This window comes from Staurois parvus, unplaced genomic scaffold, assembly GCF_062004578.1.
Source record: "Staurois parvus isolate SC_StPar_1 unplaced genomic scaffold, SC_StPar_1.0 ptg000696l, whole genome shotgun sequence".
Lineage (NCBI taxonomy): Eukaryota > Metazoa > Chordata > Amphibia > Anura > Ranidae > Staurois > Staurois parvus.
In genome coordinates this window covers 3,310,367-3,382,455 of record NW_028318492.1, presented here as the reverse complement: position 1 = coordinate 3,382,455, position 72,089 = coordinate 3,310,367, and the positions used below count along the sequence as shown (strand labels likewise).

The 72,089-nt window shown below is 41.0% G+C and overlaps 1 long non-coding RNA gene across 1 annotated transcript; it reads left to right on the top strand.

Moving 5' to 3' along the window:
• The first annotated feature begins 33,782 nt into the window (after positions 1-33,782).
• LOC149446134 (uncharacterized) lies at positions 33,783-61,167 on the top strand. Its single transcript, XR_016306261.1, has 2 exons — positions 33,783-33,893; positions 60,946-61,167. It is a non-coding gene; the product is annotated as an uncharacterized LOC149446134 (long non-coding RNA).
• The last annotated feature ends 10,922 nt before the right edge of the window (positions 61,168-72,089 follow it).

Genomic DNA, 72,089 nt, shown 5'->3' with positions numbered 1-72,089 from the left:
TACAATTATCATTCTGGTTTCCTCCCCCTAGCCCAGCAATGGGCAAACTACGGCCCGCGGGCCGTATACGGCCTGGCGGACCTTTTAATCCGGCCCGCGGAGCGTGATAAAAAAAAACAGCCAGGGCAGGCAAACATTGGCTGTCAGGATGTGTGTAGGCGGGGCAGCATGACGAACGTGAGGGGAGCTAGGCTCCTCTCACAGTCCACCCGGAACCGGAACGGCGCAGGAACACGGCGAGAGGAACGCGCGGAGCAAAGGTAAGTAAATTGACACAGGGGGGACTTGGCTTACTACTTGGGGGGGAATAGTACTATGGGGGATGAAATACTATATGAGGGATGAATTAATATGGGGGATGAATTAATATGGGGAATGAATTACTATAGGGGGGATGAATTACTATAGGGGGGATGAATTACTATATGGGGGATGAATTACTATGGGGGATGAATTACTATGGGGGATGAATTACTATATGAGGGATTAATTACTATGCTTACTATGGGGGAATATTACTATACTTACTATGGATGGCATGGTAGTGGCTGGGCCGGCCAGCAGCTAGTGGGGGGCATAAAAGTTTTGTAAAATAACTCTTTTTATGCTTTTCTACCTTAAATTAATCTAAACATTTAATGTTACAAATTTTAATTTAATTTATATTAATTCACACATACACATCATTCATCTACTCTTGGTCCGGCCCCCGGGTCCAATATATGAACCCATTGCGGCCCTCAAGTCAAAACGTTTGCCCACCCCTGTCCTAGCCCCTTTGAGCACAGTCTCTTGCTTCCACCTCCAACCCATCTCCCAGTACGGCCCTTTTAGAAAATATAGAACCAAATATTTTGTGGTGCTAAGGACAGTAACTTGTATGGAATGTGCTAACAAAATAGTAGAATAGATCCCTGGCAGCCCAAAACAATAAATCCCCCCAAGCAAAAATTTACCCCCCCTCGCACCAATATACCCCCCCAGCAATAATAGACCTCTGCCAAAAACAATAGATCTCCCAACAACCAGCATCATAAGACAGTAGATCCCTCTCAGAAACATAGACCCCGCCCCCCACAAGCAGCAAAATACCCCCCATCAGCAACAATAGATTCCCCAATGACTACAGATCCCCTAGAAGCTAGCATCAATAGACCTTCCAGCACTCCCCAGCACCCCTTACTATTGCATACATTCAGTGATGAAGGTGCTGGAACTACATTACCCCACATTCCCGTTGAAAAAAATCCTTGCCTACAACTATAGTTCATTTATTTTAGTTGGCATAGGTTTCTTTAAATTGAACCTGCCATTGTCGAAGTTTGCACACTAGGCGTTTAGCCCATGTGCTTCCAATTGCAGCATTTTAGTTCACCCAGGAGGCACAGATGCAGCAGCCAGCCATGAGAGGCTGAAATACACTGCAATTGGATAGAGCTGAATGCTGTACTAAGTGGTAGTTATGTTTAATGCCATATATTCCGAGGTGCATATGCTCGTAATGAAGGTATTCTGCATTCTTGGCATATGTCTCTGAATGCATAGAGGCCTAACCATGAATACCAGTCAGTACAGTTTTCAGCCTGGTCCAGCTGCAGCATATTTCAGGCTGTTATAGACTCTGATAGGTTGCAGGTGGTGATGCTGGGCCCTGCATCTGTACTCCCAGACGCACTAATACACCAGGATTGGGTGCGCATATTCTAAATGCTTAGGCTATTTTAACACTGAGGAGTTTTTGAAGCATTTTTGCATTAAAAAAAGCACCTGAAAAGCTCAAGAAAAATGCTTCCCTATCTATGTGAATGTATGTCTATGTATGTTTTCACACTATGGCGTTGCACTTGCAGTGTGGTGTAAAAACTCCTGCTTGCAGCATCTTTGGGACATGTTTGGTGAGTTAAAAAAATGCCTCTTCACAATGAAATCAATGGAAAACGCCTGAAAAGAGCCTGAAAAATGCCTCAAAAACACCTCTGGCAAAATGTTTTTTGGTGCAGTTTTTAAGTCACCTGTCTTTTAAAAATTCTCAGAGTGCGGCAAATATGCAGTAAAAATGCCTATGCATTTTTGCTGTGTTTTTGTGGCAGATCAGTACGAAAGTAGCCTTAGTGTGCAAGTCTGCTGCCATTAACTTCTTTGGGTGTTGTTAGCTGCCTGGATCTCAATTTAATCCTCTACCTTCATGTACTTGTTTTAGTTTAGCTATTTGTTTATTTGTTAAAGCCAGAAAATGACCATGAAAATCAGAAAACTAATAACTTTCAAAAGTCAGCCATGGCTGCACCCATATTTTATAAAAGAATATTTAAGCAATTTAATGCTACGTCTGTTGTACATAACTACAGCAGATAAAATGCCTAACACCAGGAATATTTGCTAGCAATTTCATTCATGACAGATGTCTCAGTAACTTGTCTGCATGCCTAGACTGTACTGCATTTTAAAGTGTAACTAAAGGCAAAACTTTTTTTAAAAGTTTTGGATAGAGTGGATAAATTAGAACACCTGTAATTTTTTACTGCTGTCTCTGCCGTTGTTAGAGAGATCTCTATTTGTCCTCTTTACCGTTTTCATCTATATAATGAAAGCCTATAATATGTCAATACCTTTTCATAGGATACTTGAATCTGTTATGTATTGGTCTTAGTGGAATTTTATTTCTATGATCTTCATAGCTATGTTTTTGCATTAACAGTCGAGATTAGGAGATGTCACTGTATTTAAAGCTGACTTCTGGAGGTATGGATTTTTTGTTTTCCATAGTTATGTTAGTCCAGCTTGGACCAATGTTGAGCTGGGTATACACTGTGCATTATTTTTGTTCAAATAGCAGGCTGAACTTAAAAAACTCACATATCCTTGCATCCATACAACGAAGTGGATGCAGGGATCTCCCCTATTGTATTCTGACTCTCCCAGTCAGAATACACTGATCAGCCCTGGGCAGCTGATCAAATGCTGGTTTTCCAGTGGGACTATTGGACAAAAGCTGGTCTAATGATTGGCTTCTGTTGAACAGACAGGCTACACACAGATCAAAATTCAGCCAGTTCCCCCTGAACCACCCAAATTTCAATACTTGTATACCCAGCTTAAGTATGCAAATGCCATACCTGTAGGATCACTGTAGAGATCACAACATCACCACCCTGCCTTTCCATGGGCCCTGAAAGACAGTAGCCTTCTCTGTAGTAGTAGCAGTGACTGCTACAGTGGTTCTACACTTCCACAGAGGTCCCAGGGGTATTGTATATGCATAATTACATTGTTCCAAGATGGACCAATGCAAAAATGCAACAAAATCCATACCTGGAATTCAGATTTAAATATTTTCAGCAAAATTGCACAGTGTAATGACAGAGTTATACCCTTTGACCTTTGGAGCTGCAAGTAAAACAAAACAAAAAAAATTAGCCCATAATACTAAAGCACTACAAACCCATTACTCTAATAACAAGTAATTATAGAAAGGAATGCAGAGGGAACACCTCATGAAAGAAGCATAAGAATACAAATATTTTATCTCTACACTTAATCTTATTTAGGAGAAAAGTGGTCAGATGTAACACACTTTAACATTGAATCCAGTTACCAGGCTAAATCCTTTGTAATGTTTGTTATGCAGTAAAACAGTACCGCTCTAATGCTCCAGAAGGTTGAGATCTGTGGCAGGTAATACTGTATGCTGTTGGTCGGGATGTAAGGCTCATCAGGCTCAGCTTAGACTACAAGAAAATGGCGCATGTCTGCCCACAGGATCAGCAAACTACAAAGCTGAGATAATGAAAGATGATGAGAATTGGCTTCAGCTCAGTTCTACACCCATAGAAGTGCTTCTATGAATAAATCCTACATGGGTGAAGTTCATTGGGAGGGTTCTTCTATGCCTGAAGCCAATTCTCATCTTTTACTATTTCAGCTTTGCAGTCTGCTGATCCTGTGTGTGGTCGAGCACCATTTTCTTGTACTCTGAAACCTTTATAAACCTTATTAAGTCTACTAATTGGTGAATCCATAAACAAAAAGCAGGATACGACACAATGTTTCGTTTTCTTTTAAAGTTCTCCTTTAAAGTATATGTAAAGCCAAAGCTTTTTTTTTCCAGAAAATAGGGATTCAGATAGGGAATGGTAAAAACTCTTGTCGAGTTCTTTTGTTTTGCCTTATGTTTCTCAATTAATAGATTTGATTGTAGTCTTTTTCCTGTCCTGCAGACACAACAAGAAATGAAAAGGAAGATTCTCCAAAGTTTAGGGAAATCCCCTCTAAATCTGGATACACATGTTGAGTTATTTTTTGTTCAACCAGTGGGTTGATAGTAAAAAAATATAGCAGATTCCTGCATCCACACAATGATGCGGATGCAGGGATCTCCCCCGCTGAGACATTGTATTCTGACGGGTGGGATTTTCACCGATCACCGCTGCAGCCATTGGTTGCTGATTGAATGCTGGTTTTCCAGCATGAGCATTCTACAGAGGCCAGTCGTTAGACCAGATTCTGTTGAACAGACACATGTTCAGAAGGAACCTGATGACTTTCAATGAGTGTAAGCCCAGCTTTAGACAGTTTTCACTGAAACACGTTTCTACAAACAGAAAGATTTTTGTTCTAGTGACAACTAAAAATGTGGGATTTTCCTTTATTGTCATCTCCCAGTAACAATGGTCACCAAGACAATCAGAGGGCAAATGCCCCCAGTGAGGGCACAGACAAAGAAAGACCTAACAAGGTCCTAACCCCTCATTACTTTTGTCATTATTTCATTAGATACAGTGCCTTGAAAAAGTATTCATACCCCTTGAAATGTTGCACATTTTATCTTATTACAACCAAAAACTTAAATTTATTTTATTGGGATTTTATGTGATAGACCAACACAAAGTGATACATAATTGTGAAGTGGAAGGAAAATGATAAATGTTTTTCAACATTTTTTACAAATAAATATCTGAAAAGTGTGGAGTACATTTGATTTCAGCCCCCTTTATTCTGATACCCATAAATAAAATCTAGTGGACCCAATTGCCTTCAGAAGTCACCATTAGTAAATAGAGTCCACCTGTGTGTAAATTAATCTCAGTATAAATACAGCTGTTCTGTGAAGCCCTCAGAGGTTTGTTAGAGAACATTAGTGAACAAATAGCATCATGAAAGCCAAGGAACACACCAGACAGGTCAGGGATAAAGTTGTGAAGAAGTTTAAAGCAGGCTTAGGTTATAAAAAAAATCCCAAGCTTTGAACATCTCATGGAGCACTGTTCATTCCATCATTTGAAAATGGAAAGAGTATGGCACAACTAAAACCTTCCAAGACATGGTCATCCACCTAAACTGACAGACTGGGCAAGGGGAGCATTAATCAGAGAAGCAGCCAAGAGGTTCATGGTAACTCTAGAGGAGCTGCAGAGATCCACAGCTCAGGTGGGAGAATTTGTCACAGGATGTGCATTCCACAAATCTGGCCTTTATGGAAGAATGGAAAGAAGAAAGTCATTGTTGAAAGAAAGCCATAAGAAGTCCAGTTTGCAGTTTGCCAGAAGCCATGTGGGACACATCAAACATGTGGAAGAATGTGCCATGGTCAAATGAGACCAAAATTGAACTTTTTGGCCTAAAAGCAAAATGCTATGTGTGGCAAAAACCTGGCACTGCACGTCACCCTGGACACCCCATCCCCACCGTGAAACTTGGTGGTGGCAGCATCGTGTGGGGATGCTTTTCTTCAACAGTGACAGGGAAGTTGGTCAGAGTTGATGGGAAGATGGATAGAACCAAATACAATCTTAGAAGAAAACCTGTTAGAGTCTGCAAAAGACCTGAGATTGGGGTGGAGGTTCACCTTCCAGCAGGACAACAAAGCTAAACATACAGCAAGAGCTAAAATGGAATGGTTTAGATTAAAGCATTAGTTAGAATGGCTCAGTCAAAGTCCAGACCTAAATCCAATTGAGAATCTGGGGCAAGTTTTGAAAATTGCTGTTCACACATGCTCTCCATCCAATCTGACAAAGCTTGTGCAAAGAAGAATGGGCAAAAATGTCACTCTCTAGATGTGCAAAGCTGATAGAGACATACCCAAAAAGACTTGTAGCTGTAATTGCAGCAAAAGGTGGTCCTACAAAGTACTGACTCGGGACCTGAATAAAAATGCACGCCACACTTTTCACATATTTATTTGTCAAAACATTTGAAAAATGTTTATCATTTTCCTTCCACTTCACAATTATGTGCCACTTTGTGTTGGTCTATCACATAAAATCCCAATAAAATACATTTACGTTTTTGGTTGTAACTTGACAAAATGTGGAAAATTTGAATACTTTTTCAAGGCACTGTACCCTTCAAAGCCCAATTCGAAGCAAAACTTTTTTTTGTTCCAGACTGGGGCAGGTTTTGAGCCTCTGTAAGGTTTTTTTTGCTCTCTTTCCCTACTGGGGAGATTCACATTTACCTAATGGGCACTCATAAATTATTCCCTAAATGTCTAAGCTATGCATGAGATACATTTTTTTTCTGTCTACATATTGTTTGAATTCATACAACATTTTATCTTGATTGCAGATGATGTTTGTTTATAGGAATGGGTTTAACAACTATTAACAAGAATTGTTTGTTTTAATCTGTATTTTAGGATTCTAAAGGTCTAGATAAAACTCAGTTAAAATCCATTGCCAAAAAGCTAGTCAACTCAACAGTGAACACACCTATTAGCTGAGTTATTAACAAGGCTTTGTACTTTGTAATCTCTTGTTGTCATTGTCAAGAGGACATAAAGAGACAACCTAATGGTAACTAGCAGGAAAAGTGATTCTATCGTAAAACAAAGCCATCCCATGTTAAATAACAGAACAGTGTTGTAGAGTGGACTGATACAAGGTACAGATTGCTTTTATTTTATTTTTTTAATTCAAACTGGGGGAGATTTACTAAAACTGGAGCACTTAGAATGTGGTGCAGCTGTGCATGGTAGCCCCTCAACTTCTAACTACAGTTTGTTCAATTAAGCTTTGACAATAAAACCTGGAAGCTGATTTTGTGCTCTCCAGTTTTAGTAAATAACCCCAACAGCTCTTTCCAAGTCATAAATTGGGATGACGTAATCTGCCTTGGTTTGCCAAACCTTGCTTCATGTTTAAAGTTTGTGAAGCTCCAGTCTATGGGGAAGGGGAAGGGGAAAGAGGCATGTCTTATTATTCAATTTTGCCCAGAAGGCTTAATAAGAAATCTATTGTCGAACAAGCAGCCTGTCATGGAGGACATGTAGCTCAGCCAAAATCAAAGTTGAAGTTTTGTAAAATATTTTTTAAAGTACCAACACCAGGGTCCGTACGTTCATTTTATCAAATCTCCAAATCTCTGGCCCGGTACCCCAGCAGCTGTGATCTTTCAGTACTGTGGGGGTTAATATGAGGCTGGACCTCTCACAGGCACCCATCTAAAGTGCCATCTATGCCTTCCTTTCTGCCTCTACCCCTGTTCTATTCATAAAGGTTGTGCTATTGTATCCATAATGAAAAGCACTCTATTAAAGTATGATTAAAGGCAAAACTCTTTTTTTTAGTTTTGGATAGGGTGGAGATGGTTTAGAAAAGCTGACCATTTTTTTTGCAGTCTGTGCCCCCGTTTTGGAGATTCACCCTCTCTATTTGTCCTGTTTACATTATTATTGAAAGTGAAAGTAAAAGAAACCCCACATTTTGGGTTGTCCCTAGAAAACTAAGTGGAAAGTTTCCATTGCAGACACTAGCTCTGGAGACCTGGGGGGACCCCAAGGAATTCCTTTAATTTGCAGGGATTATCTCTCCCTTCCTGTTTGGGCAATGGGACAGGAAGTAAAAGGAAATCTGCCAATAAACTGACATGGGTTATAACCCTTTCTTACTCTATCAAAAATGAAAAAAAAAGTTTTGCATATAGTTCTATTTAATGGAGGATGACTGAAAGAAAGGTCCGTCTCTACTATGCTGGTGCTGGTGACTATTATCATTGGGACAGAAAGTAATAGCAAACCAACATTTTTGAGCTGTCATTAGAACAGTAGTAAAGGTTAAATCTTCCAATGTAGACATCCATAGCAATGGCAACTGTCTAAGTGCCGATACACATATAGTAGTATCTCACAGAAGTGAGTACACCCCTCATATTTTTGTAAATATTTTATTATATCTTTTCATGTGACAATACTGAACAAATGACACTTTGCTACAATGTAAAGTAGTGAGTGTACAGCTTGTATAACAGTGTAAATTTGCTGTCCCCTCAAAATAACTCAACACACAGCCATTAATGTCTAAACCGCTGGCAACAAAAGTGAGTACACCCCTAAGTGAAAATGTCCAAATTGGGCCCAATTAGCCATTTTCCCTCCTCGGTGTCATGTGACTCGTTAGTGTTACAAGGTCTCAGGTGTGAATGGGGAGCAGGTGTGTTAAATTTGGTGTTATTGCTCTCACTCTCTCATACTGGTCACTGGAAGCTCAACATGGCACGTCATGGCAAAGAACTCTCTGAAGATCTGAAAAAAAGAATTGTTGCTCTACATAAAGATGGCCTAGGCTATAAGAAGATTGCCAAGACCCTGAAACTGAGCTGCAGCACGGTGGCCAAGACCATTCAGCAGTTTAACAGGACAGGTTCCACTCAGAACAGGCTTCGCCATTGTCGAGCAAAGAAGTTGAGTGCACGTGCTCAGCATCATATCCAGAGGTTGTCTTTGGGAAATAAAAGTATGAGTGCTGCCAGCATTGCTGCAGAAGTTGAAGGGGTGGGGGATCAACCTGTCAGTGCTCAGACCATACGCAGCCTACTGCATCAAATTGGTCTGCATGGCTGTCTTTCCGGAAGGAAGCCTATTCTAGAGATGATGCACAAGAAAGCCCGCAAACAGTTTGCTGAAGACAAGCAGGCTAAGGACATGGATTACTGGAACCATGTCTTGTGGTCTGATGATACCAAGATAAACTGATTTGGTTCAGATGGTGTCAAGCGTGTGTGGCAACAACCAGGTGAGGAGTACAAAGACAAGTGTGTCTTGCCAACAGTGAAGCATGGTGGTGGGAGTGTCATGGTCTGGGGCTGCATGAGTGCTGCCGATACTGGGGAGCTACAGTTCATTAAGGGAACCATGAATGCCAACATGTACTGTGACATACTGAAGCGGAGCATGATCCCCTCCCTTTGGAGACTGGGCCGCAGGACAGTATTCCAACATGATAACGACCCCAAACACACCTCCAAGATGACCACTGCCTTGCTAAAGAAGCTGAGGGTAAAGGTGATTGACTGACCAAGCATGTCTCCAGACCAAAATCCAATTGAGCATCTGTGAGGCATCCTCAAATGGAAGGTGGAGGAGCACAAGGTCTCTAACATCCACCAGCTCTGTGATGTCATCATAGAGGAGTGGAAGAAGACTCCAGTGGCAACCTGTGAAGCTCTGGTGAACTCCATGCCCACGAGGGTTAAGGCAGTGCTGGAAAACTTTGGTGGCCACACAAAATATTGACACTTTGGGCCCAACTTGGACATTTTCACTTAAGGGTGTACTCACTTTTGTTGCCAGCGGTTTAGACATTAAAGGCTGTGTGTTGAGTTATTTTGAGGGGACAGCAAATTTACACTGTTATACAAGCTGTACACTCACTACTTTACATTGTAGCATTGTGTCATTTGTTCAGTGTTGTCACATGAAAAGTTAGAATAAAATATTTACAAAAATGTGAGGGGTGTACTCACTTCTGTGAGATACTGTATATGCGGGTTGGATGCACTTTTAACCACATCCAATCTGCATGACATCTGAAATAACATTGTTCCTATCTGTGCCTCTTCACATATATGAGGAGCACTGGCAGTGCAGATTTAGTGCTGTTTGAAAAAGAGTCTTGTCTGATTTCTGAGCAGTGTGGTCCGGTTCAGGTGCGTATTACAGGCTCATTGACTTCTGTGGGAACCCCTTCTGAATGGGAACCCCTTCGGGTGGACTCTCTCTTCAAATCCTGACCTGAACTGGACCTGAACCGCTGAATGACTGCTTTTCAATTTGCACTGAAACTGGAGCTGTCAAGCTGCACCACACATATATGAATCGGCACTAAGGGCCCATTCACACCTATCTATTGTGGTTCATTGCAGTAAAGTGTGCATTAACCGCTTCCCCTCTGCCTCATAGCAGAAATACTGCTACAGGGCAGCATGGGTGTGCTAAATCATGTATATATACACGATTTTGCATTTCCAGATAGGGGGCGTGCACGAGCCGCGTGCACCCTACCCGCTCCGGCATTTGCGGACTCGGATGTCAATCACTGCGTGCTGGCTGGTGATTACTCACCAGCACCCAGTGATCGCTGAGTATCACTGTGCATAGCCATGCAAAGCAGTGTGCACGAGCTGGCAAGAAGGAGAACTGTTTTGTTTAAAAACAGTTCTCCTCCCCGTCGGAGATCCTCAGCAATCACTGGGCAGGACCGATGATTGACAGCTGCGGCCGTGAATGGCGGCCAGGTAGGGAATGCGTGCATGCCCCCTACCCAGAAATGCGAAATCACGTATATACGTGATTTTGCACACCCGTACTGCCCTGTAGCAGTATTTCTGCTATAGAGTGGATGGAAAGTGGTCAATATGCATTGTTTAATTTACCACAACAGAACACCTAGGTGTAAATGGGTCATAAGAGGGAATCCCTTCACTTTCCTGTCACTTCTTGTTGCATATTTGCAGTAGCATCAAGAATGTATCTAATGGGACAAACATTTTGAAATATTTGGTATTTTGATAATACAAGAAAATGGCCTCTCGCAATTTCTTCAGGGAACTCCTTTTTTTCTTGCCCATAAACATGGAATGATTGTTGCACAATCTGGCTATTTTATGACAAGTTGCACAACAATCTCATGTTTATAGGCAGCTCAACACAAACCCCTTTGACTGTTCTTGGGGAATAAAGTAATTGAATAAGTTAGAAAACCAAAATGAGAGCAATGCCTTTCTACTGCAAATGTCAAAACATGAAAAAAAAACTTAATATCCCAGCATTTTTATTTATTGCTGAAGTTGAGCAAAAAAAATCTGCATATGGTACACTCTAATCTGTGTTTTTATGTGCCAGCTTTACAATTTATATTGCTGACCTGAAAAAAGTAGCTTTTTTTGTCCCTCAACAAAATTGGAATCTCAGTCAGACTATATAAAAGAATACAAAATCTGTTCTTGTATTTGTTCACATTGGTCTTATAATTAATTGTATTTTCAATATAAAAGTGTTTCGTTTGAAAAGGCTTTTTTCTATGTAACAGCCGGTCTGTTAAAAGTGCTAGAGTGGAATTCCCCGCATTCCAACCAGCCAGAAGGAGCAACAAGCTGTATTATGGCTAGGATGTTAATAAACAACTATTCCAGGAAGTAAACCTGAGATACATTATCCCTTTTTATAGAGCTTCTTCTACAGTTTCTGTGGCATATAAAGATTTACAGGTTTACAGCACATTTTAATTAATTCTTTGGGGACATTTATAACATCAGAAGAAAGGCCAACAGAAGATTTGGGCAAGAGGATATCTGAAAGTAGATTACAATGAATTATCACATCTGACCATATCTGATTCAAATATTGCCCTCCTCTCATTCCCAATGCAAGCAATAGAAGACCTATATATTTTTTTATAACCAAACTAATTTTATTGAGGATAAGTACCATGTACAAACATAGTGGCACAGCCATCAAATAAGGTGTAGTCAAAAAAGTATACAACAAAACGGATAATATAAAATTCAGGTAGTCTTCATACATAATGTCTTGATACCCAGTTGACATAGTGCGGATTTAGCAGATTGGATACAAGCTATCAACATTAGGAAAACATTGACCATAACATTTGGAATAGATCCCTTATCTAGGGATAATATGTTTCTATCATTATTATTATTATACAGTGTTTATATAGCAACAACAGTTCAATGGGAGACAATACATGAGACAGTACAATAACAACACAATGCGATACACGAGGGGTTCGAGGGCCCTGCTCCTTGAAGCTTACAATCTAGGAGGGAGGGGATAGTGGTACAGGAGGAATAGCTGTGGGGGATGGAGTGGTAGGAAGAGTGGAGGAGATCGGCAATTAGCAGAGGGCGGGGTAGGCTTCCCTGAAGAGGTGGGTTTTCAGGGTGTGCCTAAAGGAGAGGAGAGTAGGTGATAGTCTGATGGATTGGGGTAGGGAGTTCCATAGGATGGTTGATGCCCTGGAGAAGTCCTGGAGGTGGGCATGGGAGGAGGAGACCAGGGAACTAGAGAGAAGGAGGTCTTGTGAGGAGCGGAGAGGGCATTTTGGGTGGTATTTGGATATTAGGTCGGTGATGTAGTTTGTGGCAGAGTTATGGACACCTTTTACGTCAGTGTAAGCATTTTGAATTTGATCCGTTGGGTAATCGGAAGCCAGTAGAGGGATTGGCAGAGGGGGGTGGCGGAAACAGAGCAGTTGGTAAGGTGGATGAGTCTGGCCGCCGTATTCAGGATCGACTGAAGCACATAAGGGTTTGGTTGTGGCACATGGAAGTGTGGGACAACCTATAGAAAGGAGAAAGGGGTACAGGAAGTAAACCTATCTTTACCTTTGTTATATGAACTAGCTTGGAATTTAAAGGTGACAACACGCATTGTATATTTGATATCTAATACCTATAATTTCAGCATGGATATGACAATTTGTAGCACAAAAAAATGGAGGTAACCAGTGGGCTTCATTTACTAAAGGCAAATAGGCTGTTCATTTTGTAATGGAATAGTCCCTTAGCTTAGTGAATGTGGTGAAGCTCTGATAACTTCTACCATCCAATCATGTGCAAGTTAAAATACTGTTATTTTCCTTGTACGTGATTGGGTATTTTTTGCAAATTCAATTTTCACGACATTCAATCAGCTAAGGGGCAATTCCCTTGCCAAGTGAACAGCCCAATTGTCTTTAGTAAATCAAGCCCAGTGGTCAGTTTGCCTGCATTATAGGCTGGCTAAAGCCATATGTTCAGGCAACTCATGAGAATGTAGATTACAGTGCAGATTTAGAAGGGTGTAGAAGGATGTAGAGGAAAGCAGTAGTAAAAATTACACTTCCCTTGTGAGCCCACTACGGTTGGCAGCACAGACCCACAGCAAAGTCAGCATGTTTAAACGTGTTATTTTTCTTACAAAGTACAAAACCAGTTTTTAATTACTTCCTTATGGTATGAGGAACTTGGGAAATAGCAGAGAATGTTCCTCATGTTGTATGTTAAGAGCACTTATTGCAGAAAATCTGAATATTTAGAATAAGGTGGTAAATTTGGAAAGAAAGAAAATGCTAAATAAATAAAGAGATGCAGCACTAGACGAGCAAGAGAATTGGGGATGTGCTAGAGAGCGGAGGTTACGTAGATTGGAGTAGTGCCAGTCTGATGATTCCAAGGCCGCAGACGCAGGTGTTACAATAGTCCCGTCAGGATGTGACATGCAGTAACATTGTACATATGTCATGTGCAAAGAATGAACAGATACAATGAATGTGTTGACATCAGGAGTGTTTTCATGTGTGAATATTTAGTATAGCAGAAAACAGAATCAATTATTACCTCAAAGCAATAAGTCTGAAGAGCAGAGTTATTGGAACATTGTCAAAAGTAAATAATATTCCAGAGAGGTAAAGAGACAGAAACTGTAAATGTGAAATATTTAGTTTTATTCATATTAGGTTTAAGTAAACAGTTACCATAGGCAGAATACATTGTAGTCAATAGTGAAGGTGAAATAAGGTGGCTTTTGGCATTTTTTTTACAAGAATGCAATGGGCTATAAATGGCTAATGAGGCTTACAGAACCTCATTTTACAGTAGCTACCCTGGACTTGTTCTTGTGCCACAAAATGCTCTTTCAATAACCTCATTGATTTACAGTCAGGTCCATAAATATTGGGACATCGACACAATTCTAACATTTTTGGCTCTATACTCCACCACAATGGATTTGAAATGAAAAGATGTGCTTTAACTGCAGACTGTCATCTTTAATTTGAGGGTATTTACATCCAAATTAGGTGAACGGTGTAGGAATTACAACAGTTTGCATATGTGCCTCCCATTTGTTAAGGGACCAAAAGTAATGGGACAGAATAATAATCATAAATCAAACTTTCACTTTTTAATACTTGGTTGCAAATCCTTTGCAGTCAATTACAGCCTGAAGTCTGGAACGCATAGACATCACCAGACACTGGGTTTCATCCCTGGTGATGCTCTGCCAGGCCTCTACTGCAACTGTCTTCAGTTCCTGCTTGTTCTTGGGGCATTTTCCCTTCAGTTTTGTCTTCAGCAAGTGAAATGCATGCTCAATCGGATTCAGGTCAGGTGATTGACTTGGCCATTGCATAACATTCCACTTCTTTCCCTTAAAAAACTCTTTGGTTGCATTTGCAGTATGCTTTGGGTCATTGTCCATCTGCACTGTGAAGCGGCGTCCAATGAGTTGTGAAGCATTTGGCTGAATATGAGCAGATAATATTGCCCGAAACACTTCAGAATTCATCCTGCTGCTTTTGTCAGCAGTCACATCATCAATAAATACAAGAGAACCAGTTCCATTGGCAACCATACATGCCCACACTATGACACTACCACCACCATGCTTCACTGATGAGGTGGTATGGTTAGTGTCAGGGAACGAAAAGATCACCGCGGCGCACGAATCTGCACATGCGTAGGATCCCGACAAGACATACAGGCAGGCGGGCACTAGGACCAGGGGCAGACTGACCATTTGGAAACTCGGGCACTGCCCGAGGGCCCAGGGTCAGTAGGGGGCCCCATGAGATGCCCCTGGTACCTTTTTCATATGCTTTTTTGAGTCTGGGCAAGGACACAGGGGCCCCATGATCCCCTATTGCCCGGGGGCCCCATGAGTTGTCAGTCCGCCCCTGACTAGGACCCAGGCATGCCTGTAACCATTGACGGCGCCGGGCAGGCACTAGGACCCAGGCACACCTGTCGGCGCCGGGCGGGCTATTTAAACCAGCTCTTGAAATGCTCACATTGCCATATGGTCTTGTTCCTGTTGTTCTATTCCTGAGATTGCCTTGATGCCGACCTAGCCTGACCCTGATTGCCATTGACCATCTCCTGCCCTGACCCCTGGCTCGTCTTGACTTCTCTTCTGCCTGTTCCTGATGACCTGACCTCCTGCTGCTGAACCTGGCCTGTGACCCGATTACTCTTTGCTTACTGCTCTGTACCGTTTGCCTCCACTGTTACCGACCCGGCCTGCCTGACTTCGCTATCTCTCCACGGTATCATCCATCCTGCACAGATCCACCCACTGCTGCCAGATCTGCTCCGCCTCTTCACAGCAGGCTCTGAACCGCTTCATACCACTGGCATTTACCTCTACCACAGCTGGGTGTACTCAGGGGCCGCGACCTGGTCTCAGCCTGCTCCAAGTCCATCCCCACCATCATGGGCTCTGGTGAATAAGCAGACTGGGGCTTAGACTCCGCGCCCTGGGGAACCCCGGCCTGTGGATCTCTAGAGTCACTGCCAGTCGGTACCTGACACTTAAGATCATGAGCAGTTCCTTTCCTTCTCCATACTCTTCTCTTCCCATCACTCTGGTACAAATTGATCTTGGTCTCATCTGTCCATAGGATGTTGTTCCAGAACTGTGAAGGCTTTTTTAGATGTCGTTTGGCAAACTCTAATCTGGCCTTCCTGTTTTTGAGGCTCACCAATGGTTTACGTCTTGTGGTGAACCCTCTGTATTCACTCTGGTGAAGTCTTCTCTTGATTGTTGACTTTGACACACATACACCTACCTCCTGGAGAGTGTTCTTGATCTGGCCAACTGTTGTGAAGGGTGTTTTCTTCACCAGGGAAAGAATTCTTCGGTCATCCACCACAGTTGTTTTCCATGGTCTTCCGGGTCTTTTGGTGTTGCTGAGCTCACCGGTGCGTTCCTTTTTTTTAAGAATGTTCCAAACAGTTGTTTTGGCCACGCCTAATGTTTTTGCTATCTCTCTGATGGGTTTGTTTTGTTTTTTCAGCCTAATGATGGCTTGCTTCACTGATAGTGACAGCTCTTTGGATCTCATCTTGAGAGTTGACAGCAACAGATTCCAAATGCAAATAGCACACTTGAAATGAACTCTGGACCTTTTATCTGCTCATTGTAATTGGGATAATGAGGGAATAACACACACCTGGCCATGGAACAGCTGAGAAGCCAATTTTCCCATTACTTTTGGTCCCTTAACAAGTGGGAGGCACATATGCAAACTGTTGTAATTCCTACACCGTTCACCTGATTTGGATGTAAATACCCTCAAATTAAAGCTGACAGTCTGAAGTTAAAGCACATCTTGTTCATTTCATTTCAAATCCATTGTGGTAGTGTATAGAGCCAAAAATATTAGAATTGTGTCAATGTCCCAAAATTTATGGACCTGACTGTACATGTTTTCCAGAAAAAGAAATCAAGAAAAAAGTCAAATAAAAAATGTAAAGCAACAGTAGGCTAATAATTAAATACATGAAAAAGAAATACAAAGAACAACAATATAAACTATACTACCCTAGATACACCCCTCAAAAATACACTCTCTGCATCAACCTTTCTCATTTAACATGGGGGAACCTTTAAAATAATTTTCGATCTAAAGTAACCCCTGCTAAAAATTATTATATCTACAGCTCATGGTTCATTAGCACTGTCAGATAGCTGTAGTTATAATAAGTAATACAAGAACAAAGAATGTGGTGAATTGAGAAAGCCCACTTACGATGATGCTCAGGTCTTCTTATAATGGTGGTCAGTAGAGTAGTGCCTCCTGACATTGGTTGTTAGTGGGAGAAGGGTCTTCTCCCAAGTGCAAGTCATTGGAGGAATTACCACTTTACACCGGTATTTACTGGAGGCTAGTGCTAAAACTTTGCAGGTATAATCAGGTGGAAGATAAATTCAACGCTGTTTATTGCTCAGGATACCCATAGAAACCTCTGGAGGAATCCTGGGGTTCTAGAGAACCCTGGATGAAAAAAGCTGCTCTGAATGAAAAATGTTTAGTGCATTTTTGTAGATGAAAAAGTGTAACCGTGGGCCATGCAGTTCCGGGGCGGAGCCTGACGATGGCGGCGGCGGAGAGCTCGAGCTAGGAGCTCTCGCACGAGCCCTCTCTGACTGACCCCTCCTATTTTCGGTCTTAATTCCCCCCAGCGGTATGGAGCCCTAGATGGCAGAGATATACCTCGGCCTGGTGGGCTTTCTTTGATGGGCAGCGGTGCGCGGTTGGAGCCGGAGAGCAGTGGAGAGAGACTGGGACGCTGAGCCTGGTTGCCGGGAGACGAGGAGGCGCAGCCGGGGCACGTGACCAGCCGCGGTGCATCCCTGGGAAGCAGGGACGCCGGCCGGCCGAAGGCGGACAGGGGGAAGGAGAGTCGTGTGAAATTGGAAGCTGGCTGCCTCCCCGATGTGACAGGGAGACTGACTGCTGCCTATACCCCCCTACCTAACTGGCTGTCCGCACCTGGGCCTGGTGGAGCCAGGAAAACCAGGAAACCCATCCTGCCTCCTTGGGATGAACCCTAAGGAGGAAAAGAAGAAGAGAGGAAAAAGGAAAGGAAAAGAAGAGGGAAAGAAAAACAACACAACATCGGAAACCCTGAGAAATCCCCCCCCCCCCAGGACTGAGCAGCAGTGATGGCCCTCCGTACAAGCATGGAGCTACCGTCTTGAGAAGGGAAGGGTGAGTGAGAACTACTGGGGACTTACTGTGTTGCTGTGTTGTGGACCCCAGAGTGACATAGAAGACCAGGTGGTGAAAGGGGAGGGGAGGATTTCCAGGGGTTAGAAGAGAAGAAGAGAGGAGGCCCAGGTGTCCTAGGTGTCCTAGGAAAATAAAACATAAAAAAAAAAATTGCAAGTTTGTCTGGTCCAGAAATTATAAAGGAGAGGTACAATCCCATCTTGAGGATATAGAAAGAAAAAAAAAAAAAAATTTAATAACAGAAATTTCACAGAGGATATGAAGAATAAGGGTCCCAAGGCAGCAGGGCCCAAAGGGTCTCAAACAGGAACAATAAAGAAATTTACATCATATGGAAATATTACGCCAGAAAGGGCCCAGGGCACAAGCACAAAAGGGGAAATGGACATTAGTTCAGGTAATAGTCCGAGATTATCATTGGGCATGAATAGCAGCTGCAGCCAACAAATAGAGGATGGTTCGGGAAAAAGAGAACCAGATGGGGAACTACAAGCACCAAACAAGAAGGAGATGATAGAAATGTTTCAGAACCTGGAAAAAATGATAAAACATGAAATGACAGCTATTCGTAATGACCTAGGGCACCTGCTATCAAGAATAGAAGAAACAGAGGAGAAAGTTAAAATTCAGGCCCAAAACTTTGATAACTTAAGGAAAAAAATAAACCAATTGGAAAACACTCAGAAAAAATTGACCTATAGGATGGAAGCCCAAGAAAATAAAGAAAGAAGGTGTAACCTTAGGGTACGAGGAATTCCAGAGACTGCAAAAGGCGAAACACTATATGAACTAGTGAAAAAAATTTTGAACTCCATAAGAGATAGACCTGAAACAGACGGGATCAAGTTAGACGGAGTGTTTAGAATAGGAAAGCTCAAACAGGCTACTGAGAAGGAAAGATCGAGACATAATTGTACAGTTCCAAAAATTTGGGGTCAAAGATGAGATTTGGAAGAAGACCAGGGGAAGATCATTGGTTAGGTATGGAGATTTGACTATCCAAATTTATGCAGACTTAACAGCAGAGACCCTATGGAGAAGGAGATCCCTGAGACCCCTGTTGGAGCAAATGAGGAAACAGAATGTGCAGTATAGATGGGGTATCTCAGCATCTCTGATTGGCTGGAAAAACGGGGTCACAGCCTACTTGAGATTTCCGGAGGAACTAAGGGACTTTTGCGAGAGACTGGATTTGCAAAGAATGGAGATGGCGGGGTGGGAAGAAGAAGAAGAAGATAAAGGAGATACAGATGTTACTAGGAAAGAGGACTGGCAACGGGTCGGGGGGAGGGGGAGGGAGATTTTGGGGTCGGGGAGGGAAGGGAGGGAGAATTAAGTAGAAATTATGTTTTTTCTTTTGTTTTTTTTTTTGTTTTTGTTTTTTTTGTTTTTTTCTTTTTCTCTCTCCTGCTTCCATCTCTCGCCCCTGGTCTCTCCCCTCCGGATGTTGAGGTCCTTCAGAACACTCTGGTGAAGGGAGGGAAGTTAAGATTCTTCTTGAGCCTGGATGTTAGAGAGAAGAGATCTGGGGGGGTCGGAGGAGAGGAGAGCCGTCCATGGGCGGAGCTTACGCCCTAAGTTTTAAATCAAAGGTGGAAATAGATCCACAAATGATTTGCAGGCAGTTTATATGCCTAAAAACGGGTAGGGGAAAAAGAAGAGAGGGGGGAGGGAGGGGGGGTGGGAGTGGGAGATGGGGGTTGGGGGGGAGGATGAGGGGGGAGGGGAGGTGGGGTTAAAATGTTGCACGATAGAAGGGCCTAATAGAAAGAGGTTTATTAGAAGAGAGATAGACAGATTTAAGAAGGATGGAAGAAATACAGGTTATAACATATAATGTGAACGGGTTGAACTGTCCTGGGAAAAGATTTAAGTTGTTTAAAGAGTTACACCACAGGGCAACGTCAGTGGTATTTTTACAGGAAACACATTTTGAGATTCAAATGTGAAATTAAAATCTAAATATTATCCAACATGGTATTAAGCTGACTCCCCAATTAAAAGAGCAAAAGGGGTGGCAATAGGGTTGGCAAAGAACATGAGATTCGAGCTGGAGGATAGAAGAACTGATCCGGAGGGGAGATTCCTATTTTTGAAAGGTAAACTACAGGGAATCGAGTGTACATTAGCCAATATATATTGCCCCAACAAAAAGCCGGAGATCTATTTGAAGGGTCTGTTGAAAAAACTGATGGACTTTAAAAAAGGGCGTTTGATAGTAGCAGGAGACTTAAATCTCTGCATGGATCCCCAAAAGGATGCAACCTCCCCTGTGCGGAGAGAGGGGGGTGGGTCTCTGAGAGCTTTGAAGAAAGCGATTCACGAGTACCAACTGGTGGACACTTGGAGAATAATGCATATGAGAGACAGAGACTACACCTTCTTCTCTAAGGCACATGAGATATATTCGAGGTTGGATTATATTTTGATAGATCATCAACTCATAGAGCTATTGGTTAAAATAGAAATAGAGATGAGTACATTCTCGGATCATGCCCCTGTCACAATGAAAATGGGATGGGGAAGACGGTGGACGGGAGGCTTAGGATGGAGGTTAAATGAGGCCCTTCTTTTGGATGAGGACATAGCTCAGAAGATTGGGAAGAGATCAAGCTATATTTTAAGGAGAATGAGACAGAGGAAGTATCGACAGCCACAGTATGGGAAAGTCACAAGGCATATATAAGAGGTATCCTGATTGCGATGGGAGCAAGGAAGAAAAGAGAAAGAAGAGAGAGGGTTAGTGGGCTCCTAAAAGAAATCCTGGATCTAGAGCAGATGCAAAAGAAGAAAATAACAAGAGAAATAAGACAGAAGTTAATGGATAAAAAAGATGAATTAGAGAGATTGATGGACAAAGAGAGGAGAAGAGTATATAACAAAGTACTAAATGAAAGATATAGATGGGGCGACAGACCAGGAAAATATTTAATGAGAGCTCTGAATAAAAAGAAAAATAGAAATTATATAGAAAGGATAAAAAATTCTAAAGGAGAGTTGGTTTATTCAACCAAAGGGATTATTAAAGTATTCACGGAATACTATAGAAAACTGTATAATGTTAGCCCCCATGGCTCTTCAAAGGAAAATGTAAAGGATATTAATGAAAAAAGGATGATATATTTAAAAAATGCAGGATTACCAAAGTTAAGTGAAATACAATTGAATGCCTTGGATGCGGAAATTTCCCACGATGAAATAAAAGTAGCATTAAAAAGTACAGGGGGTGGAAAAAGTCCAGGTCCGGATGGGTATACAGTTAAGTACTATAAAAAATATAGTGAAATATTGTTACCTAAGCTGAAGAAGTATATGAATGAACTGGGAGGAGGGATGGAGGGTAGAAGAGAATCTCTTCAGGCCCATGTTGTACTCATTCAAAAGGAGGGAAAAGACCCTTCCCAGTGTTCTAGTTATAGACCAATTTCACTATTGAACACTGATACTAAGTTGTACGCAAAGGTCCTAGCAAATAGGCTGAAAGATCTAATGCCTGAATGGATTCACAGAGATCAGGTGGGCTTTGTCCCAGGGAGAGAGGGTAGAGACAACGGGTTGAGAACTCTGATGCTCATTCAGAAAAGTAGAAAAGGGAAGGCCCCGGCGGTACTACTGTCGATTGATGCCGAGAAGGCGTTCGATAGAGTGGACTGGGCCTTCATGATGGACAACTTAGAAGTGTTGGGGATTGGAGAGAGAATGCGTGAGTGGATAGGTAAACTATATAGAGAGCCCACCGCAATTATCACGGTAAATGGGGAGAGGTCGGAATCCATTGGAATGTCCAATGGAACAAGACAGGGCTGCCCACTGTCCCCCTTGCTGTTTGTTCTGTCATTGGAACCCCTGCTGTCTACGATAAGGAATAGTGGAGCGGTAAAGGGAATCCAGATAGAAAATATAGAACATAAAGTCGCAGCCTTCGCGGACGACCTATTGTTTTATGTAGACAACCTTCGAATAACATTACCTAATATAATGAAGATCTTGAAGGAATACGGTGATTTATCAAATTTAAAAATTAACCCAACAAAAACAGAGATCTTGAACATTAACGTACCAAAGAGTGAAAAGGAAAAGCTACAAAAAGAGTTCCCCTTTACATGAAGAGAAAAAGATTTAAAATACCTAGGAATAAAACTTGCTATCTCAAATAAACAACTGTATAGATTAAACTATATTTCTTTAATAAATGAGACCAAGGAAGAATTAAAAATATTAGAAGGAGGAAACCCATCATGGATAGGACGTATAAACTTAGTTAAAATGGTAATCATACCTAAAATACTGTATAGATTCCAAATGGTCCCAATTAAACTCCCAGAGGCCTTTTTTAAGATAATGAAAAAAATGTTAAGATATATTTGGAGGAATAAAAAACCAAGAATAGCATACGAAATATTGAGTAGAACTAAAGAGAAAGGGGGAATGGGACTACCTGATGTCAAGAGATACTATAAAGCAGTAATTTTAGCAAGAATTTATGATTGGACATTCAACCACAAGGGGAAGAGTTGGGTACAAATTGAAAACGAATTGAGTGGGATTAGTTTGAGTAAGATGATATGGGTCCCAGCACATCTTAGAAGAATTAAAGAAAGCACAAGTATTTACACTTTAAATGTTTTAAGGGCATGGGATAATTTACACAAAAGTAGGAAATGGGAATTCAATTCTATATTAATGCCTCTTGTAAATTCTGATTATTTCCCCCCAGGAAAGGATGAGATATCAGGTAGATGGTTTAAAAGGGAAGATATCCAACTGAGAGATGTACTGGATGAGGGGGAATTGAGACCATTTAAAGAATTAAAAGAGAAGAAGGGAGAAAGTTTTATTGGAATAGACGAGTGGAAATATCATCAGTTAAAATGTTTTATTGAAAAACTACCAAAACCCCTGAGATTAAAAAAGGATTGGAATAGGTTTGAAAGGTTGTTAGAAACACGTAGAGATGGGAAACACGGTATTGCCAAGGTTTATAGAATACTCACAGAATTAGACACAGACACAAAGTTAATTTTTATAACGAAATGGGAAAGAGATATGGAGGTGGTGTTAGATGAGGACCAACAGAATAAGATATATAGATTGATACACGAGAATGTTAGTGTGAGAGACGTGGAGATTAATTATAAATGTTTGACACGATGGCATATTACACCGAGTATTGAGCACAAGATGAGGAGGGAGAACTCTAAAATGTGTTGGAGAGGTTGTGGGGAGGAGGGCACGGTGTTTCACATATGGTGGCAATGTCCGAAAATTCAGGCTTTCTGGAAGACAATAGTTAACTCAATAGAAATAATAACTGGAAATGACATAGGGTTAGACCCAACGATGTGTCTTCTACACAATGCTGGGATCTCAGTAAATAAATATAAAGAATCAGGCATATGGTACTATTTAAACGCTGCAAAGGGGTTGATACCCAAGTTCTGGCAAAAAACAGAGGTGCCGAAGGAGGAGGATTGGATCAACAGAGTAAATCAGATAAGTAGAATGGAAAGATCTTACTATATGCAGGAAGATAGGATGGGAATATACTATACAAGATGGGAAAAATGGGAAAAATCAGGAATGAAAGAGAAGTATAGAAAACTATAAATTAAGAAACTATTGGGCCTCGAGAGAGTATAGAACGTGCTAAGGGGAGGGAGGGGGAAGGGGGGTGGGAAAGGGCTGGGAGGGGAGGGAAAGAAAAGATTTATTAGAAGGGGTAAGGTAGAAATGTATGGAATATTTCTATGTATTGTTATCTCTTCTTATGGAATTTTTTGTAATAATATGAAAAACTAATAAATATTTAAATTAAAAAAAAAAAAAAAAAAAAAAAAAAGAAAAAGTGTAACCGTGGTTCATTCACTGCGGGTCTTTACATCTAGAACCAAACTACCAGCAGAGTATTTTGACAGTTTGCCCCACTATTCTAGGAGTCAGTTCTAGGAGCACCATTGTTCTTGTGAGCTTACAGGAATCAATTGCAGCCTATGGAGCTGCAAGGTGCATGCTCAAGGTTAAAGAGGAGGTCTACTCCCCAGCACTCCCACTTCTATGGACTCAATCTTTGGCAAGGCACCAGTTTTTGCATTGGAAGGTATTTTTGACTTTGGGATGATAGATCATGAGAGAGCATATTTATATTTACTTTTTCACTTACTCTTTAAGCCATGCAAACGTGAAGACATTGGAATGCCTATTTGCTTTGTGCCTTATGCCCAGCTCAGCTAAGAAGTTACTGTCAGTGTCATGTCACTAGTTCTATTGGTGTGCTGTTTGTCTATTAACAGAACGATGTAAAGTTTTGCACAAGAACAGGAAGATGCATATACAGTAAACACAGCAGTACAGTAAGTTAACCTTTTAATTTTTGCAAAACATATGTGTAATATTGACAAAGCAACTGTAGGACCTTGCCTTACACCTGAACTTTGGGTTTGATTGTTATTGCATATTTACAGTGGTCCAGCTTGGATCAGTTACATTATTCTTTTAATTGTATACTTACTCCATATATGTGGGATTGCTGTGGAAGCTTGGCACTACTACATTGAACACCACAGTCTTCTGGTCATGTGCTGCCTGGCTGCACAGATGATCCTCACTCGGCATGGCTACCATTTACAGAAAACCTTGTATTTTTCTTCAATTAATACAAGGCATTTTCTGATTGGACAATGTGGAGAAGTAATAACATCACAAAGCTGACTACTCCAGTAATTCTCTTTTTCCACAGTAGTCTGATAGGTATGAAATATGTATACTTTTATTGATCCAAGTTGGCCCATTGTAACTATGCTTAAAAAACAATACCAGGAATTCAGTTTTGAGGCTATAACCACCCTGAGCTTTGTTTATATTTTAGGTGCTTTCTAGGTTTCTCTTAAGCTTAGAACATTAATTATTTCTGCTTGCTGCTGTTGAGTTGTCTCCAGTGATTAGTGTATGACATAGCAGTGTGTTAGGTTATACATATATCCTGCTCCACCAGTCATATTTTGCCTGGAGGGGATGCTACAATGAGGAGATCACCTCTCCTGGAGCCTGTGCCAAAGTCCATGGAATCCAAGTTAGCCTACGCTAAAAGAACAGAGAGAGGTGGCTACCCATTAGAAGCATTCCTAAAAGAAGCAGAAGGTGGTTACCCAAAAGTAGCATCTTTAAGTTGTCTGCTATGCCGGCGAGTGTCCAGGAGAGCTTTGGGGAAGCTGCTACCAGATAGACATTATAAGGAGGCCTCATTACCCAACACTTTAAGGCATAGTGACTTCTCTAGTATATATGGTAATTGCAAATTTAATTAGCTGCTTTTGCTCATATCGGCTATTTTCATTTGGTACAAAAAGGATTTGGGCCATCAAAATTACTGCTGCTATAGACAAGGATGTCTCTCTTAAACCAGAGCCATGGTATCCTATCTCGCTACCCATAAAGGGCCATAATCAATTTTGTTGCTACTAGAAGGCCTGGGGCATTTTTCTAATTTTGGGTATCCTTTGCTCCTAACCTTCTTCCCACATGTTTATTGATCAAACGTGCAGGCAAGTGCTAGTGCTTGGGAACCTTGCAACGTTACATGAACAGAACATAAAAGTGATTTCCACTTCCAATAGTAAGCAAAGTTGGACTGTGTGTTAAATGAAGACTCGGAATATTAAATACAGCAGCCCACATTTGAGTAAACTTTCCCAAACATAGTGAGGCAATATTCATTATGATTAGATATCAGGATCAACAACAGAAGGTGAGCACTTAGAGAGGGAAGCAGCTAGCACAGAGTTGGTGACAAGCCAAAAAATAAATAAAGTGAATACCTGCAGCGCTTGAATAAAGTGCTTATGAAATATAAATATAAGTATAAATACATTCAAATGTAAATACATTTATTCAGTATAATTCATCAGTGAGATAATCAACCCCAAAATGTTTTGTTAAAGATCTAAAATACCACCACAAAGTGAATAAAACCTTGGTGATTAAAACAAACTGCTCAGTCCAAACAAAATGTCCAAGAATCAGAAAAAAACTATTCATACATAACAATTCCTCTGTGCAGACGGCCAAACAGTGAAATCTCCTGAATCCACCACCACTATGCACTCACCAGAAAACAGTATATAATTGCGCCCAACAAATTTTGCAACCTCCGCAGATCGCTCATCTACCACAGACGGCCAGCAATCCTGTGAAAAGTAGCTCACCACACAGTGACCAGAATTCATTAAAACTTACAGCTACAAATTCTATATTTTTCAGGAGGAGGGAGGGAGAAAAATCACTGCTCATGAAAACAAAATGGCTGAGATCTTAACAAGATGGCTGTCACGTACAACTTCCATGTCCCTATTGCGCACAATCATTACACATAGTGGTGGTGGATTCACTCAAGGAGATTTCACCGTTTTACCATCTGCACAGATGAATTGTTATGTATGAGGAGTTTATATCTGATTCTTGGACCTTTTTTTGGGACTGAGCACTTTGTTTTAATCACCAAGGTTTGATTCAATTTGTGGTGGTATTTTAGATCTTTTAAAAAAAAATTTAGGTTGGTTATCTCACTGATGAATTATACTGAATGAATTTATTTATATATTATATTTATATTATTTATATATATTATATTTCATATGCACATTCAAGCGCTGCACCTATTCACTTTTTTATACGATTAGATATGTTTTATAATTTTATGTTGCAGATTTTATGTTTTATTAATCAGAGTTGCAGAATGCATAGACTAACAAGGACTTTCTTGATTTTTTTATCACATCAACTCACTAATGCATTTTGACAGAACAGTAAGTTTGAGAAACTTCATAACAGCCAGAATAGCACATCAGCCCTAGGAAACGTATTCTAGGGTGACATATACCACATGGCAGAAGCCTCTTCATATATCAGTTTTTTGCAATCTTGGCTACTGAGATTTTGAGTTGCTTACCTCCTTTTAACATGATTTAGGGATTGACAGACCATTTAAATTAAATTCTGATTAAAGTAGAAAAAAAATACTTTAGCTTTTTTTTGTTCTTATTTTGAGAGTTCTGAAATGAAAAATGATTACTTATGTATGTGTCCTGAAATAGACTATGATTATTGTGTGTAACATTCATAAAAGCATAAATCAATTCAGAATAATGTATTTTCATTTAATGACCCTATGCTGCAGGATATATATATACAGTATATACACTGTTCAAAAAAATTAAAGGAACACTTTGAAAACACATCAGATCTCAATGGGGAAAAATAAAATGATACGGACTGGGTAATGTGGTAGGAACGGAAGGTTTCAAGTGTACAGTCCAAACGCACACATACGTACACAACGAAAGGATGCCCCATCATTTGATGAAAATAATCAACCTACAGAGGACTAAATTCAAAGGCACCCCAAAAATCAAAGTTAAAAAATGATTCAGCAGGCTAGTCCATTTTGCAGAAGTTTCATTGCAGCAACTCAAAATGGTACTCAGTAGTTTGTACGGTTCCCAAGTGCTTGTATGCATGCCTGACAACATTAGGGTATGCTCCTAATGAGACGACGGATGATGTCCTGGGGTATTTCCATCCAGCTCTGGACCAGGGCATCACTGAGCTCCTGGACAGTCTGAGGTGCAACCTGGAGGCATCGGATGGACCGAAACATGATATCCCAGAGGTTTTTTATTGGATTTAGGTCAGACCCACTGCACCAGCATAGGTGTCCTTGCCCAAACTCAAAAAAGCCTATGAAAAAGGTACCAGGGGCATCTCATGGGGCCCCCTACTGACCCCGGGCCCTTGGGCAGAGCCCGAGTTTCCAAATGGTCAGTCCCCCCTGGCGCCAAGACTATCAGGGATCATTATGCTATGCAGAGCCATACAAAGCAGTGTGCTGGAGCCGATAGAGGAGAGAACTGTATTGTTTGCATATAGTTCTTTCCCCCAGTTGGTATTACTTTGCAATCACCGGGTGCCGGCGAGTAATCACTGGCCGGGACCCAGTGATTGACAGCCGAGGCTGCGAATGGAGATGCAAAATCATATATATATATATATATATACACACACTGTATTTGATTTTGTGCACCCCTGCCGCCCTGTAGCAGTATTTCTGCTCTATAGGGCGGCGGTAAAGCGGTTAAAGTTCCAAGAGGGTATTTCTTTTTGTATTCATTAAGTTGGAAATAGGGGAAGACCCCAGCTTTACTTAACTTTCCAAATGTACCAAACAACAATCGCAGCCACAGTTTTACTGTGAACACCCATAAAACATAAACTCATAGTCTAAGAGGCCTGTCCTTATCATCAGTGCCAGACAGGCATTAGACTTTACCTTGAGGGCATAGTACCTAAAGCAACAGCAATTGCTGGCAAGGTCAAAACAGCCAATAAAGCTGTGACAAAACATCACAACTGGCAACTCTTGTAACAGCTGAATCTCCTCAGAGCAGTAGGAAGTGCCCCAGCATAGCCTTTTCCTAGAGTTCAGGCTCCACCTGGTCACCTCAGGTCTTTGGATCCAATCCTAAGGGAACCACTCATCTTTCCTTTTAGGTTCACCCCCACAGTGATGCCATGCTTCCAGCAGTCAAGGCCCCCCTTTCTCTAAGGCAGGTTCAAGGGGTCTTTAATAGAATTTTATAACAAACAGTCCAAAAACAACATTTTTTGTGAAAAATGTTACTAGTGTATGGCCAGCTTTCGTGAAAACGTTAACAAACTTACAAGTAGTAAATGAATGAACATCAATTTTCATGTTTAGTACTGCATTTATTCATTTGTTTATGCTGATTTGTTTCATATGTGACTGCAATGATACTTTTGCAGCAGTGAAATCATAATGATTCACCAATGTGACCCATGCCTACAGTATGTGAATAACAAACACTCTCTGCCAGAGAACAGACAGAGCAAAGTATCATTACAACATCATTTGAAAATAGGCCGGGTTCCAAAACTCCAAGTATTTTATTTTAAAGAACCATTCTATTGGAACATTAATTTTTACATTTTCATATTTGATTGTAATGTGATATTAAGAGGAGAAAGTTTAAATGACAAGTGCAGCCCGTCAGCTCAAATACATCTCCTTGACTTCTTCCAAATGCACATGCACACCACAGCTTAGTTAATTCCTATGGTTAAACTGTACGGTGCTGGACCGCTGGAGTCCAATATAATGGTGGTCAAGTACAGTAAACCCATATGGAAGAAAAATATATTTGAAATATATTTTAAAAAAATTCTTCCCAAATATGTTGACATATATTTGAAATGCTACAATTTTGGCCATATTCAATATATTTCAAAATATATTTCAATAAATATATATATATATTGAAATGTGTTCTTTTAAAAATGCATTTCAAATATACTGTATGTCTTTAAAAATACATATCTACATTTGTGGAATGCATGTACAAATATATGTAAAAATATATGTTAAAATGACTTTTTTACATGTTAAAAAAATCTGAAGAATATATATATATATATATATATATATATATATATATATATATATATATATATATTTATTTATTTATTTAAATATATTCTTCAGATTTTTTTTTAACAGGTTCCCGCCCAGCCTATAGCCAGATGGCGACCTGCAAAACCCCTCGTCCCTCCGGGTGGACGCCATATGGCCATGCGCAGTTTGCATGCCCGCAGAGCTGCGCAGCGGCTCGATCTGTCACCGCCCGTGTACCTTGGACAGATCTGAGTACCGGCCCCGTTGCCATTTGACCTGCTATGACCAATCACAGCAGGTCACATGACAGTTGTATACAATGGATGGCTTCCTTTCATGCCATCCATTGTATACAAGTGTGTCTAGCTGTGAATGATCACAGCGATCACATGCACAAGCTGGGCCAATCACAACCCAGCTGTGTCATGTGATTAGCCGTGGCCAAATCACAGCTAAGCAGAAAAAAAAACCCTGAATGAATCAATGTCATTTGAATAAAAAATGAAAACTAAAAATTTTTTTAAAAAATTATAATTTTTTTTTCATACTGTCACCAGTCAGTGTCCCTGATCACTGCCATGCCAGTTATATGATGCACTGGTGACAGTATGTAAAAAAAATTGTGAAAATAATTTTTTTAATTTTTTAATTTTCCGAAATATTATGACAAAAAAATTCCAACTTAAAAAAACTCCCCATGCCCCTTATGAAATACGTCGGACTGTCTACTTTGCAAAAAGTGGTCATTTGGGGGATATCAGTACTGTTCTGACATTCTTGGACCTCAAGAAATTAGATTGGCTGTCAGTACTTCAGGATTGATCAATATTCAGATCTATACCATAGTTTGTGAACTCTAAAACTTTCCTACAAACTAAATAATACATCCTAATTTGGGTTATTTTCACAAAAGAAATTTATGAAGAACAATTATTTATTTGCAAAATTTTATAACAGAAACAAAGAAAAACGTGGATTTTTTTTCAAAAATTTTGTTTTTTTTGTTAATTTAGCAAAAATAAAAACCCCAGTAGTGAGTAAATACCACCAAAAGAAAGCTCTAGTTGTGTGAAGAAAATGATAACATTTTAGTTTGGGTACAGTGTTGTATGACCGCGCAATTGTCATTCAAGGTGTGAGAGCACTGAAACCTGAAAAATGGCCTGGGCAGGAAGGAGGTAAAAGTGCCCTCTAAGAAAGTGGTTAAACATTTCTGCAGCTCTGTGTACCATCAAGCCCTATCCAGCCGCTGTAGCTGTCAGACTCTCATAGAGTTTGAGATGTGGTCGGCAGCGGGTTTGGACAGTGCACATGTGCCCTATGCCCACAACTAAAATCCCAGGGCCTCATGCACCAAGCCTAATTCTCCAGTGTGTATGGGACCCAAAGTCAGACTTTAAAATAGAAGAAAACTTTCCACATACAGAAAAAAAGGCAACACATGTACTTATATTCCTTGATCCCCTGCAGCATTATAGCCTCTACATTTTGCACTGTACAAGAAGTACATTACATTTGAAGCTAACCAAGTGTGCCTCAAGTACTATTATATGCTAAAACGTGCATGTACTTATCACAGCTACTAAATTCTTCACATTTAGAAAAGTCTAAACCTGAGTACTGTGAGCAGAGAAGTTCTTGTTTAGCACAATTTAGCAGCTGATGCTGTGTATTTTAAAAGCATAGCACCATTTGGTGTATCAGCTCACTGAAAAGTGAGACCTGAATTTTTTTTGTATATAGTGAACAGTAAAACAGGGATACAGCAATAAAAACACCTTTTTAACATTGGGATAAATAGAACCCCTGTTATTTTGTTTTTTATTTTCTGTGCTATTATTCTGGCTTTAACTGTTGTATTAATGACTTATCCCTTGCTGAGACCCTTATGCCTGGCCTGTATAAGCAGTCACAATCACCGTGGCAGCCTTTATCAGACAGCTGAACTCACCAAACACCTACAATTTTACTGAAAGAGTAGTGGATACTTGGAATAAACTTCCAGCAGAGGTAGTGAGCTGGTCAACAGAAAATAGCATCAAACATGCTTGAGACAAGCATAGATCTATCCTCTGACAAAAAAGGTAACAAAAAAAAAAAGCAACCCGCTCCCCTCAAAAACAAAATCCAAATAAACAAACAAAAAAAAAACACAAAAAAAAAAAAACACAGCAGACTTGATGGACCACTCGGTCTTTTTCTGCCGTCTCTTTTCTATGTTTCCAAACACCTGTTTCTCTCATCCATGGATCTTTTATTGCAATGCAGAAGATACAGCAGACAAGATGTAGCAGATGATTGAAAAGACAGTATTTGCAGGTCAAAACATGGTAAAGTGTTCCTGGATGCGAGCAGATTACATGTGGCCTAGAGACTAGAAGCCATATTCATGCCAAAAAGGAGGAGGAAATGTATTACTAGCTAGTAGGAGGGGACAGGATGGAAGACAGAAAAGGAAGGTGCAATAATGAAAATATCCACAAGATGACAGTATATTAACATTAACTATAAGTATTCATTGCATTATATTATTACACAATAAGTGTAACATCACAGCTATTAGTGCCCCCTTGTACATTTTCCTCATTTATTATCAGGTGACAAGGTGGTCACTGGGATAAATAAGGAGAACTCTCCCACTGAGGAATCAGATAGTGATTAAACTGAATAACAATTCTAACTCTTAACCAGATTTTGGCTGGAGATTCACTTTATGTCTCTAAAGCACTAAAGTTGTAGGCACTGTGCAGTGTGTCCATCAACCTGAAGATGGTTCTGTGTCACTTTCTCAGGCTGGTAGGAACTCATTGGTGATTAAGTTTTCTCCTGTTATGGTCTACAGGCAGCTCATCCAGGCAGCACCTGTGATGGCCCGATGGCATTTGGGGTAGTCATTTTGGGGTGGCCATGATGTCCCAAGTGCCCACCATTTTATGTGCATGGAAGATGGAAGGGTCAGCACCCACTATGTAGCTGGAAGCTAGTGCCATGTGGCTGCACTGTCCAGGGAGTGGCTTTGCTCCCCAGGAATGAGAATTCTGCTTGCACTCCCCTCTGGAAAGTGTGAAGTGCAAACCTAATTTAAACAGGGGCTGGTAGCTGCTAGCTGAATTTAGGTTTGCTCTCCTAGCGGTGGTTTAGGAGTGTCACCTTTCATCTTGCCTGGGACCCTGTGGCATTCTGAAAAACCTTGGAGCCCTACCCTGAACCACAGAATATGAAGGTCCCTGCAAGAGAGTATGTAAATGGTACAAAGAGGGGATGTGTATCAGGGGGATGTAGTGTGTGAGGTCTTTGACTCTTTATCTGTACATGTAAGCATACACTGGGGTCTGCATTGAGCACCTGGACTGGGAACCGGCTCAACAACCAAGTTCCAGGGTGCCTTGTTCTTATAGGTTACCAGCTGGAAGTGTTAAAGCTAGGGGCGCCTATATGGTGGTAAGGTCTGGCAAGCCAGCACATCTGCTGGGACTGTTAACCAAAAATACACCTTTCTACCTACCCACCCCTCTTATTTAATTGGAGGGGTGGGTAGGTAGAAAGTGTATAGTAACTATCCTGGGAATTATGGTGAAGAGATCCTGACACTTGAACTTTCCACCTATACAGGAAAGAAGAATTTAGAGTTTACTCTTTATTACAGTATATGTTCTACAGGTGAATATACTACTGTTCCTACCTTGTAATTCCTCACAGTTACATATTATTGAAAAGCACAATGCAGACACTTGTTTACACTGAACATGACTCATTAATATGTGACTGCAAGGATAGATAACTGCACTGCTCATGGCGGTGATGTCACGTAAAGTCAACAAGGTGCCTGTTACCTGAAGTAGTGAAAGCAAACATTAACCTGGACAGTTAGTGCAAAGTGCCATTACACATCACTGAGCAGGGAAACACATACTGTATACTAAACCATGAATACATTTTGTAAGATAGTACATCTTACACATGTACACGTCTACAGCCTAATTGGGGGTATTATATAATGTCAAGGGTGCAAATCAAACCTGCAACCTCCAACCATCATATTTTATTGACTATAAAAATGTTCTTCTAGGAAGTGTAACTCTACCTTTTTGGACCTTTATAGAAATAACATGCTGCTGTGGATATTATTTTATCTCATGGAAATATTATATTATGGTTCAAATATACTAGTTATTTATAATTCCCATGAGTTTTAGTCTTATACAATATTCCTTTATGCAAAATGTGTTATGCACCTATTATGCTTTAAAGCATATAAAAGCAGTTAATAGGCCACATTTTGTATATGGAATGTGAAAGGAAGCACTCCCATATAGTCTCTTGTGTTAAAGAGTCACTTTAAAGACTTAGAAGCATCAGTTCACTGTGTGTTCTTTATTCTGTAACATAATAAAATAATTTCAATACTTTCAGTTTGATGAAATCAAAATCACATTGTTCTGAAATTTTGTTGTTTTCCACACAAAATGATAATTTAACTATATAATGCCTCTATTTCTTGTTTATATGCAGTTTATACCATGAATCATTATTTTACATTCACTTGGAATAGCTCCTTTTCTTTGCTCTGTTCAGAAGATGCCTGATAGGAAGTCATTCTAAGCTCCTGCCAGAAGACTGCATTTGTAGGAGCAAAAACCCAGGTCAGGTCAAAGAAACTCAATATAAATTGATTGTAAATTAAAAAGAAAATGTTGAACATGCATGAATATAATATAATATAATATGTTTATGGCCAATGAGGTACACAGTAAAGGACAGTGCATTCATATCTATGGCTTACTAAATGGCAGGTGTGTTTCCTTACAATGGGGCTGATACACTAAAGTAGTAGAGCATGTTCACTTTCAGAGTGAATTTTCACTTATTTTTGTAAATGAGGTGAAACAAAGTGAAAATTTTATTTGCAAAGAATACCAAATCAAGTGCAAGGAACATTAGGAAAAAAACAGGATTTTTTTTCTTGCACATGACTGAATGGTTGTCAGCACAGCATTCAGAGTTAGGTCTCATTCACACCATGAGAAATGAGTTTTTCTGCACGTGTTCTGCAAGGGCACAAAGAAAACAATAGTTCTCTATGTGCACTGTTCACACCACAACACTAGTATCACAGGCGGATTTTTTTCTGCGCAGCAATCTGCAACATGTATAAAAGTCACTGAAACATGCTTGAAAACTGATGTCTCTGCAAGTGAAATCTGCTTGTTTTTTCCATCAGTTTTTATGCACATGGCCTAAAACCACCTTAAGTGAATTGAATACAGTCCATGCATATTGTATGAAAAATACCAGGATCCAGAAATGATGGCTTCTGTGATTCAATGTACTTATACAGTTGGTGGAAAAACATTACTCCTACAAGCATCAGCCATAGCATGAGTTCAGCTAATCCTCCCAAATCCTATTCTTTAGAACGCCAGTTGTGATTTGTTCCATTGGTCATTGGCTACCTAGGAGAGGGTAAAGCTATGATGTATGGAATACATGCTCCGCAATCAAATAGTTATTGTGGATTTATACTCAAAGGTTAATATAAAGCTATGTTAACAGCTTTTTGGCAACAGGACGAGAATTTTTTTTTTCTGCTCCAGATTCTCTGTAGCAGGGGTCCTCAACTATGGCCCGCGGGCCACATGCGGCCCGCCGAGGACATTTATCCGGCCCGCTGGAAGGGGCGTATTTGCCACGAGGAAGGGACACTAAGTACAGCGGTGGGCAGGGGGCTGCTGTACCTTACCTGGCTCCGGTCCCAGTCCCACGACGATCCAGTCCAGGAAGCGCTGCTCCTTCATTCACTCCGGCCACTCCCTCACTCGATGTTCGCGCTGCCGCTCACCGGTGATTGGGCGCCAGAATTGTAACTCAGGAAAGGCACACAGGCGGCCAATCACCTGCAAGGAGGCGGAGCCGAGCGGCCCCACGAACATCGAGTGAGGGAGAGGCCGGAGTGAAGAAGGACAGCTGACAGGTAAGTGTGCCATGCACTTGGTGCTGCTGCAACCAGGTATGCTGGCTGCAGCAGCACCATGCTGGAACAGGGGTCAGCAAGTTAAGTGTCATTGGTGTCAGTGGGAGGAATAGTGCCCCACCATTGGTGTCACTGATACTAATGATGGGGCATTATTCCTCCCACTGACACCAATGATGGGGCACTATCCCCCCCCCACTGACACCAACGATGGGGCACTATTCCTCCCCCCACTGACACCAACAATGGGGCACTATTCCTCCCCCCACTGACACCAACGATGAGGCACTATTCCACCCCCCACTGACACCAATGATGGAACACTATTCCTTCCCCCACTGACACCAAAGATGGGGTACTATTCCTCCCACTGACACCAATGTTGGGACACTATCACCCCCCACTGACACCAATGACAGGGCACTATTCCCCCCCACTGACACCAGTGATGTACTATTCCTCCCACTGACACCAAAGATGGGGCACTATTTTTCCTACTGATACCAATGATGGGACACTATTCCTCCCACTTACACCAATAATGGGACACTATTCCTCCCACTGACACCAATGTTGGGACACTATCCCCTTCTTCCACTGACACCAATGACGGGGCACTATTCCTCCCCCCACTGACACCAACAATGGGGCACTATTCCTCCCCCCACTGACACCAACGATGAGGCACTATTCCACCCCCCACTGACACCAATGATGGAACACTATTCCTTCCCCCACTGACACCAAAGATGGGGTACTATTCCTCCCACTGACACCAATGTTGGGACACTATCACCCCCCACTGACACCAATGACAGGGCACTATTCCCCCCCACTGACACCAGTGATGTACTATTCCTCCCACTGACACCAAAGATGGGGCACTATTCTTCCTACTGATACCAATGATGGGACACTATTCCTCCCACTTACACCAATAATGGGACACTATTCCTCCCACTGACACCAATGTTGGGACACTATCCCCTTCCCCCACTGACACCAATGACGGGGCACTATTCCCCCCCCACACTGACACCAACGATGGGGCACTATTCCTCCCCCCACTGACACCAACAATGGGGCACTATTCCTCCCCCCACTGACACTAATTATGGGGCACTATTCCTCCCACTGACACCAATGATGGGGCACTATTCCTCCCACTGACACCAATGATGGGGCACGATTCTTCCCACTGACACCAATGATAGGGCACTATTCCTCCCACTGACACCAATGACGGGGCACTATTCCCCCCCCACACTGACACCAACGATGGGGCACTATTCCTCCCCCCACTGACACCAACGATGGGGCACTATTCCTCCCCCCACTGACACTAATGATGGAGCACTATTCCTCCCACTGACAGCAATGATGGGGCACTATTCCTCCCACTGACACCAATGATGGGGCACGATTCTTCCCACTGACACCAATGATGGGGCACTATTCCTCCCACTGACACCAATGATGGGGCACGTTTCTTCCTACTGACACCAACGATGGGGCATGTTTCTTCCCACTGACACCAATGATGGGGCACTATTCCTCCCACTGACACTAATGATGGGGCACGATTCTTCCTACTGACACCAATGATGGGGCACTATTCCTCCCACTGACACCAATGATGGGGCACTATTTTGCTCCATAAAACACACTTGGGGGGAAATGTCTGTGCGTCTTATGGAGCGGCCGGCCCAGTATTCCCGCCGCCGTTGTATGTCTGCAGTCTCTGGTCATCTCATGTACTATGTCCGCAGTCTCTGGTCATCTCCTGTACTATGTCCGCAGTCTCTGGTCATCTCATGTACTGTGTCCGCATTTGTTCATAGTTTTTTTTTTTTTAAACTAGTCTGGCCCTCCAACGGTCTGAGGGACAGTGAACTGGCCCCGTTTAAAAAGTTTGAGGACCCCTGCTCTACAGTTTTAGCCTACAAGTCATATGTGCTTGGTTATATCTTCCTGCTGAAGGTGACCATCATAGCTCAGACTGGCTGATCTTTACCTTTATCTGGGTAAAACTGGGTAGCATGAAACACGTTTACCTGCCAGTCCCCCACTGTATTTCCACTGTCTGTATTGGTTTTATCGATCGGACATCCTTTGTTCTCATCTATGCAGCACATGAGCTGGGCTAGCACCTGCAGGAGTTGTACTTGGAGATTGGGAGTTTCTCTACCTTGAGTAGCAGTAAACATATATGTAGTAAAACTGCCTTTTAACCGCATGTTAAAGCAACGCACAGTAACACACACCATTCATTTCAAATGGCACTGCAACACACAAGTATTGAAGATACTGATGGCCTTTCACTGCAGAGTACTACAATGTGCATATCAGGTGTTGCATTAAAATGAACTTCAGATCCGATTTTTGCTGTGTTGTGGCTGTCTTAATGCAATGCATGCTAATGTGTGTGGTTAGGCTAAGGTGTGAAGCTGGCCTTAGAAATTTGGGCAACATTAATTGAAGCCTAGGGCAGCAAATTATCTACGAAAGGTAGAAGTGTCAACCCTTCTAATACTCCTTTTTATCAGCTGTTAGCATAGATTTGTGTCAAAGTTGAACATCAGTCAACTGTAAGCAAATGCCATTTATTACAGGCAAAGATACATTAAAACAATTCCTTAACTATATATTTGCATGCAGTTTGTGAAAGTACCTGAATATCAGCCTCCTGTGACACCCTGCACAGCAATGAGACTAGGAGAGAGGACCAGCAGTGTCAGCCAGTTAGGCTGTATTACATTACATGATTTTGCCCTACTAAAACTGATAGAAAGAATGAGCACTATGGCCTCATCAGTTGCTACTTCACTGCTGAACCACAATTTTGGGCATGTCCTAGACCTGGCTATATTGCTACACTATGGTATAGTCTGCTGGGAGGACAGGAGGGGTCGTTGCTATCTACTTGGGGTGTTTATATCACAATCAACAGTTCACATGTACAATATATATTTCAACAGATTATGAGTATGGTTGGGCTTGCATAAGGGTCCACTGTAAAGAGGAAAACCATGCAGTATAATAAAATAAAAGTACATTTACAGTACATAATATAAAGTTATGTTCACATAGTAGCTTTTAATTGGCTTATACTGAAGGTTCACATCAGTTCTAAATATGTGAACAAAGATTTACAATCAGTAGTATGGGTTTTAAGGGTAAGGTCCACTGGTGTATTTGTATCTGGTGTTGTCAATAACACACACACACACACACACACACACACACCCAGTCTTATCTGATGAAGGCTTCTGTCTGTGCTAATGTCCCACACATTTGGGAACATTACTGCTTCTTCCAAACAAACACAAAGCAGATGCAGTTATTCAGATATTCATGACATACCGCTGCTATTGCAGAATCATGTTTTGTTTTTTCAAATGGAAGTCTTTAAACAATCTTTACAGAAACATCTCTAATGACATCCTCTGCTTACTTACAAGGCATTTGAAAAAATTGTCGAATGTTGTTCTGCCCCTGGTTTGTACCATGATAAACAGGTTAGTAGATATAAAACATTAGGCCTATTACAAAATCACAATACACAGGCACAGACTGTACCATAGAATAAACAAGAGTCTCCTTCTCTAGGCCAAACTGCTGGTCTTCAGCCAGGAGATTAACGTCTCAAGACTTACTGGCAAAGCATCTCATTGATTGTTTCCTGGCAAGTAACTCAGCCTATGATTGGAAAGCTGTAACGAGAGCAAACAAAAGTGACACATGTAGCAAATGTATAGACATTATAAACCAAACGTACTAAAAGTATATGCTTTTATTTTTCGCTGAAATACTTTGCGGCTTATTAAATTAAAATTACTAATTTATTATTTATTAACTCCTTAGGAGTTGCTGATAAATTGGGTCCCCATATAGTTCTACACAGCCATGCATCACACAACTTGGTGGTGTTGGGGGGATCTCAGTATACACAGTGGCAAGGAAAGGTAAATCCCTTGGAATTGACTGGTTTTCTGCAGTCATTTTCCAGAAAATGTGATCTGGTCCTCATTTATGTCCCAACAATAGGCAAACACACAATGCTTTAGCTGATAACACACAAGCAATTCTAATTTCTTGTGTCTTGATTTAGCACACCCATTAAACTTTCACAGTGCTGAAGGAAAAATTAAGTGAGACCATTGACTAATTACTTCAATGAAAGCTAATTGTCAGTAGTTTGCACACCTGGAGTCCAATTAATGACATTAGTTTGGAGGTTTGTTTTAGAGCTGCTTTGATTGATAAAAGACACTGTTGTTCCCAGTTGCTTCCACTTTGTTATAATACCACTAACAATTGACTGTGGAATATTTAGTAGCAAGGAAATTTCACGGATTGGGACACCCCTCCAAATCATTGGATTCAGGTGTTTCAATCACCTCCATGGCCACAGGTGTATAAATCAAGCCCCTAGGCATGCAGACTGCTTCTACAAACATTTGTGAAAGAATGGGTCGCTCTCAGGAGCTCAGTGAATTCAAGTGTTGTACCATGATAGGTTGCCACCTGTGCAATAAGTCCATCCGTGAAATTTTCTTGCAGATATTTACATATTTATTTATATGGTATAGAGAGTAAAAACTGATTCCCATGCAACTATGTTTATAGTTTTGTCCCCCCCCCCCAAAAAAAAACCCCACTCTTTCTTAATGAAACACCCCCTAATGTCATACTTCCATTCAGCGTGATTAAAAGACCTGCTCCCTGGCCCAGCACTGTCACTGCTGCTGCTGTTCCCAGCCTCACTTTATGCTCCAAAGATAAAATCTTTGAACATCTGCTGATGCCCATCCCACCAATCTCTCCACATACTGCAATGGCAGAGAGGGAAGTGAACTCTACTCTTTTGCTATCAAATTGCTGAGTGGGGGGGCAATTAATGATTTTATTTATGAATGTCCTCTCTACACATGAAGCACACAGGTGTTCAGTTCTGAGTTTAGAACTTCAGTGTTTTGCTGCTAGAGGGCCTCTAATGTCTCCTTAAAGACAACCTGTTCCCACAGTAAAACAAGTCATTTTTTACAAGTGTAAATATAATATAATAATAACCTCTGTATGTCTTTCCTGCATATACTGCCATAACCAATAGCACTCCTCTCCAATAGATATCGCTTGCCAATATACTCTCAGTACTCCTATCCTACACATGCATAGTATGTAATTTTATACTCCCTGCAATAAGTCAACATTGTTTGTAAATCCCCCACCCTTGCCCATTCTGGAACAGGCCAACATTTGCTAAGAAGCAAAAGAATAAACCCTTGTATTTTACAGATGCAGCAATGGTCTATTTCATAAGTTCAAATGGCTTTTGAACTGTCTATGACACTATGTAATCAGATTGATTCACCCATTTAAAACTTAATCCATGGTGTTTTCTTGCTTATTTTATAATTATCTTAATCAAATGAACTGAGCTTGATGTCATAAATTGTTCTGACAAATACATTAACTAGTGTTAATACATCGGGGTTTATTTACTAAAACTGGAGAGTGCAAAATCTGGTACAGCTCTTCATAGAAGTCAATCAGCTTCCAGTGAAAAGTATACCTTATGGCTCTGCTTCAAGCTATGGATGGAAGGACAAGGATTACCCCCCCAGCAAGTGAGAAGCGGGGAGCATGAGTCAGAGGGATTCCAATATCACCCAATACAAGTGAAGGGATGGATGCTGCTGCTCAACCGACCCCAGGAGTCCAATGTTGAAGAATGGCCTCCACCACTGTTCTGGCCATGCCTCCTGACGCATTTCATCCTGCCCACCGGCCTTGGTCACAGAGGTGACAAAACAGCAGACTTCTTTATTATTCAATCCATGAAGATAAAAAGACAGCAATACGTGGCTCTGGGAACATCAGTAGACACGTTTCACACTCCTTTAGTGCTTATTCATTACTACCTTGCATAGCTCCACCAGATTTTGCATTCTCCAGTTTTAGCAAATCAACCCTACTGTCATATAGTTTATGTATCCATCTGTGGAAGTGCCTGGCCTTACAAAAATAAATTTTCCAGTTTATAAAAATCTCATCCTTCATGCTCACAGATAAAAGAGGCTCTGATGAAATCCAAGTGGGATTTGGAGACACGCTGGTATTCATCCAATACTGAGTGAAATGTTAGAGTTTGGGATTGTAGCTGTGATCTGGCACAAGCTTACTCAAGCACTGTATACATATTCAATTATCCAATAGTGCTGAATGCACTTATGCCACATGAATGTTCTCTGCTAGTTTAAAGTAGAACTTTAGCAAAAACCTTTTCCCATTTTGGATAGAGTAAGGGAGGTTATATTCCTGATCAGTTTTTTTCTTGCCATCTGTGTCCCATTGGGGAGATTTACCTTCACCTCCTGTCTCATACCCAAAACAGGAAGTGAGAAGAAATCCCTCCAAAGTGAGAAATTATATTGGGGCCTCTGGGTCACCAGAATTAGTGTCCTCATTGGAAGATTTCCCTTCTATTACTGTTCTGGGGACAACCCAAAATGTGGGATTTTCTTTTTTTTATATAATCGTTGTTTATTTGCAAAGCAATAATAAACAACTTGAAAAGAGAGTGTCAGATAACGTTTTTCAAAGTATCACATGCTGTGGTGTTGTTGCAGCTTTCGGTTAATACATATATTATAGATTTACATACATACATCTCATATGAAAAGCTAATACAGTAAGAAATAGCCATAAATGTATAAGTGCCTGTCTTTCACAAAGCTCCGAACAACGTTATATTCCAGTAGTACCGGACATAAGGTATAATCCAAATTAAGAAAAAGAAAATCAAAATATACAAAAATAAAATAAGTATACACAGAAATAAGCAGTATAGAACCAGAAAAGTATTGCAAGATATTAACTATACATATTGACCACTACAGGCTATGGGCGCATTACAAAGAATAAATGCCTTATGAATGCATATGATGATAACCAAAATAGTAGTGTATTAGTAAGCATAAATTTGTGTAGCTCCTCAGAGCAGAAGTAGTGTTAATGATCCTTCCCAGGTATCTCATATGAGTAGTACATCCACCTTGCCCATAACCGCCACATGTTGTCTCAATAAGTCTGAGGATACAAGCTTTTCTTTGGGGCAAATTTGTGAAAACTGCTGACTCCATCCACCCCCCATATTTCACCAGGGGTGAACCATGAAAATCCCCCCAGTGGAGCTAAAGGGGAGGTCTGAGGTGCAAGGTCCCCCTTAGCATTAAAGCAGAGCTCCATCCAAAAGGGGAAGTTCCACTTTAAGGACTCCTACCCAGATCCTCTTTTTGAAATGGACCTTCTGGGGTGAAGGGGGTAGCGGGTACATAATTTTGATAGGTACCTGTTCTCACTTCTGCTCTGAATGCCTAGTCGATCAGAAGCAGAAGTACTTCCCTCCCTCCCACAGTCTTCTGAGACACATGACAGATCCCAGAAGACTGCTGGACCATTCACAGTGCGCAGGACTGCTCGCACATGTTCAGTGGACACCTGGCTGTGAAACCACAAGCTGTCACAGTTGGGTGTCTATAGTAAAGATGCCAGCACTGGGGAGAGAGACACAAAGAGTGAAAATGGCTGGGCCAAGCACAGTTCTGGAATGCAGGACAGGTGAGTGACTGTTTATTAAAAGACAGCAGATACAGTTTTTGTAGCTGCTGACTTTTAATTTTCACATAGGAGACTGGAGCTTCATTTTAATATTACCCCAGGTCTTTAAAGTCTCAAACATTATCAGAGAAGTCCACTCCGAGAGACCCCAATGTACTGCCAGGACTCAAGATGCAGAGTGGGTTACGGAAGGCATAGGATCTTGCAGCCTACAGGCTAGAATTGTAGCATCTGCATTTGCTTATGAGATATAGGCCTTTAATTAGGGCAATGAGTGGGCTCTTTCCCTGTTCTAGGTAATACAATGATGTGTGCCAAAAGTGCATAATTTGCTGGAGGGTATGAAGCACTTATGGTATTCAGATAACTAAACATGGGGTCCGGCAGCACTTAAGAAAGTTTTTTTTAAAATAAGTTTGTAAAACCATCAAGTCCTGGGGTCTTACTTTCAAATAGCTTCTTATAAACTCACTTTTCTGCTCAGTATGCTGGGTGGGAAAGGGTGATTCCAAATGATATATCGTATGACAATAATTCCTAAATGCATGTGCAATCTTAGTGGTATCCATTCCCTATTTATCACACACAATTAGTTTATGAACACGACAAAGAGCCCGTTGTTTCTGTTAAATTTTTGCAAACAAAATGGCTCACTTATTGCTATGTTCACAAAACTTGTGAGCATAGTATAGGAGTTTATTCCTTACTTTCCTTTCTAAACATTGTGTCAGCTTGGAGTGTATGTCAGTCATTGTGTGTCAGCATCAGTCAGGAGAAGGCTTTGTTTGTGTTTTCATTCAACAGCCTTAATTAAATCCAGAATATTGGAAATTTGTTTTAGCTTTTCTTCCTTAATCCTAGAACCGTGAGCTATCTCTTCAAACAGCATTAGGCAGTGAAAATGTAAGTGTCACTGGAGAATGGTCAGAAATGGTAGTTGGATCCATTGTGGTGGCAACCACTGACCTCAGAAAATATTGGTTGACTAAGAGAACGTCTAGCCTGGAGTAAGCAGCATGCCTAATTTTGTGTTAGCAGAACATTTTCACATTAGCGTGTAGGGATAGTAGGCACATAGCTTTTTTATCAAGCTAGTGTGAATGTAGCTTGATTAAAAAAAAACACAAAATAGCATTAGCATATGCAGCAGTATAATCATTCTTGTCAACTTTAAATAAAAGTAATAGCATACACAGTAAAAAAACAATAATTGTTAGCAGGCCTGCTTTCAGAAATAATCCTCCAATCTGAGGTGTTTAATTCCCAGCGAGCAAGAACTACAGGTAAGCTCACTGTGGGACCTCAGAACCTGATGGAAAGGATTAGATTTGAAAATGGAGAGGGCTCTGGTCTATAATCAAGCAATGTCCCTATAAGAGCAATATGGAGTCTTCTGCGTGCTAGTTGGGGCCCAATTGGTGTGAAGATAATCTAAGGTGTAGACAGTTATAAGTACTTCTGATGTAATGTCTTTAATGCACTAAACAAGGACTTTTAGAAAAGTGTAACAGTTGGCATAAGTGTTTGTAGGCAAGAAGAGCTCTCTCTATCTGGGTGACAAGGGCCACAGGCAGCAGTAGTAGAAATCCTGTTCAACTGGGAAAAGTAAATTGCTGTACTTTGGCCTGCAGCTGTGTGTCCTGAGATAAGCTTGGATGATGAGACTGTAGTGTAAATGCTTTCCAACGGTGGGAGAACTAGGCCGGAAACTAGGGTAACTAAGTGTAATGTTTGCAACTATGTGCAGGTAGATAACAGATGTGATGAAGTTGTCACTGTTCTCTCAGTTAGTGGGTGTATGGGAATCTCGTTCACCCTATTAATGGAGTCCAGCAGGTCTTAGCGGTCTGTCTTTCCATGCAGATGGGGCCCCCTCAGACTCTCCAGTCTTGATTTGGTGTCCTGGCTGGTTTCCTGCTTGCAGATTGGCTGACTGGGCAGTGTGGCAAGATGATCAGCAGACTTTTTCCGCTTCTCCTCCCTCTCTGACTCCGCAGCCTGGTCCAACACTCCAGCCTTCAGCACATTTCCTCCTCTCTCAATCTCACCTCTCTCGCTTCCTGGTCCTGGCTCTGAGTTATATATGCCCAACCACACGCAAGCTCCTCTGGGAAAGGTAGTTTCCAGGTGCACCATTCTTCAGTAACATCCTGCAGTTCAGCAAACAAGTTCCACAAGGCTATTCTTCAACATGTGGATGCTACTGTTCTGCAGAACATTGCCATCTTGTGTTGGCTTCAACATCCTGCATTAGACATTTATAGCAGAGTGTTACTACAGTTCAAAACAAAGCTACTTGCAATCATCCTTCACATTGAAATCCAGAGCAGCTCTGGAAACACATGTGAATTCTGAGAGGTCCAAGGACAAAGCACCACTCCACTGGAACTGTAGCACTCTGGTAGCAGTCACACAGTAGCAACCAAACAGTAGCCTTTTTATTAGGCTCCTCCTCAGATGCCTGCATGTCAGTTATGATAGAGGAGGGCTTATGACCTGGCTGCAGAGTGCTTGCCCAGCTGTCTCTGCCTCATCAGGTGTGGCCTCTCAGAGAATATCCAGGAACCCAGGGAGTTGTGACTAACATCTGCCTTTGAACATGGTGAGCAAATGGGCACTCTGCTATGCAGTTTATACAGATGTAGATATGGACAAGCATTCATACCCTAAGGAGTGGATTTTGCACCAAAGTTTGACAGTTTTTAGAGGCACACTCAAGGAAGCCTTTCACAGGAATGACTGTGCAAATATTTGAAAAGTGCACAATAATTACTTTCTTACCACCCATCTGTACCGAGACCTTCAATGCCAAATCTTCCAGAGTTCTCAGATTCAAAACAGATGTGTGAATGTCCATGTATGGCTTGTAGTGTTTCTTTTCGAGCCAGGATTTGTAAATGCATTTTCTGCATTGTGACTTGGAAGCTGGTTTTCTTACTTACATACAAATTCTGTGTGTCGTCTAATATTATCTGCCTTCTATGAAACCATTATTAAAGATTATATTTGTTTTCAGCAGCTATTGGTTATATATGATATTTATATGTCTGCATGATAGGTTTGATTTTTACCATTGCTGGTTAGAACTAGGGTTGCCACCTCATCCCTTTAAAAACACATATGAATTACACAGATTTTGTGGCTAATTTATTGCAGATAAGGCACTAAGTGAGTTTAATTACCACCTTTATCAGCCAGAGAACCTGTGTAATTCATATATGTTCGGGTTTAAAGGGATGAGGTGGCAATCCTAGTTAGGTCTGATAGATGGAGCTACATATAAATTGCAATACAATTTACAACATGTGGGCAGCACAGTGGCTAAATGATTAGCACTTCCGCCTTGCAATACTAGGGTCGTTGGTTCAAATCCCAACCATGGCACCACCTGCCTGGAGTATGCATGTTCTCCCTGTGCCTGCGTGGGTTTCCTCCGGGTACTCCAATTTCCTCCTACACTCCAAAGACATGCTGGTAGGTTAATTGGCTCCTGTCTAAAATTGGCCCTAGTATGTGTATGTATGAATGTAAGTTAGGGACCTTAGATTGTATGCCCCTTGAGGGTTATGGACTGATGTGATTGTACACTGTATATGTAAAGTTCTGCACTATATAAGTACCCGAAATAAATAAATGTCTGTAAAGATCAAATCACCACAATGTCAATCATGCTAAATAAAACAGCACCATTATTTCCCCAAGAACATGACTCTTGATTTATATGTAGAAAGCCTTACAGATAAACAAATCGTAAAGGTATTTCAACAGATCTACAAAAATCATTTTAAAGAATACTAATGAAGTACATGAATCATACATCCAGTACTCAGTAAGCATCCCAAGTTATGTCAGTGACTTTTTTGTAAATATTCAACGGTATGTACCGGCGTTGCACAGCATCTAGTCTGATCTTGCCCGTCTTTATCAGGATCATGCATTTGTATAAACAGATGTGTATTTAAGATAACTCCAAGAGAACTTTTGCATGCTGTTGATACCCTTGGGTAGTACAGGTCTACACATGTCAGGCAAAGGCTCTAAGAAAAGGTCAGACACCCCTCCGCTTAAATGGAGAAGAATGGAATGCAAACATACATTGACCATTTCAAGCTCTTGATTGCTATCTCTTCTACTGTTTGGTACCATTTTATTATTTAAACATTCTTGTAATGTGATATAATGCAAGGTTTTCCCACAAAGGTATTTGAATAAATATACAACCAGTAAAACAATCCATTTCACAAATATTTCTGTCTTTATAATTTAGAATACCTAGAATGACACAAAAGATTTGAAATACTATATTGTCATTGAAAAGCTAAGAAGAAAAGGTAAGAATGTCACGATGTTAGTAAATGTATGAAGGTAGAATAAATAAATGAACAGGAAGGTCAAATTTTATGAATGCAAACCTTGCAAATCAGAACTGATTCATTCCAAAAACATTTCAGAGAAAGAAGTATGTAATGAATTGCAAATTAACAAGGAATAATGTGTACAATCAACTTACTTTATATGAGATTTTGAGTGTTTGAGTTTATATTTTCTTAAATAGAAATAATGCATGGACTTTAGAGTATACAGATTTATTTATATTACATCCCTGTAATAAAGTAAGCCTCATGATGTGTATGCTGATGAACTCTGTAAAAATCTTTACTGCAGGGCTGCCCTGTCCTCTTCCTGCTTCTGAACTTCCAGCAATGCAAAGGTTAACAGCTTTGGGTCTCTCGGCTGAGCTGAACTAAAGAAAATATGGTGGGGACCCACCCCCTCCTGCCCTCTACTCCATTGAGAAATATTAACACTGCCTGTAACACAATTTGTGCATATTGGGGAATCTAATTAGTCACAAGATTGTCTCCCCCATTCACAGATTGTGCTACAGGCAGTAATATCAGGGAAAGAACATTTCTCAGTGAAGGAGAGGGTAGGAGGGGGTGAGTCCCCGTTGGGTCACATTTAGTGCAGCTAAGCCTGGAGACCCAAAGTTGTTAACCCCCATAGTCATCGAAGCTCAGTAGTAGGAAGAGGACAGGGCAACCCTGCAGTAATGATTTCTACAGAATCCAGCAGCCTGCACATCCTGGGTCAAACTCTATAAGAGGTAAGTAATGTAAATAAATCTGTAGAGAAAATTTTTTTATCTAAACTTCAGCTTTAAGTTTTACATAAGGAAAGGGACTTTTCATATTTTTTGTTCTTGTCTCTGTCTTTTGTAGGAAGAATTCCCATCACTTCCTGTCCAAGTAATGATTGTTACAGCAACAGGAAGTGAGCAAAAATCTCTCTAACAGGGAAACAGAGTAGCAAGGGGGAAGTTAGAACCCCTGTCAACTCCCCATTGAAGATTTTCCAATGACAAAAAAAACATTAACAGCAGTTCCAGTTCTTTGTCACCCTAGCCAAAACACCAAGAATAGGTTTCACTGGTGTTCCACTTTTATAAGACAAGACACATTTAGAGACTATAGTTTGGTAAAAGCAGATCCAGCAATCTTGTTCTGTACATAGTCCCAGCACAAACAGATCTGAGCAGCACTGGGGCAAAGTTGTGAATTTTATAAGACACTCTACATTCAGGAAATGAACACATGATGGTAATATATAATGCATAAGGATGCTTTGGCTTTTCCCTTGCATCAGTGAGCACAAAATGTATTGTGCACTTGAGAATTTCCTGAGCTGTCACTGATTCATATACTTAAAAGACAAGTATGGCCAAATCTTTTTTGGCCATACTTCTCCTTTAGGTCACAGGAGTGAACTTGGTTTTGCTCTACTGTGACCCAGAATCAGCCAACAGCAGGCTATTGCCTGCTATCAGCTGATGTAGCAGAACTGTATTGCTGGGATACACCCTGATTGACAGCTGGCTCCAGTTTTTAGCATGCGGCTGAAAGACGAAGCCAGCTGCGCCTGCCCCTTCTTCAGCCCAGTGCTACAGCGAGCTCTGGAGGAGCAGAGCAGAGAGTGGTGACTGACAGTCACTGCTTTCCACTCCAAGAAGACTGAAAATTAAACAATCAGCAGTCACATGATTGCTCAGTTCTCAGTCTTAGAGCCAACGTGGGACAGCTGCAACATCGCACAAATGCTGCAGCACTGACATGAGTATGTATGTTTGTTTTTTCTAAATACATGCTTCTCCTGTAACTACTACTGACACTAAACAGGGCAATTGTAGTGATTTGGTACACCATTTCCTGATTGATTTAATATGGTGTAAAAATAAAGTATAACAGTTTAATAATTTGCTTCTTTTTTAGACAGTAAATAAGGTTTTAGATAAGGCCTCTGCCTTTGGGAGTCATGCTTATAACTGTCAGACTTGCAATACCTCATGGGACTTGTAGTTTGGCAACAGCTGGAGGGACGCCAGTTTGACACCCGTGTTTTAAAGGCTCTCAGCTTGATGAAAGGATCCTTTTCAGGACATACCTTGATGAATCCTTAGCAATAACTCATCCCAATCACTCGTCACCCACTGAACAACTCAGACTAAGCTTTCAATGAGACATATGGTGCTTTAAAGCAAGCAGCCCTTCTGTCTCCCCAAGAGATAAGCAGACACATACCTAAATAGTTAGTCTGGTTAAAAATAAACACAAGTCCATATAGTTCAATCCACAGAGGAAAAAAACATGCACAAATAGAAAACCTCCATATACACGATCCTATACTCACATTTGATTCAGAGGAAAGCAAAACCCTCAATAAAGCATGATCCAATTTGCTTCAGCAGGGAAAAAAATTCTTCCTGATCCCCCAAGAGGCAATTGGATGTTCCATGGACCAACTTTACCTATAAATATTAATGTCCAGTTATATTTTGAGAATTTAGGAAAGAATCCAGGTTTTTTTAAAACCAATCTACTGAAATGGCCAGAACCAACTCTTGGGGAGGTCTGTTCCACATTTTCACAGCTTTTATTGTGCAGAAAGAAAAAACATACAAAGAAAAAACTGGTCACCTACCCAGGTCTATAACTGGCTTTTTAAACAGTGAACATGGAAGGCATCACAAAGTAAAAAATAGGACTATCCAGTTCAACTTGCCAGCCTACCCCAGTCTAATAATGGCTATTGTCAGCAAGGAACATGGATAAGTATAACTTATCAAAATAGGGGGATCAGAAAGCCAGTTCAAACTGCCAGCCAGTTAGCCAACTATCAAAAATCAAATTAACCTGTGTAAGAACATGCGTTTATTTTTTACTTTGTAACACTTTCCATGTTCACTGCCCTTGTTTCACCTGCCCTTGTTTCTATCCATTTAAATGCATGTGCCTCCATTGCGAGGACTCTCAAGATTTATAGAGTTAGGACCACAGATACTCAGGGTGCCGTGATGTGGCTCTGTGGCTTACGTATGTATTTGAAAATGTGTGCTAACTAAACCCCTGTTTTTAAACGCATGTTCTTAGACAGGTTAATTTGGTTTTTGATAGTTGCCTAACTGGCTGGCAGTTTCAACTGGCTTTCTGATCCCCCTCTTTTGATAAGTTTTACTTATCCATGTTCCTTGCCGACAATAGCCATTATTAGACTGGGGTAGGCTGGCAAGTTGAACTGGATAGTCCTATTTTTTACTTTATTGTGAAGACGCCTTTCTGTATTTGAAGATTAAGCGTCTTTTCCTCCAGGCATAAAGAGTGCCCTCTTGTCCTCTGTGATGACCTTAAAGTGAATAACTACACCGAGTTCACTATATGGACCAATTATGTATTTATACATGTTGATCATATCCCCCCTCCCATAATCTCCTCTTCTCAGCAGAGAATAAATTCAATCCCTCTAATATTTCCTCTCAGCTGAGCTCCTCCATCCCTGCTATCAGTTTGGTTGCCCTTCTCTGCACTTCCTCCAGTTCTCTGATATTCTTTTTGTGAACTGGTGCTCAAAACTGAACTCCATATTCCAGGTGAGGTTTTGCTAATAATTTTTATAGGGGCAATATGATATAGTGTTTTATATAAAAAAAAAAACCCACCACATTATGCAGGGTCATTGCTATGTGAAGCAAGTTTAGTATAGGAGCTGGTATTCCATTTGGCTCTTCACTGTTATTTGCTTGAATGGGTAAGTTGGGGGAGGGGGGTTGCAGGAGGCTTGCATGGGGTGGTAAATTGCTGCTCAGAGGTAAAGTCCAAGGCATAATGGAATAATCTTATGGTCTTGTGTATGAGCTGGTCTGAGAATCAGTGAAGAGGTACAGCACCACCTCCTAAGCACTACTAGTGAGAATACTTGAGAAAGCTTTCAACTGCAGAAAATATGGCTAATTAACTCTTTTGTAACGAAACAAGAAAATAAGGAAAAGGAACCAGGTTATCATGAAACAGCCTGTAATCTAAACAGCCTATCTTATAACATATGTTTTCATCTCTCACAGAGGAGGTACTTCCATGTAAATTCTCTGAGAAAAGGAAATTCCATGAAATCCTGAAAGCTGCAGCGTTTACATCCGAAACCAGATGTTTGTTAAACTAAAGGCAAGATTCATAGGCATCATGGCTTGTTTTGCAAATATAGAACTTCTAGAAACTTAGCTGAAGATGTTTTGAACAGTAAATTTCTTTAAGAGTTGATTTTCAACCAAGGGAAATAGAAAGTAAAATGATAAAAGGTAAACATTGTGCATACCCGCCTGCCTTCCATTGTGAATATCTCTGTGGCCTTTAGCACGATTTGGCATGCTGCTCAGAGTTGTGCAATACACTGAAATCATAAGTACAGTACAGTGAGACCGCACAGCAGCTGAAACCTTTTTATGCTAAGCTTGTTCTGAATACAGACTTGAAGAAGACCAATCCTGGAATAAAAGATAAAGAATAGTATCTGTTTCCAAAAGTTTACTAATAGAAATAGTTTGTACATATGATGATTTCACATAAGGTTGAAGCAAATCTAAAGCAGCATGCTTTAAAAGAAAAGTGTGGCCAAGCTTTTTTGGCCATACTTCTCATGAGGGTCACAGGAGTGCACTTTCTTTTGCTCTCCTGTGACCCAGAATCTGTCGATAGCAAGCAAATGCCTGCTATTAGCTGACTTGGCAGAGCCTCTCCAGGCTCTAGAAGGATACTGACAATATTGTTGGGATCCACCCAGCTGCTTGATTGACAGCTGGCTGCACCTCTCAGTGCATGGCTGATAGCCAGAACCAGCAGCTCCTGTCCCCTCCCCAGCCAGACACTCCCGCACTGAGGGAGCAGGGCAGAAAGTGATGACTGACAGTCACTGCTCTCCAATCCAAGCAGACTGAAAACTGAGTGATCAGTGCTCATGTGATTGTTCAATTCCCTGGCTTGGAGGTGATGTGGGGCAGCTGCAGCATCATACAGATGTTGCAGCTTAGAGGTGAGTATGGATGTTTGTTTGTTTGTTTTTTTTAAATCCTAAACATTTCCTTTAAGAGAAAATGGCTGGCACCTTTAGATGCTTCTGTTTATGTTCACACTATCTTGCAGCTGAATAGGACATTCTGCATTTACCAGATGAAAAGCAAAGCAAATGCAAGTTGCTGTGTACATCATCAGTGCTATATAATAGTGTTATAATATACAGTTCAAATATTAACACCAATAGTGATATAAGTGTTCACATAAACAGTGCAAATGTCCACTCTGATGGCAACTGCTCTGATGCAAAATTCTTCAACAATAGAACCACAAGTGCCAGCAATCCTCGTCCTGATGATAGTGCGCCAACATCAAATCAATCTGCTTACTGGAAGTTTTTTTTACCTAAGAGCTTAAGATGTCAAAAGCGCTCACACTTGGGACAAGCTCAACAATCCCCAGTCACATATGAATAGCCAGCTCCTCGGCTTCACAGTCAGATACCTGTACATGTTAGATGGTGCTAGCTCATGCCCAATCATAGTGCATGCTGTGGTTCACCATAAAGAATCAAAAAAGCATGGAGGAACCATAGTGCATTATCCCAATAAAATAAATATTTTTTAAAATAGGTTGTACTCAGAAACCAATCAACAGCTTAAAATCCACTCAGCATGCCTCCTGGACTAGTGCACATGCACAATGACATCAGTACCAAAACCCCACACATACATGTTTCGTTCATGTAGACGTCATCAATCCTGTATTACCCTGAAGGAAAAGAGCACCCCTGACATGTTGCTGGACTTCATAGCCAAAATAGCCCATTTAAAACTTCATTGTAATGAGCAGCTGAACTTGTTTGCTTTGTCTTTTAGTAAATGCAGAATGTGTTAATCTGCTGAATCTTAACTCTTTTTTTTCCCTCTAAACAAGACAATGGGAATGTGAACAAAAGCCAGTTAGAAGGCATAAGTAACTAAAATTTATCTCAAACACAAGTCATGCTACAGGAAAGGTAAAGGATTTCTATTACGTCTTTATATATGCATCACAGCAGCATATTAACATATATATATACATCCATGACAACTAATCTTTATTTTAACATTTGAGCATAGATTTTAATTCCACTCCATAGCAGTTTTTTTTTACTAGAACCTTGTTCTAGAACTACAATGCACTATAAATCCAAACAGCATTGACAGAAGTATTATATTAATGTTAACATACATAATACTGCTTCATTGTAACAATCCTGTTCTGACAATAAAATTACAGGCCAGCCAGAGTGTTGTGTCATTGCAAAGTCACACCCACAATAGTTCTTGCTTTCTCTGTTTCTTTGACTCTTACTTCACTTTCAAGCACAGTTCCTCTGGCTGATTATCTTTTTTTTTTTTTTTTTACCTCTTTTGTTACCACTTTGGAGAGGGATTAGAACACCTTACAGGTTTTATTTGCAGTCTTTGCTCCCACTAGGAACATTCACCCTCTCTGTTTTGTTTAACGTTATCACCAAGTGAAAGAAAATATAAAATTCTGAGTTGTCACTAGAACAGGAATGGAAGGTAAATCTTCCAATGGGGACACTAGTTTTGGTTACTCTGGTGGCAACTAGAGTTTCCATCAGTTTGGAGAGATGGTCTCTCTCTTCTTGTTTAAGCTGTGGGACTGGAAGTAAAGGCAAATCCCCCTAGAGGGACATAGATGACAAAAAAAAAAACAAAACCTGAAAGTAGATATAGTCCTCCCTTACTCTATACAGTAAAGTAAATAGCGTATTTCTACTTTACTTCACTTATTCCTGTAATACCCTGTTCTTCTGGTCATATCAGGCTTTTTCTCCTCTACAAAGCAATTCTTCCAGCTTCCTTTCTCTCTTTTACTGCCTGTTTGAGAAGCTGTTAGTAGCTTCAGCTCAGGAGTGCCTCCGTACTCTGAAACTGTCAAAAAACAGCTCTTCAGTAGGATCTGGTGTTCCTGAAATCTAGTCACTGTAAAGATAAAAATTGTGAGCACCTGAGCACAGCAATGTATGTACATTTTAGCACCAGTATTTTCTAATAAAGCAGTGTTGGAATACAATGTTCATGTATTTTTGTGCAACAACTACATCAGTATTCAGTAGAGATATATTCTTCAACCAATAGATAGCAGTGTTTATACATTTGTAGCTGCATTTATGGTTAAACTCTATGTCTTTTCTCTATAGAGTTTCCTGTTTCCTTGTTGCAGTGAAGCAGAAAAATACTTGTGGACTGTGCACTGTCTGTTATGACAGCTAACCTCAGTAATAACCTGTATTTGATTTGAAAGCTATACCAAACCAAGCTGATGCAAGGCTGGGACATGCAGGATTACATAAGGCATACCCTGAAAATGGCTGAACGCCTGAGAGTTATAGTAGAAGAAATATAAGATTTTCATGTCGCAGCACTATTACTTAGTGGTTTACCAGAAAGTTATGAAACATTGATCACAGCACTTGATGCATGTCCAGATGATGAACTGACATTTGAATATGTTAAGGACAAGCTTGTGGATGAATTTAAGCATAAACCAGAAAGCATTAATAGTGACAGTGCTTTTACTGCAGAATCTACTTTAACCACTTGCCCTCCTGAGGATTTACCCCCCTTCATGACCAGGCCATTTTTTGCGTTAGGGCGCTGCGTTACTTTAACTGTCAATTGCATGGTTATGCAATGCTGCACCCAAATTAAATTTATGTCCTTTTTTTCACACAAATTGAACTTTGTTTTGGTGGTATTTGATCGCCTGTGCGTTTTTTATTTTTTGCGCTATAAGCAAAAAAAATGACAATTTTGAGAAAAAAACAATATTTTGGACGTTTTGCTATTAAACATATCCAGTAAAAAAATAAAAAAAATCAAATTTCATCATAAATTTAGGCCAAAATGTATTCTGGTAAAAAAAATCCCAATACATGTAAATTAATTGATTTACGTGAAAGTTATAGCGTTTAAAAATGGCGGTATAGATAATGGGATTTTTTTCTGTTTTTCAGCTAGTAATGGTGGCAATCAGTGACTTTTAGCAGGACTGCGGCGGACATTCTGACACTGGGGGAGAACTAACTTGGTGTCACTGACACCCCAGTGTAATAAAAAGCACTGACACTGTACTAATGACACTGGGCAGGAAGGGGTTAATGTGAGGGCAATCAAAGGGTTAACTGGGTGCTGGGAGTGTTTTACTAGGGGCTGAGGGTGTGTTCTTCACTGTAAGCACACTGATCAGGATGGCTGTACTGTGCACAGTCATCCTGAGTAGTGTGCTCAAGCTGACAGGAAGGAAGATTGTTTGTAAACAAAACAATCTTCTTCCCCGTCGGAGATGCTTGGTAATCACCGGGCGAGGGCAGGTAATTGACATCCGAGGCCTCAAATGGCGCGTGTGCCCCCTACCCGGAAATGCAGAATGACGTATATATACATGATCCTGTGCACAGTATATCTGCTATAGGGTGGTCCTAAAGCGGTTAAAAACAAAAAATAGGAATAAAAACAGTAACATGCAACAAGAAACGTGAATGTTTTGTGAGCAAAATAACAAGGTAATTTAAAAGCATAACAAGACAATGTAGTGACATTCTAAGATTTTCCAAGACATTATGTCATCACAAAAGGGGAAAACTTACTTGCAAAGACTAAAATTACAGATGAACTGTATCAGCTGAACTGCAATAAGGTGGTTAACACCACCAAGGAGGAAAACATTCAAATTGTATTTGCACATGGCAAAGACGCTTGGGCCCAAATTCCTGGCATAATAAAGAAATTAACTAAGAATGACTATGCAAGCAAAATAAAAATCAGTCAATGTGATCAAACAATGAAATGCACCAGCTGTATAAAAGGAAAAATAACACAGAACAGCAGAGCTAAAAAACCTCTGGACTTAATTCATTCAGATCGTTGGGGTCCAATGGAAAAATTGACTCCAGGAAAGAAGAGGTATTTCCTCTTTCAGAGAAACTTCCAGAGAAACTTGAACAGTATTTGGATCAAGTAAGCAACAAAATTTGCAAAGTGTATTGCACACCGACAATGGAACTGAATAAGCAGGTGATTCTCAGAATGCATGGCATAATATTTCAAACTGTACGATACAACCCAGAACAAAAGGGGGTTGCAGAAAGATTGAATTGTACTCTATGTGAGAGTGGAAGAGCCATGCTGCTTGATGCAGATATGCCAACCACATACTGGGGGGAGGCAATTATGACCACATGCTATCTCCAAAATCAACTACCAGGAAAATCAACTGAGAAAACGCCATATGAACTGTGGAATGGAAAAACCCATCTAAAATGTTTTAAAACAAAGCCTATGTACACATGCCAAAAGAAAACCGTACAAAATGGGATGCTTATGCAAAGGAAGGTGTATTTGTGAGGTACAGTGAATTTCAAAAGGGATACATCCAAGGCCGCGAATGGCCAAAAGGGTTACAGAATTCTACACCAAGACACAAATAAGGTAACCATCAGTAGAAGTGTAATTGTCGATGAATCTTCACTGTGTTCAAAATTTCATGAACTAACACAAATGCTTCAAACTGAGGGAAATTCCACATCAGTGTCACATGAAGACAAGCAACAAAGTGACCCAAAAATAGAAATTAATGCACGCAATCCAAATACTGGAACACACGAATGGTAAGGGCGTCATCAGTGGGCGTTGGGTTCTTTATTTATTTTGGCGAGTTAGCGTCATCGTGACAATGCTGCACGCTGTTATTGATGATGGATTACAATGATGGAACCATTTTATTGGCTTTTTTTTCTAAATAAGAGACTTGTCAAAAACTGTTTAGTTTTTTGTTCAAAAATGTTTTTTTTCAAAAGTCTGGCGAGTTTATTTTTTCACAATTTAACCCTTTAGTGAATGGGTATCCCCTTACTCATTTATAGGTACCCCTTATTCATTCACAAGGGGAGCAGCCCTTTTATTTAAAGGCCTAAAGGACCTGGTATGGCTTTTAGAGGAAACCCCAAGCACTTTGTTTATTCATTTCTTACTGTGGTGTCCCTCCTAACCTTCCTACCAGACCTAAAGGGTCTGGTGTGCATTAGGGGGGGAAATCCACACTGATTTTTTTTGTTTGTTTTTTATTTTATAAAAATGTCATTTACTGGTGGCACTGCTGGGCACTGACTGGCACAACTGCTGGGCACTGACTGGTGGCACTACTGGGCTGCACTAATGGGCACAGGTGGGTGGCACTGCTGGTCACTGCTGGGCACAGGTGGGTGGCACTGCTGGGCACAGGTGGGTGGCACAGGTGGGTGGCACTGCTGGGCACAGGTGGGCGGCACTGATGGGCACAGGTGGGCAGCACTGATGGGCACAGGTGGGCAGGACTGGTGGGTGGCATTGCTGGGCACTGATCATCAGGGCACTGATCATCAGTGCCCTGATGATCGGTGCCAATCCCTGCTCTGACAACTGCCGATTTTTGGCAGTACTTTCCTCATGCTCTGACAGCACGAGGAAAGTGCAGCCAAGAACTGGCAATTGCATTTCCCTGTGATCAGCGTGTCATTTGACACGGCTGATCACATGGTAAAAGGGTGCTGTGATTGGCCTTTTACCACATCACGTGATCAGCTGTGTTCGTAGGATAGAGCGATCACAGAGATCGCCGGGTGTGCACCCTCGGGGGCGCGCAGGAGAGCACGTTCTGGGAGGATGTTATATGACGTTATAGAACGTTATATGTCATTCGGCTATCTGCGGTCGGCAACTAGTTAAAGGAATTTTTGTTCTTTTGTTTTTTACTTTAAGCAATGAAAAATGACTGCCCCCTTTTGAATTTTTTTTTTCACTGATTCATATCCCTCAGGGCAATACCCGAGTTCCAATACCCCATTTATGGCCAATAACTTGCATATAAGCCTTCAAAATGGGCACTTTTGAATTTACAAGTTCGAGTCCCATAAACTTGCATTAAGTTCGTGGTCGAACATTCAATAGGTTCGAATGTTCGACCGCGAACCGAACAGGGAGGTGGTGTTCTGCCCATCACTAATTACTATGCATAAAAATCTTAAAAGGAGAAGTTGTGTTCCCTGTTCCCTTTAAAGCTCTGCCTCGGTTATCCCCGTCCACATGCAATGATCTGAAGACCCTAGTTTGTGAATTTACCAGTCAAGCTATACAGCTAACTGACGTACCTCGCTCCCACTTGGTATGAATTCGCAAGAATCAGATTTTAATATAGCACACTGACTTAACACATAAATATGGGAAACACATTCTAGGATACCACTTGTATGTCTGACAGCTCTGTAGTATGATTACAACGTAATCCCATTGAGTAGATTATTCACGGTTTTTACAATTTACTCAAACTGTTACTTTAACTTCCTGCTTAAAAATAGGAAGTCGTTTTTACATATGAAGCACTTAGACTAAACGAGATTAAACAAAAATGAAACATCATTTGCTGTGTTTGTCATGAAAAGTTTATAGGATTTAATATTTCAGTTAAAAGTGAACATTACTGTGGTGTCTAGCAGTGTGAGGACTCCATCGTACTTCAATAAACTCACTGTGATGAATTCTGAAAGTACTGTTAAGAATAGACCTGTATGTGAGAATCAACACTGAATAAAACACAAGAGCTGTGCACATATCTCATCGCACACGGAACCCACTGGGCCCTAAAATTTCACTTTTATTGAAGCCAAATTAAAAATGTATACAAACAATTGGCGAAAAAATAAAGTCCTACAGGTGTATGCTGGGAAAAATGAGACAAACCCACACTGTAAAATGCTTTCTAAAGATGCAACGACCTCTATGTATCTGCCTTTACTCATCTTTTACTTCCAAATTATGGATTTAATTTCTCTCTCCCTCAAAAAAAAAAAAAACATTCTGAATTCAAATACAAGCACATACCAAATAAAGCACTAAAATATGAAACCCCAGACCCCAAAACTCAACAATTTTTGCCTTAAAACGGTATTAAACCCAAACCCAAAATTGTATTATATTGTAGCTTGCCAACCATTAGATCTGGTGGCTGAATTAGTTTTCTTTTCTTTGGCTTTTTCCCTCTGTTTTTACCTGGTGATCTGGCCAGTAACTTTTGTATTAGTGAGCCACTACTCTGGAGGGATGAGCACAGGGCACAGTAGACACAGCATTGTCAGTGTGGGAGTGTTAAATGTTTTAACAGATTTGAATACAAGAACAAATAGAAGCCAAACTCTAGCTAAAACGTTATAGTCAGTTACAGCTGTTTTTTTTTCCTTTTGGGATAAAGGTTTTGCATTAATAAATAAAAGCTAACCATTTTAATCACCCCTGCAAGTGTTGAATGATCTCATCCCTGTAAACTGATGCATTCTGCTGGAGAGTTTGAGCTTCTGAAACATAGTATTATTATTATTATTATTATTACTACGAGTTTATATAGCGCCAAAGGGTTTGCTCAGCGCTGTACAATAGGGGGGGACAATACATGGCACAGTACAACAAAGACAGACAGCGTACGAGGGGTAAGAGGGCCCTACTCATACGAGCTTACAATCTAGTAGACTTGCTGGCTAAATTACCAGATGAAAATAGAAGAAAGAAAGCCTAAAAAAGGAAACTAATACAGCCATCACATCTAAGAATCGATAAGCTGCAATATAATAAATGTTTACTTTTGGCTTTAAAATAAAGGACTTCATCAGGAGTGAATAAGTGTCATAAAATAAATATAATAAAGTGTGCCAATCAAAACATGTGAACAATCAGTGAAGTTTTAGGGCCCAGTGAGTTCTGTGAGCGGTGAGATATGTGTACAGGTCTTTGCAGCTTAGCTACCACGGCCATGAGGTTTTACTTACATTGACAGTCTCACTCCTAATTCTGCAATTTCAATAAAATTAAAAAATTTAAAATGTGTATGTCCTCTTCATCTCCTGGCTCCTGAGTTCTTGCTACATTGTCACTTTGATACACCACTATGCAAGGGTAGGAGGATCAACAAAGCTGTATTATGTCAAGACCTACTACATGTAGAGGGTTAGTATCTAGTGTGGGGTCAGCACCTGGAGTAACTCTTTAGCATGCCAAGAAAGAAATACATCCTAACCTATGGAGATATTTCACATGAACAAACAATTCCTCCAAACCCAAAAACAGCCATAGGGCAATTACTATTTACTTTACATATTGATTACAAATGGTTGTGTTTTACTTGGGGTTCTCCTGGAGGAGCAGCCACACTATGGGTCAGTAAGGAAATCTAGTTTAAAAAACAATAGAACCTTTTAGGCAGCCAAGTGTTTTTACTGATCAAAAAAAAGCTTACAAAATGTAGGTACTCCCCTCAATATTAAGCCACATTGGTTCTGTAGATCCAGCTACTTGAAGAAGTGATATCACAGAAATGTTCTTGAATGCTCTAAATCAAAAATGGCTGCTTCTACAGCGCATAAGCAACAAAATCTTAGCTTCACAAACATTTTCCCCCATTTAAGAGGCATTACATCAATCTAGTTCCTAGGCTGAGACTTAACATTCGGTCATATGTTGAAATCAGTATCCGATGACAGCTGTAATTTTCTTTCATTGTGACAAGATAATTTTTTTACATACGCAAACAGGAAAAAGGTACAACTAATAATGTTATGAGAATAGTTCATAGCTTATGTCATACTAATATGTATGTCTACTCATTGGTCTCATGCAGATTACATTGGTTAATCCTGTCTAAATGTTTTGTCTCCTACAGATCTTAGAAAGCGCTGCCAAAGGATATCCTTTGATGATACCTAGAGTAACAATAAAATGGAATTGGCCCTAAGTAACAACACCTCCTCCCCACCACCGGTACTATGTTTCTGTCATTTGTGGATCTACTAATTCTGCAGTATTAGTATCTCTAGTTCCATAATATTGTACTGCAAAAGGCTGACTTTTATTCCTGAAAGGATTAAAATACAGTAACTTGTAACTCTACAATTGCAATTCTTACAAGTATGTGCAGTTTACATTGGCTTGAAAGTGAGAAACACCATGATTTAACTTTGGTTTGAATACAGGATCAAATTGGCCAGTCTGTAGCAATATAGTTAAGGATGCCAGAAGGAAATAATTTCACCACTGAAAATAATGCAAAGTACACCATAACGACCTCACTGTACTTGATCAATTAACAGATGTAGCTAGGTAGAAACACTGGTTCTCTTCAATTTTTTGGAGTTATGTTTGCCATATACTGCAAACCCTACCCTTTGTTACCAGCACTAGTGTTTAGAGGCTTACCACATCTCCAGCAATGGGGTTAGTGTAGAATTATTCTTGAAGAAGAACTCTCATGAAACATATTTTAATTGTATTTATTTCCCAAGGGGACCAAGTGCATATACCACTGAGTCTCATTCTGATTGATTCGTTGTTCCATTGTTCACTAAACGCTCCTCCTAATGCACGCCCCTTGAAGACCAAATGATGGGTGTTTGTGTGGGGTAGGTACATTCAGCACAGAACCCCCATCCCCTCTCTAAGCTGAGGGATCTGTCACTATTATTAATGAACAATGCTGTTTGTTCATTCATAATAGTAAAATATCACTCAGAGCTGCGGTTCTGTGTAAAGTATCTGCCAGTTCCCTGTATGTGTACAAAGAGCCGCAGCTCTGAGTGATCTTTAGGCCTCATGTACACATGAACTCCCCTAGACGTTTAACTTTCCTAGCAGCAGAAAAATGCTAAACATGGTGAAAGGATGTGTAAACACGGTACAGCGTTTAGCTGCGTTTACCCACGTTTAGCTGCGTTTAGTGCTTGGACGTTTATTCATTTGATTGGCCAGAGTAATTTACATTGGAATGAATAAACACCCAAGTGTTAAACACGGCTAGCATTTAAACACGTTCAGGGCTCATGTACACAGGGCATTTGGAAAATTCTTCTGACCACTGGAAACTGACTGCGAGAAAACGTAGGTTAAAAAACGTCAGTTTAGATGCGTTTGCATACCGCGTTTAGCCACTTTTATGCGCGTTTCCATTTAGAAGTGTTTTTAAAAGATAACTTCAGGAGACCTTCCCAAATACCCAGAATGCACTGAAAAATAGTAAATTAACTATTTCAGACATTTTGAGAGTAATAGAGAGAGCAGAAGCAGAGAGAGCAGTATGTGTTGAGATGACCTGTCTTTTCTGGTTGTATTCACTATGGATCCCATCATGAGTATAATGCAGCATGTTCTATCATTTTTTCCTTCACGTGAAACCTGGAACTGACTGCACTGGTGTACTAGGTCCATTTGAATACATGGAAAAAGCTTTTCATGCATTTTTGATGAAGAAAAAAGGCTCTGGACAGCATCTGGATATGGACCAGTCAAAAAACGCGTCTAAACGCAAATGCTTGTTTATACGCGTTTGCAAGCGTTTGGTGTTTGAAACGCCAGTAAAATCTACTCCTGAACACAATTTGTGTGCGTTCAAGAAAACGACTGAACTCAACTGCCTGTAAACGACTATGTGTGCATGGCCACATAGGAAAGCATAAAGGAGAGTTCAGGGGCTGCTGAAAAAAAATGCTTAACAGCTCCTGAACGTTAGTTTAGCAGCTGCAGTGTACATGAGCCCTACCATGCATTTTGCCGCACTTAGAATTTTGTGGCCAAAAAAAGTCCTCTCCTGAACGCGATTATTCTGCATTTAGGAGAGGAAAGTTTAACTGCCCCAGACTCTGCTGCTCCTAAATTCTGGTAAAAGCCTATGTGTACATAGGCACATAGGCTTTTATTGAGATGAGTTTAGGAGCTTTGGCAAAAAAACGCTGCAAGCTCCTAAACTCATGTTTAGCAGTGTACATGAGGCCTTAAGTGTTATGAATGAACAAGCAGCCCTGATTGTTCTTTTATCATAGTAACAGATCGATCAGTGCTGTGGCTCTGTGTGTCTATCAATAGTTGCTTTTAAACATACACAGATCTGGCTGAAGGATCACACAGCACTGCATCACTATGAATGAACTAGCAATGTGGTGCCAGTGCCATGTATGACACAGGCCAACAGGGCTGAATGTTGATTCATTCACAGGTAACCTGTGTTTACTAATGAGTAATGTATCCCCTCCTCCTGCATTCTCATGACTGCCCTTCTGGAAAGCACAGAGACAGGAGAGACAGGCTGTCAGTCAAGAAATCTGTCTCCTTTTTCCAGCGTTGCTGGCAGGGGCAGACTGACCATTTGGAAACTCGGGCACTGCCCGGGGTAAGTAGGGGGCCCCATGAGATGCCCCTGGTACCTTTTTCATAGGCTTTTTTGAGTTTGGGCAAGGACACAGGGGCCCCATGATACCCTATTGCCCGGGGGCCCCATGAGTTGTCAGACCACCCCTGGTTGTTGGAGATGAGTTCTCTATCTTGACTTCTACAACAGTTAGGCCCCATGTACATGGGACACTTCTGAACGATGGAAACTGACTTCTGGAAAACGTAGGTTAAAAAAAGTCTGTTAACCACGCTTGCATAACACGTTTATGCACGTTTGCGTTTAGAAGCATTTTTTAAAGATAAGCACAGGAGAACCTCCCAAATGCCCAGAATGCACTGAAAAGTGGTAAATTATTAACTATTTCAGACTGTTTCAGAGAAATACACAGAGTAGCAGCAAAGACAGCAGTACGTGTTGAGATTAGCTTAGGTGTGAGTTGCTCATTAACATTTCTTTTGTTTCCAAGGGTGGGAAAGGTGTCTGGTGGACTGAGTCATTAAGGTCACCTGTCAGGGGGTCTTCATGAGGAATTTTAGGTGTGAATGGTCATTAACATAGCTTTTGTTTCCAAGGGTGGGAGAGGTCTGAGGTGTGAATTGGTCATTACCATGTGTGACAAGCTTGGTGGGAACATCCTGTGTTCAGTGTTTTGTCCATTTGAGTACCTTGAAAACATTTTGCATGCATTTTTCATGATGAAAAAAGGCTCTGGACAGCAAAGGGAACTGGAAGAGTTAAAAAAAAATTCCACACGCAAATGCTTATAAACGTAATTTGCCGTGTTTACAAGCATTTTGCGTTTGAAACGCTGATAAAATCGACTGCTGAACGCAAGTTTTCTGCGTTCAAAAAAATATTGTAAATGCAAATGCCTGTAAACGACTGTAAACAAAGATGTGTACGTGGAGACATAGGAAAACATTAAGGTGAGTTCTGCTGCTGAGGGCTGCTGAAAAAAACGCTGAACAGCTCCTAAACGTGAGTTTATCAACTACAGTGTACATGAGCCCTTACAGAATGAGACTTCTTCTTTAAGTGCAGAAAGCTGTATACTACGGACATTGACAGATGGAGTTCTATTAGAAACTCTAACAGAAAGACAGAGTGGCATTGTTACTGGAATGCAGGAAGTTATGCCTCGTTTCATTATGACTTAAAACTGCTAAATACATTGTGATAATGTTTATCTTTGTGTTTATCAGCATAAATTGAGTTATGTCTACGATATGGGCAAATATAATGGGTGGGGCTTTGGGTGCCTGCCTGACATTTTGTGCACATAAGCTCATAAGATAAATTTTGTCCTGCATCTAAACCTAATGCATGTACCGTATAGACCAGCTTTTCTCAACCAATGTCCTGACAACCATGACCCATCCCCACCCAACCCCCGGACGGGACCTGTTGGAGATTGTGTATATAGCCCCTACAGAACAGACCGCTCACATGGAAGAAAAATATATTTGAAATATATTTTAAAAATATTCTTCCCAAATATATTGACATATATTTGAAATGCTACAATTTTGGCCATAATCAATATATTTAAAAAAAAAAAAAAAAAAAATATATATATATATATATATATATATATATATATATATATATATACACACTGTATACTGCATGTTGAAATGTGTTTTTATTACAAAATATATGAAAAAATATTTTTAAAAATACATTTCAAATATACTGTATGACTTTAAGAATACAAATCTACATTTTTGGAATGCATTTACAAATATGTGTAAAAATATTAGTTAATATGACTTTTTTATATGTAAAAAAAAATCTGAAGAATATATTTAATAAATATATATTTTTAAAAATATATATTTTAAATATATTCTTCAGATTTGAATTCCATGAAAACCATGTGTTAATGTTGCAGCAGTCAGCGGGGTTCCCTACTGATAGCTGAATGTAAAGCACCCTCCCATGTTGAGGGCATGTGGCCTGGTATGGTTCAGGAGGGGGGGGGGGGCACTCGTTCGTCCCTCCCCCTTTCCTGATCTGCCAGGCTGCAAGCTTGGAGAAGGGTCTGGTATGGAAGTTGGGGGGGAACGCACGCCATTTTTTTTTTAATTGTGGTGTGGAAGTTCCCCTCAAAATCCAAACCAAACCCGAAAGGCTTTGTATGGATAGAGGTAGGGGGGACCCCAAGTCATTTTTTAATGTAGTTTTTAATTGCCAGCAATTTTATTTTACATTGAGCTTTCAGTGGAGAACCCCACTGACAGCTGATGACTCATAGGGACTCGGTGGCCACCCATTCCTTAACAACCCATGACAGTACTGACAGATACCAGTACATACCGCATGCCTGGACCACTACTTAATTACAGCAAGCATTTAATTATTTATTTCCTTTTGTGTATTGACTTTACGATATTTTTATGTGGTATTTACAGAGTGTTTTTGCTATTTTCGGTAAATACCACATACTAGCAATAGTGAATTGACATTTTCAGTATCGCATGTGATATGTGGTCATGTGACTGACTTAACGCATGCGATAAGCTTTAGTGAATTGTGCCCACTATTCTTTAGCTGCCCCAGCTTTGTGAAGCCCAAGTAGATGGGAGGATAGAGGTATTTTTATGCGGTATTTATTTTTATTATTATTACATCGAGTTTATATAGCGCCAAAGGGTTTGCTCAGCGCTGTACAATAGGGGGGACAATACATGGCACAGTACAACAAAAACAGACAGCGTACGAGGGGTAAGAGGACCAAACTCTTTCAAGCTTACAATCTAGGAGGGAGGGGGTAGTGGAACAATAGGAAGTGGCTGAGGGGAATGAAGTGGCTGAGGGGGATGAAGTGGTGGGAGGAATGAGGGAGGATGGCCGTTAGGTGAGGGTGGGGTAGGCTTCCCTGAAGAGATGGGTTTTGAGGGAGCGCCTGAATGTGGGGGGGGAAGGCGACAGTCAGATGGATTGGGGCAGTGAGTTCCAGAGGATAGGGGAGGACCTGGAGAAGTCCTGCAGTCGTGCATGGGAGGAGGAGACCAGGGAGCAGGATAGAAGGAGGTCCTGTGAGGAGCGAAGGGTACGGGTAGGGTGGTACTTGGGGATCAGGTTGGGGAGGTAGTCAGGGGCAGTATTATGAACGGCTTTGTAGGTCAGGATTAGAAGTTTAAATTTGATGCGTTGGGCAATCAGGAGCCAGTGGAGGGAGAGGCAGAGGGGGGTGGCAGAGGTGGAGCGGGTGGTGAGGTGGATGAGTCTGGCTGCTGATTTCAGGATGGTCTGGAGCGGGGAGAGCCTGCACTTGGGTAGGCCAATGAGAAGAGAGTTGCAGTAGTCAAGGCGTGAGATGATGAGGGAGTGTACAAGAAGTTTGGTGGTGTCTGGGGTGAGGAAGGCACGTATCTTGGCAATATTGTGGAGATGGAGCCTGCATGTGTTTGCAAGTGATTTGACATGAGGGAGGAAGGAGAGGTTCAAGTCAAGAATGACGCCAAGGACTTTGGCTTGCGGGGCGGGAATGATAGTGGTGTTGGTGGTGGTGATGGATAGGCTGGGGGGGGGGGTGTGGGCAGGGGGAAAGACGAGGAGTTCGGTTTTGGAGAGGTTAAGCTTGAGGAAATGTAGCGACATCCAGTCTGAGATGTCGTTTAGGAGGTGAGTGATGCGGGCGGAGATAGTGGGGGTGAGGAGAGGGGTGGAGAGGTAGATTTGGGTGTCGTCAGCATAGAGGTGATAATTGAAGCCATGGGAGTGTATGAGTGTGCCCAGGGAGGAGGTGTAGATGGAGAAGAGAAGGGGTCCAAGGACAGAGCCTTGGGGGACCCCAACAGAGAGGGGGAGGTGGTACCATTGTAGGTGATGTTGAAGGAGCGTCGGGATAGGTAGGATGAGAACCAGGAGAGAGCGGTATCTCTGATGCCAAGGGAGAGTTGACATTTTCAGTATCGCATGTGATATGTGGTCATGTGACTGACTTAATGCATGCGATAAGCTTTTGTGAATTGTGCCCACTATTCTTTAACTGCCCCAGCATTGTGAAGCACAAGTAGATGGAAGGATAGAGGTCTTTTTATGCGGTATTTGAGTGTTTTTTCTATTTTCGGTAAATAGTGCATACTAGCAATAGTGAATTGACATTTTCAGTATCGTAAGTGATATATGATCATGTGACTGACTGAACACATGCAATAACTTTAGTGAATTGTGCCCACTATTCTTTAACTGCCCCAGCATTGTGGAGCCCAAGTAGATGGGAGGATAATAACATTGCTCCCATGTTACTTGTTATGTCCTGCTAATTACTACAATATGACAAAAGCATGTACAGTAATTCCATAGTAGATTGTATGTAATTCCATCCAGCTGCAGCCTCCAAGACACAGAATCACCACCCTCTGCTGGTAGTATAGCACACGTGTTTTTTGTCTGTTTACAAATTACCCCTAGGTGATCCCAGAGACTTGTGTCTCGTCATTCTGCCTTAACACTGGGAAAGCTGTCACTCGAATGAAACAGGACATTGTATTTATGTGATATTGATCTCTCACAATAACCTGCTGAACCAGTAAATTCGCTAGCAGTGTACAGGTTCAATGCTAGCTTCACTCCGCAAAATCACAAACTGGGGCTTTAGAAATATTGGTTTAGCCATAAATAGAAACTTCCCCCCTAGGTCATTCTAAACGTGGGAATAAAATGTTATTGTAAGTTTTAGTAACTATGCCTGCTGTTTTTCTTCCAAGATAGCAAATACACTTTATTGATTTTTTTTTTAATAAATAATGGCTGGCGTAATGGCAGGCACCACCAACTGAGTGACTAAAAGCAGCATCCCTCTCGCCTCTCAGTTATCTGTTTTATTTAGAAGCCAATCTTATTCCCCAGTTGTCTTTGCGTAATGAAACAACAGACACGATTCTATACATCTCTTCCTGTCAGCTGGCTGTGTAGTAGTGTCACTGTCATTCTGCTGATCTCCTCCTGTGCTAACACAACAGCACATGGTGTGGGAAGGTGGGGGGGGAAGGAGGTTTCTGTGACAGGAAAAAACACAGGACCAGCTGCCTGGAAGGGATATAGAGAAGCTCTGAAGCTTATCTGCTTCCTGCATCCTCCCAATAATTAGAACACCACTGATCTTTACCTCTTTGTGACATGACAAGCCTGTCTATGTTACCTGTTTGTTAAACACATTTTACAGCAAATGCATTTACATCTAAAAGCCATCCAAAACACGGTGACAGTGGCAGAAATCACATTACATCAGCCGCACGCCCTTCAAAGACCCAAGTGAGTTTAACCACTTCATGCCCAAGCACTTTCACCCCCTTCCTGCCCAGGACAATTTTCAGCTTTCAGTGCTGTCACACTTTGAATGACAATTGCACGGTCATGCAACACTGTACCCATATGCATTTTTTTTAGACAGATAAAACTTTATTTTGGTGGTATTTATTCACCACTGGGATTTTTTTTTTTTTTTTGCTATATAAATGAAAAAGTTCAAAATTTTTGAAAAAAAGTGTTTTTCATATCAAATTTTGCAAATAAATAATCTTTCTTTATAAAGCTTGGCCAAAATGTATTCAGTTATCTTTTTGGTAAAAACAAATAACCCAAATTAGTTTATAACCAAAAATGATAAAAAAAACATTTTTTTTGTACATTTTTATTTTATTTTTATTATTTAAGCTTTTTTTTTAACATACTGTCACCCTAGCAGTACAGTGTCACCATAGTGACACTGTTCTAGTGGGGGGAGATGAAGATTTTTTTTTTTTTTTTTAATACTGATTGCTTTTACACCAATAAAGGCTGTAAAAGCAATCATTTCTCCTTCTCTCTGACTGCATTCTTACAGCAATTGAGAAATACTGTGTGAGTTGTGATTTGTCACAGCTTGTCACATGGTACAAGGCTGATCTGAATAGCCTTGTACCATGTGATCTCTTTGATCATTCACAGATTTCACACGTAGTAAGCAATGATGTCCAGAAGTGACATCTTGTTTACTCCTCTTCATGTGATCACTGATTGGCCAATCAGTGATTACATGATCGGGACCTCACAGAGAGGTCCCGTACAGCGATCGGTGTTCCGCTGTGTCCTGAGGACACAGCGGGCACCGGATCATGGTGCCGCGCACTCCCAAGGAGCGCATACAGTCCAAAATAACGGGCTTCATTTATGAACAGCAACCCACCCCTGCACTGCCACCGTCTGGCGTTTATATACAATGACCGGACGGGAAGTGGTTAAAGATCTGATAATTATTGAAATGCCCTGTTAGTGCTTGTTTAGATGTGAGGTTGCGGGGCGGTAAGCCACGCTTTTGCCGCCCAACCACTACCCCCTTTAGCAGCAGAGAAAGGAGGATTCAGAGAGAAAAGCACATGTGGGACAGCCCTTGGTATCATAGGGCATTTTATGAAAATGTGGGTCTGCAAGGATTACATAAAATATAAAAGAAGACTTCCTATGTTGTCTATCTGTGAAGATCCTGTACTGTAATGTAGATTTGTCGATGTTCTCCTTTTTGAGGTCTCATGGATATTGCCTGTCAGAATTTGGTTTTACTCCCAGTTAAAGCCCAACTACGGGCTGAACGTTAATGTTTTAGGAAATCCACAGTCTTTTGGGTTGAATAACTCCCAGCATCACTCAACTTGGAAGGCTGAGGTCTCTAGTATAAATGTAGGATGTCAGGGCCTGTATAAATCCTTATAATAATAATGGCCCTACAGATGACATCCCCATTACTCCCTTCATTTACAGAGCACTGGTGCAGAAATTGGCACCGACTTTACTACATCAGACGCCATTCCTTACATCAGTAACAACCACCAAGCATGGAAAAGAGACAGAGATGAAGGGGACCCTGCTGTGTCACATGACCTCCTAGATTGTAAGCTCTAATGAGCAGGGCCCTCTATTTCCTCTTTTACCAAATTGTATTGTAACTGTAATGTCTACCTTCATTTTGTAAAATGATGCACAAACTGTTGGCGCTATATAAATCCTGTATAATAATAATAATAACCAGCCCAGAGACTTTGGAAAAGGTAAAATATAAATAGGAAAAAAACAGCACAAAACACAGCCAGCAGGGGCCAAATAGAAGGGAGGCCTTAGGAAAAATAAAGGGACTGCTGTTGTTCACTTCCTTTTGAAAATATTAGTTGCTTGGCTCAGATCACACTCATTCATAGGCACACTGGCTGTCTGCATCTAAAAACAGCACATCAGAAATACATGTCTTCCATTCTAAAATGTATGGTGGCAGTAAAGTGGTTAAAGGACAACTGTACTAAAGGTAGTTGTACAATTGGGTTTGTGTATTAAATTTGGGGAGAGTGAGGAACAGTGGTATTTTAGGTCCTAAAGTGATACAAATCTTCCAAAAGCAGGGCCGTTTTTATTATCTGAAAATACGTAAACTGTTACAGATCTAAATGAAAAAATGCAAGTTTATTTATCATTAAAAAGAACTGGTAAACATATTATTGTGTACCCAAAGCAGAATAAATCATTCATTAAATGGCATTATGATTACTATAGATATCTTCTAATAAAAACTGGATCTTATCTACACCTATCAAGAATACCAAATTCTCTTACACAGAATTGTGTTTGGAGCACATTTGCTTGTATTTACTTGCATTTACCAGGTTCACCTATACTGATATCCCTTTTGTACTCTACACCGGATGTTTGCTCACCAGATTCTCCACTTTCCTACATCAATAATTAGGAAACAGTCTTGAGTTCCTTGGTTGCCTTCGAAGACTGGGGGAAGATCCGTTCCAGAGTAGCTAAATGCTCCTTGAAAACAACTGTCTTGGAATCTGCTTATAAAGTTTTCTTGAGGTGGTACTTACCGTATTTGTCGCTCCATAAGATGCACTTCTTTCCCCCCCAAAAATGGGGAGAAATAGATGTGCGTCTTATGGAGCAAATATGGAGCGGTCGGCCCGGTATTCCCCCAGTCGCAGGCGCCGTGTTAGAATTCCGGGCCGGACGCTCGGCTCTACTGTACAGAAGAACCTGCTCCTTGGTCCTACCTGTTCCTCAGTCCAGCAATGTTGTGCTTTCACCGGCTGTCTTCTCTTCCTGGCGCCGGCATCTTCAGTGTAGGCACCCGGCTGTGACAGCTTGCGGCTTCACAACCGGGTGCCCACTGCGCATGTGCGAGAAGCGCTGCACTTTGTGAATGGCCCCGTAGTCTTGTGAGACCTGTCACATGTCCCACAATACTACGGGGAGGGAGGGGGGAGGACAACTCTGTGGAAGTGGGAGCAGGTACCTGTCAAATTCCTCCAAAGGTCTGCAGTCTCCGGTCATCTCCTGTACTGTGTCCGCAGTCTCCGGTCATCTCCTGTACTGTGTCCGCAGTCTCCGGTCATCTCCTGTACTGTGTCCGCAGTCTCCGGTCATCTCCTGTACTGTGTCCGCAGTCTCCGGTCATCTCCTGTACTGTGTCCGCAGTCTCCGGTCATCTCCTGTACTGTGTCCGCAGTCTCCGGTCATCTCCTGTACTGTGTCCGCAGTCTCCGGTCATCTCCTGTACTGTGTCCGCAGTCTCCGGTCATCTCCTGTACTGTGTCCGCAGTCTCCGGTCATCTCCTGTACTGTGTCCGCAGTCTCCGGTCATCTCCTGTACTGTGTCCGCAGTC